The sequence below is a fragment of the Hakea prostrata genome, chromosome 5 (genome assembly GCF_041222555.1).
Source record: "Hakea prostrata isolate BN-2017 chromosome 5, UWA_Hpros_2, whole genome shotgun sequence".
NCBI lineage: Eukaryota > Viridiplantae > Streptophyta > Magnoliopsida > Proteales > Proteaceae > Hakea > Hakea prostrata.
Window position 1 is genome coordinate 18,396,036 of NC_142604.1, and position 59,988 is coordinate 18,456,023.

The 59,988-nt window shown below is 38.1% G+C and overlaps 3 protein-coding genes and 1 non-coding gene across 6 annotated transcripts; 2 read left to right on the top strand and 2 right to left on the bottom strand.

Moving 5' to 3' along the window:
• Positions 1-2,526: 2,526 nt before the first annotated feature.
• On the top strand, positions 2,527-10,647 carry LOC149015584 (uncharacterized). Of its 3 annotated transcripts, none has more exons than XM_089155897.1 (6): positions 2,527-2,877; positions 3,927-4,132; positions 4,834-4,913; positions 5,478-7,208; positions 7,340-7,508; positions 9,443-10,647. In XM_089155897.1, exons 2-6 carry the CDS (start codon positions 4,060-4,062, stop codon positions 10,114-10,116), a joined length of 2,727 nt encoding a protein of 908 aa, XP_089012023.1. In that variant the 5' UTR covers positions 2,527-2,877; positions 3,927-4,059; the 3' UTR covers positions 10,117-10,647. The 3 variants fall into 3 exon arrangements, with proteins under 3 accessions (XP_089012023.1, XP_089012022.1, XP_089012024.1); XM_089155896.1 differs by having other exon boundaries at positions 3,941-4,132; XM_089155898.1 differs by having other exon boundaries at positions 2,527-2,835; positions 3,941-4,132.
• A 4,385-nt stretch (positions 10,648-15,032) lies between these two features.
• Positions 15,033-20,406, bottom strand: LOC149015585 (potassium transporter 26-like). Its single transcript, XM_089156994.1, has 8 exons — positions 19,354-20,406; positions 19,033-19,255; positions 18,320-18,562; positions 18,106-18,156; positions 17,721-17,981; positions 17,549-17,601; positions 17,086-17,455; positions 15,033-16,852 (listed from the first exon to the last, which is right to left on the bottom strand). Exons 1-8 carry the CDS (start codon positions 19,507-19,509, stop codon positions 16,029-16,031), a joined length of 2,181 nt encoding a protein of 726 aa, XP_089013120.1. The 5' UTR covers positions 19,510-20,406; the 3' UTR covers positions 15,033-16,028.
• An 11,556-nt stretch (positions 20,407-31,962) lies between these two features.
• On the bottom strand, positions 31,963-32,065 carry LOC149015586 (U6 spliceosomal RNA). Its single transcript, XR_016173837.1, has one exon. It is a non-coding gene; the product is annotated as a U6 spliceosomal RNA (small nuclear RNA).
• A 1,165-nt stretch (positions 32,066-33,230) lies between these two features.
• LOC149015587 (WUSCHEL-related homeobox 8-like) lies at positions 33,231-39,116 on the top strand. Its single transcript, XM_089156173.1, has 3 exons — positions 33,231-33,916; positions 37,153-37,683; positions 38,240-39,116. The coding sequence occupies exons 1-3, from the start codon at positions 33,739-33,741 to the stop codon at positions 38,320-38,322; spliced, it is 792 nt and encodes a 263-aa protein (XP_089012299.1). The 5' UTR covers positions 33,231-33,738; the 3' UTR covers positions 38,323-39,116.
• Positions 39,117-59,988: the final 20,872 nt, after the last annotated feature.

A 59,988-nucleotide genomic window follows, 5' to 3' on the forward strand; every position in this document is an offset into this window, starting at 1 on the left:
GGATATTGTTCCACTTCCAAATGGTGTACACCCAGTTGGTTGTCGATGGGTCTATAAGACCAAATACAACAGTGATGGTACAATTGAAAGATACAAGGCTAGGCTTGTTGCCAAAGGATATACCCAAACATATGGGGTTGACTATAAAGAAACGTTTGCACCTGTAGTGAAGATGAACACTGTAAGAGTGTTAATGTCAATAGCTGTCAATTGTGAATGGCCTCTCTTTCAAATGGATGTTAAGAATGCATTCTTACAAGGAGATTTGCTAGAAGAAGTATACATGAAAATTCCTCCAGGTCATCCTTTAAAAAATCAAGATGGTATTGCTTGTAGATTGAAGAAGGCAATATACGGTCTTAAGCAATCACCACGAGCGTGGTATGAGAAGTTAAGTACAGCCCTTATAGTTTTTGGATTCAAAAGAAGTGGATCAGACTCTTCAATGTTTGTCAAGAAAACTACTGGCGGTACAGTTGTCGTCTTAGTCTATGTCGATGACATAGTTATTACTGGAGATAATCATCAGGAAGTTACTACTCTCAAACAATATTTGGATAAAACTTTTGACATCAAGGATCTAGGAAAACTTCAATATTTTCTTGGTATTGAAGTTGCAAGCTCTAGTAAGGGATTGTTCATTTGTCAAAGGAAGTATACTCTTGACCTTCTAAAAGAAACTGGAAAAATGGGTATGAAACCAGCTAATTCTCCCATGGACTATAATAGCAAAGTGGTCAATGATTCTACTCCTCTACAAGATATTGGTTGTTTTCAACGATTAGTAGGACGACTAATTTATCTTACTATTACTAGACCTGATATTGCATATTCAGTGAGTTATGTGAGCCAATTCATGCATGCTCCTACTAAAGGACATATGGAGTTGATAGACCGTATTCTATGTTACTTGAAGACATCTCCAGGACGAGGTATATGGATGAAGAAAAATGGGAACACTATTATTGAAGGATTCTCTGATGTTGACTGGGTGGGTAATCCTATTGATCGAAAATCAACTACTGGTTTCTGCGTATTTGTTGGAGGAAACCTAGTCACTTGGAAAAGTAAAAAACAAAGCGTGGTTGCACGTTCCAGTGCTGAAGCTGAGTATAGAGCAATGGCATTTGCAACTAATGAATTGGTATGGATTAGATCTCTTCTTCAAGAATTAGGTTTTGACAGTTTTAGTCAACCTATGAAACTCTTTTGTGATAATCAAGCAGCTACTCACATTGCTTCCAATCCAGTATTTCATGAAAGAACCAAACACATTGAGATTGATTGTCATTTTATTCGTGAGAAAGTCCAAGATGAAACTATTGCAACTCCATTCATAAGAAGTGAAGAGCAGCTTGCAGATATTTTTACGAAAGCTTTACCCAAGGGAACATTCCAAAAATTATCGTCCAAGTTGACCTCAGACGTCATCTTTGATCCAACTTGAGGGGGAGTGTTATTGAATATTAGTCTTTCAGTACAAGATAAAGACTAATAGTCCTAATCATTGTAAAGTTCCCATCTTTGTAGAACTCCACTCATTGTAAAATATCACGTCATGTACACTACCATCTCTATTTATAGTTAATGAAAGTTCTCCCTAAAACATAGTTGATTGGAGATTTCACCGTGGACGTAGACTTCATACTGAAGATCGAACCACGTTAAAATTGTGTGTTTATTTTGAACAGGATACATATCGGCTAGTATCGTATGATATCGTGGGATACTTTAAACTTTGATCCAAAGTTCATCCAGACCAGCAAGGATGTGATCTAAATTTCATTCGGGTTAGCTCGCATACACTTCAACTATATCTTTAGGGGTAGGCTTTAATATACCGTTCACAAAAATCGAACCTACGAACTCTCCACTGAGAGGTATGAATCTTACCACTCTACCAACCCTGTATTGAAAAATATTTGACTTTTTCAATGATTACTACTAAGTCAACCTTTAATGGTTTAGACCGGCCTTACCACTTCAACGGGTTAAGAAGGGTATTCTATCTTGGGGTCCCAGAGGGCCAGATTCGATTAGTAGCAAATTAATTTTTTTATTTATTTTTAGTTTTTCATAATTTTGTTTATCTTTTCTCAAAATACCGACTAAAGGAACGGTTGAGTCGGTTGACCAATACAGGCTGATTTCGACCGGTCCGAATTGCTGCCGGTCCTAACCGAACATATTTTTTCGGACCAAGCCGATGACATCATGAGACGTGGACATTGCGCACCGCGCTTACTTTAGAATCCACCGGTTGCGGTTAGTTTAATTGGCTGCCAAGTGGATACTTCGTGCGCATGTTGCAAAACAATTTCTGAGCTGGCTTGTGTTTTATTTTTAATAAAAGAGAAAAAAATAAATAAACAAAATCCACATAAAATGTAATTACTTTCCAGAAGTGGGCCCAATGCCTATTTTTCAGATATTTCCCCTGGGTCAAGGAAATTTATTTTTTAACTTCTGTTTGGTTGCAAACTTATGGAAAAGTTTCTACTCTGGAGGAAAATATACTTCACTGTAAAGTTGAAGGATTCACGAAGGTAGTGGGGCTGGGCAAAGAGTAACAGAAAATTGAGGGGGAAGTTTAGCTTTCTGGTAGTTATTTGCAGCCATGAATTCTACTCTCCATAAAAATGTAAACCTTCCGCCATTTTCAGGGTCCCAACATTCTCATCACCACACCATTGCTGTTCCTAGCTTTACATTTCGTTTCTCTGGCGACTTCCGTCACTTGGACGATATCTCCACGTCTTTCAATTCCACTCAACTAACTCTTTCTTGTGAATTTCTTCTCTCGTACTGGTCAATGCAGTGGTGGATAAGCTTCCGGTAATGATGGGTTCGTGATTGTTTCCGTTTTCTCTGGATATGGTATGTTAGGTTAAGCTCTGTGCACGATGCTTGAAGGTTCTGTCTGCTTGTATTGATTGGAGGCATTGGACACTTTGATTTCTTCACTCTGATGATTCGTCCCCAATGTCACTAGACTTGTTCAAATTTATTATTTTTTTTGGGTCAGAAGCAATGCCTGAGAAATGGTTTATGGTTTTTACATTAGTTATGGAATATAGGGAGAATTGGATGAAAGAACTGGGGTTCACTAATTTTGCGTTACTTGGGTTAGACATGGAAGCTGGTTGAATTTGAGTTTCGTCATATCTTTCTTTCTTTTTTTTAGTTGTGCGATGTATGTGGCTTTTAGCATTTTGTCTGGGTTGGATACTCCTGGGTTTTCTGTTAATCTGATGTTCTTATTTTCTGGATCTTGTTTGATATGCGACCAATAGAAAAAACTGAAAGACTACTCGTTCAAATCGGGTTGCTGGGATTTGAAATTCAAAATGTCTCATATGGGTACAATATTGGGATGATTCGGAACCACGTAAATCATCATTTTGAGAGAAATCATGTTCTCTGAGACAAATATGACGATTTACCTCTCAGTTGGTAGCTTTGATGGAAACCTCATGGTCCTCTCCTTCCTTCCCTAACCACCGTTCACCTCCCCCGAATGGAGTTGGATAGAGTAGGGAAAGTTCTGCCTCAATGGAATCGAAGTTTGTGAATTCAACCCATATAAGTTAGTCTCATGAGTTTTGTCATCTGGGCTACTGGCTTTGAACATGGTTGGTTTATTACCTTTATTATTGGTTAATCTCATGAGTCTCATCATTTAGGCTATTGGCCTTAAACATGGTTGGTTTCTTTAATTCATAAGTTAATAATTTGGCATACGTCTTGGCGGCTGAATTTCAATGTTCTTCTGTTTGAGCTTTTTCCTTATTTATTTGTTAATTTATTTTTATTTATGTAGGTGCCTTCGATATAATTGCTTAGCTCCCCACCTCCAGAACAAAATGCCACTCTGATGTCCTTTTCTGTATTTATTGACTTCTACTGCTACTGATGAATACCCTTAGTTATGGATTTGCAGGTTCTGAGATGCTGTTTGGCACTATATGCATTGTAGGAAGCACAATCTTCTAAGGTGTGGAATAAATTATAGGTGAACTGTTAACCAGATCAGGCTTTTAATAGAACTCATCTTGCTAAATGGGAGGCCTATTGCAACTGCTTGAGTGTAGCCAGTCTAGCTTGTTGCGGGTGCGCAAGAGACATGTAGATGGTAGGATGATTATTCACTGTTAAATTTCTTTTTTTCTTTCCGAAGTTATTTGCCACTCCTTTTCTCTTTTTTTTTTTTGTTATTGTTTTTCAGTTCGTACTTTGTTTCTAGGTGGTGATGTCAGTGGCCAAACATAAAAAGTGAAAATCCTTAGATCTTTGAAAGCAGCATGCTGTCAATTTATGTGACTTAGCATTGAACTTTTGAAATTTCTATTTACAGTTCTAACCTAAAAAAGTACTTCTATCTAAACTTCAACACCTTCTGTGAGCGGAACCTTTTTCCAAGTCTGTCTATCTTAGTGTTTTCATTTTTGTAGTTAATTCAGGCATTGCTTTCATTTTTGTTGTTAATTCAGACAATCTTCAAGGTTGTAGCCTTGTAGTTTGTGACAATATCTTTCAATTTGATAAATTTAAGCAACAGAATAAAAATTTCTTCTGTAGCAGTTGCTGAGCTTTATCTTTCATAGAAAGGCACCCCCTTCTCTCTCTCTTTCTCAAAAGCAAAACCTTGAAGGAAGTTCTCGCAACCAGGTCTAGATTGTTTACATTACCACAGGCATGAATCACCAAAGGCCTCTTTAGATGTCTACTTGCATTCATGAAGTAGAAAAATAAACTCAATTTGTTCTCTTTATCTGAATTTTCTTTTGGCTATATTATTTGAAAATAAAATGCTGTTAATTGCCTTTTCTCCAGGCTTTGAAGCCCCTCGAAATAGCTTGGAACTTCCAACGGAAAATTCTCAGAACATTTGTGCAACGGGGAGCAACATATTGGTAATATTTCCATGATATACTGTGTTATAGAATGCTGGCAAATAAGAATTTACATCATGTCATTTCTGGATCCCAAGTATGAGTTAGTTTTTCTTCATGAAGCCATTTTTCATCTTTTTAACTTTTTTCTTAACTACTTAAAACTTTCTGGTTTGTTGTTATTTCTTAAATTTACCAATTGAGGAAAAGGGCCAACCCTGCATATACTTAAGTAGCTAAGCTATCCCCGAAGTACACAGGAAAAAAAGGGTTGGATCTGCACCTCGTATGTACCAAAATCTGTATTTCGTCCTTTCGGGGGACAGAATAAATATAGTTATTGGTGCATTGGGGTTGAAAATCTGTATCCATTGTTTCTATCATCTTATTGAAGTTGATTCTGGCAGAACACTCCTTGGAGGGTTATTAAATGCTGGGCAACCTTTTTGATGTGCTTTATGTGAATCTCTTCAGCGTGGAGAACAGCTTTTTCAATCCTGTTCTTTGACGATTGCTAATATAAATCTTTTTTTTCTTAAATGCTCTCTCCCTCTCTCTACTGATCAACACACCATATTGTTTCAGCATTTATTTCAAGGGAAGCAGACTTCCCCCGAAACAAACTGCTCTCCAGGTGAGGATTCCATGAAGAGTTTGATTAATGGGGAGATATCTCAAGGGCCACAGACAAGACGTAATGCACCAAGTGTTGTTGCTCGCTTGATGGGAATGGATACATTACCATCAGACCCTAAGCTGGCAATCCACGGAAAGGAGAAAAGCAATGAAAAAACAGCACTCAAAACCCAAAGAGAAGAACAACTACAAAATGTTTTGATTGATTCTAAACCTAGAGAATCAAAGCACTCAAAAAGAAGGGAAGTAAGTTTTCCTTCCCGTCATAAAATTAGACAAGTTGACCGGTCAAGTTGTGTTCCTAAGTTTGAAAAACCAAGACCTCGAGAACATCCTCAAGAGGAGGAACTACAAAAATTCAAGAAAGAATTTGAAGCATGGCAAGCAGCCATGGTTTGGGAAAGGTTTGTCGAACTTGGCAGAGTTCCCACTCAATGGCTTGCTCAAGAGAATCTCAACAAGGAAAAGATGGCTCTCTACACAGGTTCTAGGAGATCTACTGACAGTGAGAAACCTATTGAACTAAAGCATCACAATTCATTTCCAATAGACGAAGTGAATTTACCAGAAGTTTGTGCTCTAAGGCATCGTGGATTTAAGAAGGAAACTCTCCAAACTTACAAGAAGGAACCTGTGAACTTGAAAAATATCACCAAAGACTTGGAGCAGGTCCCCTTAATTAATTCTGTTCCAAAGCTGGTTAAATCCTCTGTGCCCACAAAGATAGTGATCTTGAAGCCCGGCCTTGATAGAAATGTAAGCAGTGAAGCCTCTTGGGCTAGTTCATCAGAGAGTGTTGAGGACGAAGGCTGTATTGAAGATTTTCTTGAGGAGGTGAAGGAAAGGCTGAGATGTGAAACGCAAGGAAAGGATGCCAAAAAGTATATGGTGGCTGGAGGGGGTGCAATTGAGACCCCTTTCAGAGAAACGTTGCCAGACCCAAAAGAAATTGCCCGCAGTATAGCCACGCAAGTAAGACAAAGTGTTACTAAAGACCTTGGGGTAAATTTGTTCCGATCAGAATCAACCAGATCATGTAGAAGTGAAAACCAAGTCAATGGGTCAAGTTCTCCTGAGTTCATCAACAGAGATACCAGGAAATTCTTGTCAGAGAGGCTGAGGAATGTTCTCAAACCAGAAAGTAATGTGCATGTCCAGAAAATTGGCTTGGGTGACTCAAGAGCTTCCATTTTGGACTATGAGAGGAGGAGACTAAGATCAAGTAGAGATGTCAAGAGAACTGGAAACCAGGGGAGCTGTTTGAAAAATGTGAAAGATGATGCTGAAAAGCAAAGCAAACCTTTCAGACATGGTCAGACCAATGAGAGGACCCCCACAGAGGAAGTGTTCCCAAGTAACCTAGTCAGATCTTTGTCTGCACCAGTTTCAGGAAATTCATTGGGAAAGCTACTTTTAGAGGATCAGCACATTTTAACTGGGGCTCACATCAGGAGGAAGCATGAGGCTGCTGAAAATGTTGAAGGGGAAGTAAGGAAAACAAGGAAAGAGAGGCATCGTTTTGGAGGGAAAGTTTCAAATCTCAGATCCAGTTTCAGTCTGAGAGGTAAATTTTTTGGCAGGAAGATCCAATCAGATGATGGAGCTGAAAGCAGTGAATCTGATTCCACAAAGGACATCATCAGTGGGCCTTCTCTTAGGTTGAATTTTGGCAAGCCCCATGTAAGAACTACTGCTCTTTTAGTTACTTGATAATTTTGATGTCTTTTACCGTGACAACAAAAATAATTCTGATTTCAACTATTTTTTTCTTCCATTTCTGTGAGTTTATGACTTTATGTCCTGGGTTGCAGGAGAACTCAACTGAGGTGCCACCAAGCCCTGCATCAGCATGTAGCAGTGCTCATGATGAGTTCTATAAGGCAGCAGAGAATCCTAGCCCAGTATCCACATTGGATGTACCCTTGATAGATGATTGTCCTGTGCCACAGGTTTTCAGAGATATCAGCTCTAACCTTCATGGTATGATTAGTCAATATCTTTTCATTTAAAACAGATATACAACACAGCAACAATAACCAATAACAAGTCTCATCCCAACTAAATGGGGTTGGAAGCCTTGACTACATGGATCCTGCCTTCCACTCAGTCTATTTGAGGTCATACTAGATATAAGACCTAAGCTATGCATATCCTTTCTCACCACTTATTTTAGGGTTATTTTAGTTCAGCCCCTTGTTCTTTTAATTTCTTCAATCTAGATTAAATCACTTCTCCATATAGGGGCATTTATCGGCCTCTATTGAATTTGGTCATACCACCTTAATCGACTTTCTTGTAGCTTATCACTTAACATAGCTACTCCTAGACCAACTCTAATATGAATCTATCCTTCCCTAGTTTTTCCACTCATCCATCTTAGCATCCTCATTTATGCTAAATTAAGTTTATCTATATGATGTTTCTTAATAGCCCAACACTTTGCACCATACATCTTACCTAGTCATACCACGGTCCTGCAGAATTTTCCTTTAAAATACATATACAATGTTTTATTTCATTATGCCATAGGTGCCTCGTTTTATACCTTATCCTGCTACATGATGCATGTATTACTCAAATCTGCATTAGCTCATCAGTCAAACATTTGATGCATACATTTAATAGTAAACTAATCTTTAGATTAAGACTTATGATTGGCCCAATGCATAAAACAAGTTATACATGGAAGAGTTGAAAATAACAAGAGAATGAATCCAATTTAGCTAGGAGGAAGGGCTTAGTGCAATGATCTTCTATCATTTTATTTTGCAAGAGCAGTAGTATTATAGGAATGAATAACTTGACAATACTACAGAGACCTCTGTTAACATTCTTGTTCCTTTTCAATGTCACTTTTTTGGCATGTGTCTATATGTATTCGTATGCAGGAGTGTGTGCTTAACTTTATTAAAATGCATATATAGATGCACATATTTAACCAATGATAAAATGTGTTCACAAACATTCATGCACATGAGAATTATGTCCTTTCTTTTCCCAGAAGGGTATAAGTAGCTATTGATTGGAGATGTCAGACATAAGCTCCCCCATAAAACTTATAATCTTTTGTGAATCATTACTACTGACAAACTGGAGTGGTTTTATTACATTTTACTCCAGTGGATTCATTTGAACATCTTTAAATCCTTAAGGAGTAGTTTCTTGTTTCATGTTAAACCTTGTTTTTTTATGTGTGTACATTGAAAAAAATATGCATTAGGACTGGTTTCTAGCAGTGGGAAATAGGATCTCAATTCTTGCAGCTTATGGATGCAATGCATGCATGATATAGCTGCTCATATCGTATGTTCCTCATTTGAGCTGTTCTATTTACAAATTCTGTCTCCAACACTAAATTGACCTGCTTTGATGATTTTTACCATCTGTTCTATCCTATGAAACCATCTAGGAGGTCAGACGGATGAACTAGGAGCCAGTGGGATGAGGGTGTAGATTGTAGATGCACCTTAAATTCCAATGGTTCCATCTAGTTGTGAGGGAAATAAAGGGAAGTAAAGTCAAATGAATACTAAAGTGAAATTTTTTGAAATCAATACGAAATATGATTCTAATTAACTGCAAAATATTTGAAGTATGATTGTTAAATCTTCCATTTACAATTATTTCCGGGCACCTTTTTTGGCTTGAACCTTCCTCTTGAACTTAACTTCTTGTAAAAAGCCCTTTCCTGATAGGCTGATACGTATTTTCTATAATTGCCAACTTCTCATTTGTAACACTGACCATTTCTGTGGAAACTAGGATACATCTTGTATAATAGCATATCATCCATTGCAAGTGAAGTCTCTCTAAACAGGCAGTGTACATAGGCATTTGATTGTCAGCTGATTCCTTTGTTTGTGTTTGTGTTTAGATTTAAGTTTCACAGACAATACTTTCTGTTGACTACACAGAGCTACGGAGGCAGTTGAACGAGCTCGAGCATGATTGCTCCCAAGACATGGTGATCAAAGAGGAAGAGGAACCCTTGGAGTTGAAGATAGAATCCTTGGAGGTCGAACCCTTGGAGGCCACAATGGTGGAGTTAGACGACCCAGCGGAAGCTTACATACGAGATCTCCTTGTTGCTTCTGGTTTGTATGATGGCCTATTTGATGGTTCTTCTTCAAAATGGGACCCCCTTGGAAGGCCCATTAGCAACTGGATTTTCAAGGAAGTGGGAGAATCTTACAGAAGAAGGGACAAGAAGGAAAAGGAAGAAGATCATTGTGAGAGACAGTTAGATCACAAGTTACTCTTTGATCTGGCTAATGAAGCTCTATCTACCATACTGGGACCTTCTTCAAGGACTTCAAGACTAAATAGGAACATGGTTAGTAGTGCTAGCATAGTTCCACCACCCTGTGGTGAGAAATTGTTGCATAGTGTTCTTGAGATGATCCATGGGTACTCGAACCGTCCGGTAGACGATTCATGTTATACAATTGATTGCATGGTAGAACAAGATATAAAGATGACACAGTGGTCTTGCACGATGGATATTGATATTGAGGCAATACAAAGAGAGGTGGAGCGGATGATTCTATCGGAGTTGATCGGGGAAACTGTGAGAACCATATCTTCATAACTTGTGTTGAGTGGGTGTAGAGACTAGAGAGTATGTATTGAATTGAAAACAGTTCACACTACTTTGAATGCAATGCTTTGTAGACTGTAGACTGTAAATTAATGCTCTGTAGTTTCTAAATGGGCATTGAATCTTCAGTTTCATCTGTGTATACTAACAACTGTACAATTTCCCTCTCCAATCATAAGTTGCTAGTTAAATGACTCTAATGGAATCATGGAATGGAAATTCTCATTCCTGAACAGAGAAGACTGAGAAGCATAAAATAATAAAGTAAGAAAATAGAATTCTTTTGATCACCCACAGAAGACTGAGAGGCGAAAGTATGAACTGGTGCATGAATGAACTTCTTAAGGTTGCTGCTTATCAGTTTTGAGTCATTTTAGTGTTATCTAGCCTGAACATGGAGAACATTTGTGGTGAACTGATATGAAAAATATTCTTATCCTTCCCACTAGGAAAAAAAAAATACTAATCGTGGGTACCAACTAACGTTTGTAGAGAAGGAATTTAGTTCTGGGTTACTGCTCTCCCACCATCTGATTTCTTACCCAGAAGAATGTCAAATTGCATCTTCCCGAGCCGACAAGTTCCAACCACGAGAGGTCAAACTAGTATTAAAATCCCGTGTGGTATGGGTGTACATCCATGGAAGGTTATCAATGCTCAGAAGTGAATTTGCCTTCCTAAAAAAAAAAAAAAAAGGATTTGATTACGGATTTTAGAAATATTTTTACCCAAAAAATAGGAATTTTGTTACACAAATATTCAAGCTTTATTCTTAAATATTTATAACATGTATTCAACTGACAACACCAATAATTTGGCATAGACTTTAATAGAATATGAGAAATATAAAAAATGAAATATACCAATTATGTAGATGTGCTTCTAGCATGGTGGTGATAGCTTCCTATGTAAAAACAATAAGTCCAAAGGTCATGAATTGAAATAAAAAACATAAAAGATAATAGATGATTTGGGACACCATACTTTCTTTTTTTTTTTGCCAAAATTGAAAAGCATAAATATATTAAATAAAAGAGTTTAGGTCAAAAGACCTATACAAACAAGAAGAATCCAAGGTAAACAAAGGTGGTATACTCCACCAAGTTTTATTTATGGAAAATTTGCAGGTACCCCTAGTAAGAAAGTCAGCAAAACTAATGCCAACCCTAGGAATATGACTAAATGAAACCCTACTAAATAAAGAACAACGGCTCAAAATCTCATCAACTAAACTTAAACTTATCCAATCTAAAGAGGATTGGAGACCTTGGAGAGCAAAAATCACAGGTAAGTACTCCGAATGGATCTGCAAATCGATAGCTCCTAAAGAAGAGCCAAGAAGAATGTCATATCTAATGGCTTTAAGTTCAACTATAGTTGCCAAAGAATTATGTCCTCATTTGCGTTGAACGGCCACAAAATTGCCATTAATCCACATAATGCAACCTCTATCTCCCTTGTGTGAGGTACTATCTTATGAACCATCTACAAATATTTGAAACAGAGCAAGTTCATCAGTAATGATATGACTTGGCCTTGGATAAGGTTTCCCACTAGCCCTTTGAGATTCTACAATGTGAAGTTGTATATCTACACATAGATAATCGAAGATAGTCATTGTATGTATTATGGAAGCATCGAACCCTCTAAATACAACTACATATCTAATATTCATATGCACCAAGCTAAGGCACTCTACTTTTGATTGACCAAGGTTAAATTATCACAACCATTAAACTTTATTTTGATAAATTCTCTTCAATCATATAAATTTGTCCTTAGGAAATCAGATGTATTAATATGGAGGGGGAATAGTCTCCAACACTCCTTTGCTTGAAAACAGAAAAACAAAGCATGATATACAATCTCCAGACCTTAGCCAAATTATGTAGCTTGACTCAATGGTATACTTTACCTTGGCATTAGGGTTCTCTAGCATTGGTTTTCGTGCATGCCAAAATCTTTTTTTTGTACCATTCAGATTGACTTTCTCTCTCCACTTGAAATCAGTCAAGGTGGATGGGACATCTCCTAGCTCATCCTAGTCCATAGGTTTGATTTTTTGACTCCTGGTCTCGACTCAAATGGTCCAAAAGTTGCTTTCAACTAGCACTCTTGGTCCGCGAACCTGAAACGAAGGGTTATCAGGTTAGGATTTTAGGGGATTATACATAATGTCTTCCATCCTTTTGAAGCCTAACCCTCCTTTTGCCTTTGGTTTGTAGGATTGGTCTCATCATATAAGAGTTAATTGACTCCCGATTTAATTGGTCAAAAGAATTTATAACTTCCTCCACCGCAACTTGCTTATGTCGAGTTCAAAATTTGGGATGCTCATTGTATGATCATTTATTGTTCGTACCTAAGGATCAAATCAGAAAGAAGTATTTTGCCATCGCTGACTTTACATAAGATCATAGTTTGAAGCAGAGGTAAGATGCTGCAAATGCTATTCTAGATCTTGGAGCCCCTCTTTTTCTTCACCTTTGGATGAAAGAGGGATGAATTTGGTAAGTACTTTGCCTTTAGTACTCTTAGATCTTGGAGCCCCTCTTTTTCTTCAGAGGCCTCCTTCCCTATTTGAGGAACAAGGCACATATATGTCTTCCATCATTTTGAGGATCGGTAACATCAGTCCCATTAGATAGGAGTCAGTTGTCTCAATTTGGCTAGTTTTCCTAATCAAAATCTTTTGGTACAAAGAATCCAACTGAAAATTTTAGGGCCTGTTTGGTTACATGAATCTAGAGATTTAAAATCTTTAGATTTATGAATACGAGATTAATACCCGTCTGGTTGTGAAAATCTCTAGATTCATCTTTTTACACTAAAAACGTGAATATGTGGTGAAATTCAAAAATTTCATCTCTACTATAAAAACACTAAGGGATAATTACTATTGCCCCCTTGTACTTTTGTTTTATTACTAATCAAACCTCTTTCTTTATGAAATTACCGTTGCCCCCCTCACTTCTAATGGTGTTAAGTGGTTGTTAACAATCAAATATGTAATGTCTATTTTGCCCTTCATTAAAATTAATAAGTTAAAAAATATTGGCTTTGGTGGGACCACACACTTTGTACAATGGTTACATATATTAGGGGATTTTCAATTTTTAACTTTGAATTACATTTAATATTTCTAATATTTTAGTTTCTATTTTAAGTTTTATTTAATCACATATTTCTTTTATTCGGCGAATTCTTTTCAGAGAAGAAAAATCAAGTCTTTTCTTTATTTGGTAGTTTCTTTTTAGAAAAGAAAAATTAATTTAAAGTTAATTTTTCTCCATAGTTAATTAAAGATAGTATTATAACTTACAAAAGAGTAAATAAGTAAAGAGAAAATTGTAGGGTTACTTTTGGGTTTTTGAAAAAATATATAGATGCCACATCATCAGTAAACTAACTGAGCTTAACGAAAGGGGGCATTAGTAATTTTAGACAAAGTTAAAGGTTGGATTAGCAATTTTAAAAAGTGGAGGGGATAAAGTAGTAATAAAATCAGAGTACAAGGGGGCAACAGTAATTATCCCAAACACTAAAAATTTGCACATTTACATTCTAGATTCATCTTTTTACACTAAAAACGTGAATATATAGATTTATGGGTATGTGGTGAAATTCAAAAATTTCATCTCTACTATAAAAATACTAAACATTTGCACATTTACAAAAATCATAGATGAATCCACAGATTTGAGACTTCATCAGTAACTCCCGTGGCCATTACGGAAGAAGTACAGGTTTTTTTTGAGGTTCAGGTTTTTCTGTATTAGCCAATTAGCCGTCTCATGGAAGAGATGTCTATCTACACACGCATCTTTCTTCATTTATGTAATGTCTAGCATTGAAAGGATTGCACTCTTCTCCTTCTCTTAATTTGTTAACCTGTGATATAGGGAAGAATTCCATTGTAGTTTCATGGCTTGTACATCTTGTAAAGAAGAAATGACCATTGTAGTTTTCATGGCTTGCATATCTGCATTTGAGGCCCTTCCAAATGGCGTACGAAGAAAATCGCCAACATGGAACAGCTTTCAGAAACTTGGGAAGGTGGAAGCCAGCGAAGAAAAGGAAACTAGGAGATTGAAGTTAAAAGAAACGCCCAAGAACCGAAATTACAGAGCACATAGGTGCTAAATCCTAGTGATCGATCGAACAACCCTGAGTTAAGCGAAAAACTACAAGTTGTTCTGCTACCAACTTAGCCAAACCAGCGAAGAAGCCTTGTGAGGGTAAATGGGTTAAAATGCTAACTTTGTTAGTGACCAGGTGCACCACAGGAATCACCTTAAAACTCACTGCCCAAGCAAGAGCAAAATTCGACTAGATAACCCTGGAGGGTGGTGAAAAACCAATCGAAGCCAAGTAAGAGTTGAGAGAGAATTCGTTAGTAATAACGTTCTTTATTATTAAACCATTACAGGCTTACAGCATGTCACACCATGCATGGATATTACTTCCTAGTATTATGCAGCAACACTTAGGTACCTAAAAGTGAAGAACAGATCCTACATAAGATCATAGATCCGCACCTTAGCACTGGAACTTATTCTCATTTGGACAGGAACCCATCCCTGTCCGAGGTGGTAGAACGGACTCAGTTATGTAGATTACATACATAGACGCCAAAGACGAAAAAAAAAACTCTCTCTCTCTCTCTACATATAGTATATATTATATATATCTCTCTCTCCGAGGATTAACAAGTACAAGTAGGACAGGTGCATCCAGGGCCACACTTGCAGTGAGCCTTGCCGACGCCGCTAGAGGATTCATATTTGGGGCAGTTGCAAGGGTTGCAGGCGCAGTGATCCCCACACGGGCATATGAAATGCTGCTGCGTCTCCGTCTCTCTTCCCCCAGATGAGTTACACCTGCATGCACACAAAACACACCAACCACCCACCCACCATGGGCCACCTTCATCAGAACAACATATTATACATAACCTTATCTACTTCCCAACAAAAACAGAACAAAGCAAAGAAATAAAGAAATCCAAACTCAAACACTATACAGTACTTGCAAGCTTCGCCACCAGGGCAGGGTGTTGGACACCCACACTGGTTGTCACAACCTCTTCGCGTCCTTCCCTCTACGTCTGCCATCTCTCTCTGTCTCTGTCTCTGTCTCTCTCTCTCTTGCCTTGTTCGAACTTGATCCCTTCTTGCCTGTATGTATGCAGTACGATGCCCAGAGTTCATCACAGTAGCTCCTTTTAAAACCCAAGAGAACACTTGTTTGAATGACACGATTCCTGCAGGTGGGTGCCACCATTTGACAAGTGGGTTCTTTGAATCACTCGTCATCACCTAAGCCTGACAAGTGACACCTACTTCTTATGCATTTTCACCTCTTCCGTTCCTCTTATCAAGAAAAGGCTTAGGACCTCAAAATTGATGAATACAAATGTACATGCTTTTCGATTATAATTTGTCTCGTGTTAATTGGTACTGCAATTGCTGATTTTATTAATAGCTGATTCACCAGACTAAAATGAAATGGGGGTAGCACTCGCACGCATGTCCATCAAATCCTTTTATCTAAACAGAGTCACAGAAAGATACTTCGCATGAACAATAACAGAGGAGTCAAACTCAGCTTGCTCTATATTTAAGAGGACCCATTTCTGAAGCAAAAGGTTAAAAGGAAGAATAGTAGAAGAAACAAATCACAACAAAAAATTGACACTTCCAATCTAAAAATGTTACAAAAGGTAGTTCTGCTAAGTCAGCAAAGCTAGCATGAAATTAAACAGAAGATACCTCAAGATATCCGCTAAAAATCAAACAGAGATCTTCGGACTGAGTCAGTTGGACAAAAATGTGTGGCCTTCAAAGAATCATCCTAGAAGAATCAATAACCCAGCGGTAGAGGTCTATGGTTTCCCTCTTCTTTTAGACCTCATAAAGCATTCCAACCTGCAAAGTCTTGCTGGTGGGCACTTTCAATGTTGAAATACCTGACCTGAAGTTCTTCTGCAGGAATCTGTACAAACGATTAACTGTGACACGGGATAGCCAATTATTATGAGAACCGGCTTGAAGAATGGTCCTCCCTGTAACAAACACGTATCCTCTCTGCATTGCTGACTCCAAACGAGCAATTTCCTCACTTGACACAGCTTCCTCCTTCAATGTCTCAACAACTGAAGCCACATACTCGTCTGCTTCCAAGTTGGCTACATCCTTGTATCCATACTGCACCATACATCTATATACGTCATTCAAATCCCCAAGCTTCCCTACTACATACCGTTCCTCTGGCAAGACAGTTCGAACAGGAAGGGTTCTTATGGTAATAACTATCATGATCTCATGGAGTGAACCTGTGTTCTGCACATAATGCCTGATGATGGGTGGAATACCATTCACAAGGTCTGTGCAGAAGATGCATATCCCAGGTGTTCGATGTAACTCCGGGGATGATATCATTTGACTTAGCTCCATCTGACTCATCTTGTTCTCAGCTTCATAACCGCTCTTCTTGCTCCTCCCATAGGTCCAAGATGTCATAATTATCAAGAAGAAAGCCGAGATGGCAAAAGGAACCCAACCCCCTTGTGGGACCTTTTTAAGCAAAGATGTCATGTAGATGAATTCAATGCAGATAAAAGGAAAATAGAAGCATGCTGCCAGTATAACATTGGTGTCCCATATCACAAGCATTACCAACAGAATCAAGTTGGTAGTTATTAGCATGACCCAGACCACAGCCACACCTGCATTGATCAAGCATTGAATATCACTAGGTAGAACTATGATGATCTGCTTCAGAAATTTGAATTTGTCAAAGCCACACTTCATATCAGCTTTTGAAAAGATTCGAGATCCTTCAACTCTGGTAAACAGCTCATGCTTGTTTGGAAGAGGACGCATAAAGCAATGTGATATTTACTTAAAAGTTTAGCCTCATAATCATAAGAACCAACAAGTGTAGAAAATGAGGACCTACCATAAGCATTCCCAATCTGCACACCATCCCTGAAGCCAACCACAATCGCAATACAGAGAACCATAAGTATATAATTCACTTCAGGAGAGTAGACCTGTCCCTCGTGCTCATTGGAGGTATGGATGATGTTTACTCGAGGAAAGCAACCGAGGCCCAGGGATTGTCTAATAATGGAAAAACTAGCAGATATCAATGCTTGACTGGCTACAATGGCAGCAAGTGTGGCTATGACAAACATCGGCCAGAATATAGGCCCCGGAATGCAACTGTAGAAGGTAGTACTAATGTCTTTTGGGTTCTTAATCAAATAAGCTGCTTCTCCCGCATAGGTTATGAGTAGTGCTGGATAGACGAAAGACGAAAAAGCCAGCTGCATTGGCCCTCATCCAAATTGTATATGAGTTTATGTATGTTGTAAATAAGTTCAAGAGGCAAAGAAAGGATTTATACGAATGGTCCAAACCTGAATTGATCTCTTGCTGAAGTGTGCTAAATCAGCAAACATAGCTTCAGCCCCTGCTCCCCATAATTAATGATCATTAAGAATAGAAATAGTCAGCCCGTCTCCTATATATAAATTAGTTCCATAAATCTATCACAGACCTTCAACAAGCTAAACTGTCTGGCAAAGTTACCTGTCACACACAAGAAAATTGCACCAAGGAGCTCCCATGATGTCTTGCCATTTCTTTTGAAGAACATAAATGCATAACTAGGGGATATGGCCTTGAAGACTGCTGGGTAATACTTAATGATGTTATAGACGCCAATTGCAGCAGTCGAGAAAAACCACACCAACATGATTGGGGAGAAGCTGAAACTAACTTTACTAGTGCCAAATTGTTGGACCAGGAAGAGGGCTAGCAGAATAATAACCCCAAAAATAACAACATGACCTGAGAGAACCAACTGAAGATGGTTAATTTCAAAATTGTCAGTTAGTGAGCAAAACTTACTTTCTTTTTCATTTATTGAAGGAATTAGGTTTTGGGGTGGGTTGGAATAAAAAACAGAGCTTACTTTGAGTGATCTTTGAGGATCTTGACTGAATCCCAATAAGAGCTGACATAACTGCAGCAAGAATATAGTCATACTGTCAAGGCATTTATATCCATTGTTTCCATTAGACTGGTAAACTTTAGGTGTAAATGTATCCCCGTACTTAAAAAAGTACTTAACAAGCAAAAAGACAAATGGACCTATTTGAGGGGAAGAGGAGTTAAAATTTGCTAACCAGATGTGGCTGGAGTAAGAGCTCCATCACCAATAACCATGCAAGTCCCAATCAAAACAACAAAGGTAAGGATGGACTGAGCCCATGGACTCTTCTCCAAGAAATTCTTCGTCTTTGATTGGACTTCACTCTTATTGTAGTATTTCAAACTCTTATCTGTATGGAGCTTGGTGCTCTGCATGCCAATCTTGTTTCGAAAATTTATATGCCGATTGAGAAGAGAATAGAGCGCAAAAGTGCCGCCTACAAATGAAACCAGCCAAAAAGGCGAAATTAATACAATCAAATGTCAGAGATGTTGAGTTTTACGTGTGATCACATAGTAGATATTGGGTTTGTATATGTTGGGGTAAGGATTTGGGTCCTTTGCATGTACAAGGTAAAATTTAAAATGTATAATGACTAAAGTTGTTAGGAGTTCCCCATAATATTCATATAGGAAACCCCTAGACTCAGACAAGAGAATAACATTGTGAGATGCTGGAAGTACTGAAGAGTGTTTTCCCCAGTTATATTCTTCTCTTAAGACTTAAGAGACAGCATCATATTGAACCACGTTAGAGTCCTCAGCTTGTGTGCAAACTGTTTACTCTTGATCTCATGTTATGAATTAATACCAACATAAAGACAGGACAAGAAACTGATTCGAAGACATAAAAGAAAAAAAATCTTAAAAGGAAGAACTAGGAGATGTAAAAACAATTTCGTGTTACCTTCACCGTAATCATCCGCACGCAAGACAATCATAACGTACTTGATCAGTGCTATCAAAGTTAATGTCCAGAAGATGAGACTCAAAATCCCTAATATGTCAATCTCACTAGGATCAGATAATGAAATGGAAGAAAAAACGTAGAGAGGGGAGGTTCCAATATCTCCATAAACCACTCCAAGAGATTGGAAAGCCAACACCAGTGTCTCCTTCGTAGATAAATCCTGCAAAAACCATAAACCAAATTTTCATTCAATTCAACCATGCCATTCCAGAAGAAAGAAAGAAAGAACGTGAAGGCTAAATAGAAGCAAGATTGTACAGTGGGACTCCTATGAGCGGGTGCGTAAATGTCCCTGAGGCTCAATTTCTTTTCAATATAAGTGGGTCGAACAGTTTGGTCTCCATGGACGCCTTTTTCCATATCAACTTCAGCTCCGTCCATCTTCTCAGCATTTTCTGCTTGATCGCTCTCCATCCCCACGCTACGACAAGGCAAGGAGACACAGACACCAAGAAGTGTGGTACCCAGATAGGGAAACAAAACGAAATGTGATTTAACTCTGTAACTGATAGAAACAGACAAAGAAAAGGAATTGGTGTAGAGTGAAAGGGAGGAAGCTTGTACAACATTTCCAAGTTAATCATAGTTTTATTCTAGTTGGATTCCCCAGTTTAGTAACCCTAAATTTGCAAGAACCCAAGTGACACAGTTTCAATTCTGTGGCAACAAGTGAATATGGCGAATGTTAATCGCCCTGAAAGCAACTAGTGGTAAGAGAGATTTCTACGGGACAACCATGAGGTGTTCCTCTTTGTGCGGGGCAAGTTTCCGCCTAGTCAACTGTCAATGCCAACCAGCTATAGACCGACTTCAACGACTCGTCAATCACCAGGAAGACTGATGCGCCTCTTCCTCCTCCTCCTCCTCCACCAGGTGACTTCTTCTGATAATCCCATTATTGCGAAGATTCCGGTGAGAATAAAAAAAACGGCAAATTACTGGGTTGATTCCCAATTCCGATACTTCTCGAAAGAGCAAATTTCTGGGTTTGTAAACTATTGCATTTATAGCCAAGCATTTGGTAGCTATTTCAAAAATTTCCTCGGACTAGCACGGCGTAGCCCACCTCAAACCTTGAAGAAGGGGATGAAGAGAGAAGCAAGGAGATTCTTTGGGAGGTAATAACGAAGATAAAATTAAAACTACCCACTAAACTCTAGTTGAACTAGTTGTCTCAGTCGAAAAACAGAGCAGAAGAGTTGTCCGATGAACTCTGTATCACGATGGGAGAGGTGTGAGAGGTATTTCTCAGAGCAGGTTTATCTCGCCAATCTTCATACTATATGCAACCAAGCCCAGTGCAGCAGCAGCTTGGAGTATACCCTGTCATGGTAATGCCAGTGACGTCTTGCATCAGAAAGCAGTGACGTCTTGCATCCGAAAGCAGTAAATTGCTCACAAGCAGTAGCGGAGCCACGTTGGGACCGGAGGGGCCATGGCCCCCGGATTTTTTTTTCCTTATTTCTCTATCTTTAAATGTAAAATACTTCTATTTGACCCCTCCAAAAATTAAAAATAAAAATTTAAGATAAAGATAATGGGTACAAATGTCATTCATAATCTTTATCTAATGGTTATCATTAAATCCCTAATTTTAAGGAATAAAAAGTTAAATTCTAATTAAAAACTAACTCACGATCCATAAATTTCTCCTTATATATTTTCTCCTATTTTCATTTCTATTTATTTCATCATGAATCTCCTCTTTTATTCCTATTTTTCTCACACGTCTCACAAAATATTGAAGTAGTTAGCAAACTTTGGAATTTTCCTAAATCTTCTCCCATCAGGTATTCACTCTCTTTCTCAAATTATTCATTTTTCTCTCTCATACTCACAAATTTTCTATTAATTTACCTAATTTTTAATGCAGACTCCACATTAGAGTATAATAATATATTTCGAGATGGGACCTTACAGTGGGTCCCACATTTGCCCACATACATTCGGCCCCCCTTCAATGTTTAATCCTGGCTCCGCCCCTGCTCACAAGCATAATCAGCATGGGAAGAAAAACATTTTTGGCAATGTGCATCACAAAATTGAAAGTTTGCTCAAAGAGCTAGAAATCTTGCAGTAGTTACCAGCTTTAGAATCTAATCAAGTCAGAGAATAGGAAAATCATGAGTTGCCGAAACAGGATGTTTTTATACAGGAAATTCACTAATTTAAAATTCAAAACTTCACTAGGCTAAGGGAGGCAAAAACTAGGACGGTAAATTGATAACCTAAATTTCCTTTTGAATTCGCATTCATATCAGTTGTTTAGGGTTATCGCAAATTACATCCTCAAAGGAGACGCCTCAGCAAAAGTCGACCTACAACCTCTTCACAAAGAGACATGGGTCTTACCACTAGAACATCGTGACAAAACAATTAAGTTATTTATTTAGATTTGTTTTTGTTATTTTTATAGATCTTTTACTTTGAGATATATGATTACTTTTGTAGATTCTCTACTAAAATAATTACCAAAGTTATTAATTATTAAATTTCAAACCTAACCAGCTAACCCTCACAAATAAAATAGTAAATACATCAATAGGTAGTCAAAAACTTGTATTCAATCTATATTCATACCCACTTAGAAAAATCTACTTAAGAAAATAACTATATGACTATCATCTAATAGGATATTATCCGAATTTGTCCGAATATAATAGGATGTGAATATGATATAACTACTATCTGATCCGTTTACACCCCTAGTAAGAACTCAAAATATTTCACCTTTTCACTTTAAGGACATAGGTTGAGTGACACATTAGTCTACTACTAGTCAAAATGTGAATCTATCTTCAACTGATAGCTCTTCCTAGCAAGTTTCTAAAAGGGTTCGGACGATTGCCGTGATCAACCCCTGACTAAACAATATTAAACAATATCAACATAGAAGTTAATTTCGTTTGAGAGAGACCTCAATTGAGAGAGAATTTTTCTACACTCAAATTTGTAAGTGGGAGATGTATATTAATATTATTTGAATTACAACTTATTTACAATCAAACTCTACAACTTGTTGACACTTTAACCATTACTCGAACTCTTCTTGATTGGTTGGAGATTGGATCAATTGAAGATAGAATTGGTTACAGTAGATTTGAATTTGAATTCAAAGGCTTATATTTTACACTCCCCCACAAGCTTGTTGGTCAAGGACAGACAATAAGCTTGAATTTTAAAATTTTGAATATCAAAGCAGATAAGCCTTTGGTGAGAATGTTTGTGACTTGATCTCCTATGAGAACTAACCGGATTGACAAATTTTTTGTGGCGACTTGTTCGCGAACAAAATGATAGTCAATCTTGATATGTTTGGGTCGTGCATGGAAGATTGGATTAATAGCAAGGTAAGTGGCTTCAATATTATCGTAGTATAGAGTTGGTGCAAAAGTAACAACACCAAGTTCACGTAGTAGCTGATGTAACCATATCAATTCAGTAGTAGCATTAGCAACCCCTTTGTAATTGGACTCTATAGAAGAGTGGGCCACAGTGGGTTGTTTATTGGAACTCTAAGATATCAAGTTAGGGCCTAAGTAGACACAATTGCCACTTGTAGATCGTCAATCACTAGTTGAACCGACCCAGTTCGCGTCACTAAAGGCAGTGACAGAGAGATTAGTTGTGGGCCAAAATAGAATCCCATGGGATGGGGTCTGTTAATGCAACCTAGAGGGAGGTGAAAAGATTGCAACTAGGGATTTGCCTAATTTTTTGATTAAATTGCAAACTGAAGATTAATTATAAACTAAAACAAAAGTTAACAATTGCAATCAACCACAATGCAAGGATTTTATAGTGGTTTGACTTTACAAGTCTATGTCCATTCATGTCTTGGCTTCAAGAGAGTATTTCACTAGTGATTTTCTATACATTGGATAGAGAGTAAAACCCTTACAATCTATATTCAATAGGGGGCAAGAGCATCATTTACAATCTTTATTTATCCTAAAGCAAGAGCACCGCCAACCAACCCTAATCTCCCTAGACTAGAATTAAAACAATAAATTTCAAGGATATGGAAAGATATAACAATGGGTGAGACACTATACCCTTATGTGTGAGAGTGATGCAATATGAGATGTATGTTCTAGGAAGATGATATGCATTACCAATGAAACTTCAAAAGCCTTCAATCACTTCGAGCCTAGCTCCAATGAGCTTGCTTAAACACCTTGATATGTTATTCAAGGGTGAGAGAGAATAAAAAGGCAATAATGAATCAATCTTGATAAATTTGACTTGAGAATAGTTGGGGAGCAATAACTCAATTGAAAAGGTAAAAGCTCTCAAATGGGATTGGTTGAAGACCAATCTAGGTCAATGGTTGACTTGGGAAATGGCCATCCAACAAGAAATGTGGTCTCATTTGTCTACTTTATTTTCCTAATCCCATCCCTTTTCTTTATAGTTCTACTTTTTGCAATTTTGCATTTTACAATGATTTGTTGTGCAAATCATTTATTGGGGAGAAATTAAATTTGGTTTGTTCCGCATGATGGGGGAGGGAGGAAAGCCCCATGTATTGATGGTCTACCTGCATGATTCTATTATAGAAACTAAGACTTCCTTGGGAATGATCTGGTAGGGGGTATACAACATTTCTTTCATAGGGGTTATCTTCTTAGAAGTCTTATCAAAAATAGTCATCACTCTTAACCCCCAAAATTAACAACTCCAAGAAGTGAGTCATCTAAGACCCATTAGCCTTTGCACAATCCCATACAAAATTATAACTAAGTGTCTGTTGCTGCACAATCCTGTTTGTCTCTTCAGCCGGATAAACCTACAAGAATGAGCTCGACCGTGGAGGTCGAGTTTTCACCTCTGACGATCTAGTTAGGAATCCGATTGAGGAAGACAAGAAAGTAATGAACAATAAGAATTCGAATAGTGATAATTCTATTCACTGTACCTTTCTCTTGTGCTCCCTTACATTTTTATAGGTTTTCTATGTATGAGTTCGTCTCGAACTAAAACATTACTAGGACTGCAATACAAACTTTAGTGATTGAGTCCTACTCAAATATGAGTTATTGAGTCCCAATCGAATACTTTGTCTTCGGTTATCAATTTACTAGGATTCACTTTGTTATCCTGCCTTTATGCTTGTATAACCGGCCTTGACTTGGTCTGTTCAACCTGTGTGTATCCGAACTGGTTCGACCTGGGTTTATCCGACTTGGTCCTACCTGGGTTTATCCGAACTAGTTCGAGCCATTTTATTTATTCTCTATCAGTGTCTTAATCGATTAAAACTACTCTTGCTTGCCTTCATTAGCCGAACTCGGAGTGCTTAGGTCTAATCTTGTTTTCAGCCAAACACCCCAATGAAGATTAGGAGGTGGTTCTTTGAAATATTATACCTTATGGGGATGGGCCTAAGAAATACCAAGCTCTACCTATGAAGTTTGGGACGACTAAAAGGGATCTCTTCAAATATACAAATAAAAAGATGTTTGATAGACTACAAGGATGGAAAAGTAAACTACTCTCTCATGCAAGGAAATCATGGTGCAACATTTAGGCAAATTTTGGTTATCTCGGTGGTGGATGAAACAATATTGGGGACGAAATAGAGATGGTCCAAAATTTGCTGAAATTTCAGTGATATTTTGGTGAATTTCAGTGAAAATAACCGATATATTACCGAAATTCAAGATATATCTTCAAATTTTCGATATTTTGGAGATTTCTCACAATTTCTCTCGTGATTCTATAGAGGAATCTTCGAGGTCAATGGAAAATCTTACCAATTATGTCTCAATGAGTCAAGCCTCAAAAGGCAATGTGCCAAATGTGGTTAGGGAGGAGAATCTACCTATTATACTTCTTGGAAATAATTCAAATTAGGAAGACATTTTATAACAAAATCTTCAAGATTAATGAGCAATCTTGCCAATTATATTCAAGTGATTTAGGCCTTAAAAGTCAACGTGCCAAATGTGGTTGGGGAAGAGTATATACATGAAAGAATTTATGGAAACGATTTAAATTATGAATGGATTCTGTAATGAAATCTTCAAGGTCAACGGTAACCTTTCCAATTATGTCCGAATGATTTAGGTCTCAGAAGGTAACATGCTAAATGTGGCTAAGAAGGAAAATTTAAATGGCAGAATTTATAAGAAATAATTTAAATTTACTAAATATTGACATCAAATTAGGCTAGTCACCAAATTTGTCCCAAAATAACCAAAAATACCCCTGAAAATAGGAGTCGAAATTTGCCTATCTTTGGGCAAAATCTAGCTGATTTCGGCAAGATTTTGCTAGTTTGCCAGGTAGTGAACTGATGAACTGTAATGAAAAATCGCACCTTGAGGGAAATAAATATTAATTAAATTGTATCTTTTTCTAGTCGAATTACCATCACAAGAAGTTAAGGAGTGCCTTTAGTCTCTTTTATGGGAATAACTCTGAAAGAAGAATAAGATATGTTGGATCTCTTGGATTAGGATGGTTGGATCAAAAAACAATGGGGGCTTGGGATTTAGACATCCAATGCTTCAAAGACCTTACTTGAGAAGTTAACTTGGAGACTATGGAGAAAACTCACTCTTATGAGTTACATCTTTTAAACAACTCTACTCTCTTGATTACTAATTGTTGGAAACCACACAATTAAAACGCTAGTTAAGAAAATTCTTCAATCGCATGGTGCTCTTCCAAGAAGGCCACCAAGTAATACTTCTTGTAATCAACGTTAAAATTTAATACCAAAAGAGGAAAGGAAAAAGCCAATGTTAATATCTAAAGTTGAATTCTGAACATTGTTGGTTGCCTATTTGATTGAGGGTTAGCCCTTCTCTAGTGCTCCTCTAAACCCTATAAGGATTTTTTCCCCCTCTTCTTATTCATGTTAGATTTTAGTCTTACTGAGTAGGGTTAGTTGTGTTATTGCAATTATATGTACATTTAGATTTTTGGCTCTCTTGGGCATAATTTGTATTGATGTTATCACTTATTTATGAATAACTGGTTATTATAAAAAGTTAAGAGTGATAAATAATTTTCGTTTGGTTGCCAAGGGATATAATATATTGTATAACAATAAATATGTTTGATACCATTAGTTGGATAATATAGTATATATCATTAGTTTGGTTTTGGATTGATTTCATTTTATTTTCTATAATATATATTATGTATCAACCCATGACATATATTGAAGTTCCTAGTCAAAGTCCATCATGAAAAAGCCCACGACAAGGTGTGTATAGAAGAAACATTGATGCATCTCTGGGCCAGATTAGTATTGAAGGCAGGTTGGGCTTTACAGCCAGACCCTGGAGGGCCAAGGCACACTTTGTGGTTTCATCAACTATCCACTTTTGGGCCAAGTGTTAGTACTGAGATCGAGCAACAATGCTACATCCTTATCTGAATGCTTAAAGTTTATTTTATGTTTTTTGGTAAAAGGAAATTTCATTCCAAAGAGAAAGACAAGGATGGGCCTCAACAAAGATGGAAGCCCATAGTAGAAATTGGTCACTCAGTTTCTCTTGTTAAAAGTGAGAGCCTTCTGAGCTAAGGAGTGGGCAACTGGACATACCCATTATATATACGACCCAGAAACACATTCAAAAGAACATAAAGAGAAGTCACCTGGAAGTTGGAAAATATCTTCAACCACCAGGGTTACAGCAAGAGGGTAATTTAGTTTATTAGAGTATGAAGAAGCCGAATGAATTCCTCACAATCTGATTAGAGACGCACCTAAGACCCACAACAATGAAGAGCAAACACCATAGCCGCTCTTGCAGCTAGAGCCTCTCCAACAAGGATCTTATCGAACACCATAGATTTCGAGATTGCATTCGTTACATCTCCATTTTCATTGAAGAATACATTACCCCTCTAAATGCTTAATTTGACTCGGTGATCATAGAATTGGATTATAAGGATCTCATTCCATTAATTTCCTCCCTTAGCAAAGAGAATGGACATTCCAATTAGAGTGTAGCCTCTTTTCTATGCGGTATTCACTATCTAGAAAGGCATTTTGAAGCGTGTAGCTTCCTTTACATTCTTAGAAAGGTCAATTATGTCGCTCACCGCCTAATCTCGAAGGCCTTCTTTTTTGGGTGTATAACTGTGTGGCATATTTCTTCTTCTTATCCAAGTCTCTTTGAATTCTTTGCCCTGATTTTGCCGCGTGAATCAAATTTTCCTTTACTTTAAGAGGGGAAGAAGAAAGGAGAAAAAGAATCCTTATAGCTGAGGCTCCAACCAAACAGAAATTGTGGGGAGGACGTGGATTACTATAATGTTCAACGGTTCAACCTAATTAAACCACCGTCTACGTGAGGTGATAGCCCAAATTAAGTGGTCCACATAATAAATTTTGACTTAATATAATTAATGATAGGGAATATGGAGGTGGGTGCACATGACATGTCGGGTGGGTAGGGGATCTACAAGAAAAAACCTAGACATTCATGGTAAAGAAGAGCGGCCCAATCAGAGCCATTTCTAAATAAGATTCTGTATGTTCTTTCAGTCACTTCTCTCTAGTCTAATAAATAAATCATTCATTTTTTTTGTTCTTCCACACTCCCTGTTAACTGAAGATGAACTTGAATGGAAATATGGACTAAGGAGAAGAATGAAGTCAAAACAACTATTTGGAACTTTTGCTTGATGGGACAAAAGGGGTAAGGAGTTTGTGAATTAATCGATATGTAAGAGTTCGGCTGTATCTTGTATTTATATATATATTTTATGTATCGATGTTTGTGTATGTTAACTTATGGACATCTTGACCACATCCTCAAAAGTAACCGTTACATACAATATAAATGTAAGGTGTAGTTTCGCTTCTAGCCCCGATTGTTATGTTACATATAAAGCACATATCTCGACATGTACAGCGCGCGACTCTTTAGCCTAGGGGTGTCAACGGTGCTGTTTGGGACGGTTTCGGGTTGGGGCTAACGGTTTCAGGCTGAAAAACACCTAGCCCAAACACGGCCCATTAGTAAAATAACGGTTTCGAGGCCGGTTTCGGTTTTGGTGCGGTTTGGGTTCGGGCTAACTAATGGTTTGGGCTAACGGTTTATGGTGTGTTAGAAAAAAAAAACAAGAAAAAACAATTTAGCATCCTACAACAAAAGCAAAAATTATAGGGAAAGTATAGTTGCTATTGGTCAATTTCCGTTAAAAAAAAATCCACCCACTATAGAAATCAAGAACCTAGATATTAGGTAGTAAAATGATTATTTGATCTTTGAATTCATGCTTAATTTTTTTAATTGTCTATACCAACTGTTTAATGGTAATATAATGATTCAAATACTATTTAATGTAAAATTACAAAAAACGGGTTGTAAAACGAGTTATAACGGGTTGCAGTTCGGTTTCTGGTTGGTGCGGACTTCACAACCCTCAGCCCAGTTTCAGTTTCGGTTCAGGCTATAACGAGCCGGTGCGGTTCAGGCTATAAATTGACACCCCTACTCTAGCCGTTGAGTGTGCCTTACACATCTTCAAATGTTGATGGAAGAGTAAAGTCCGTGAGACTAGATGTTAGGGGGCTATTTTGGAATTTGCTAAGGGCCTGTTTGGTTATATGAGTCTGGAGATTTCAAATCTATGGATTCATAATTTATAAAATTAAATGTTTGGTTGTGGAATGAAATTTGTGGATTCATCATAAAAAACTATTTGATCAACGTGATTTTTGTGAATGTGCAAATGTATAGCTTTTTTGAAATCTCTGGATTTCACCGCTTACCCATAAATCTATAGATTCACGTTTTTAGTGTAAAAAAATGAATCTCTAGATTTCATGAATCTAGAAATTTTTACAACTAAACGGGTATAATTCTCAGATTCATGAATCCAGAGATTTGATAATCCAGAGATTTGAAATCTATGGATTCATGTAACCAGGCCCTAAAATTATCTAGATAGTTAAATTTAGTTCTCTAATACGTAAATGAGAATCGATAGGAGCGAAAAATGGAGGCGTAGTAGGATTCGGTGGAAAAGAGGTGAGGGGTGTAAATTTGGCCTCAACATTCGCATTCACCTTGACTTGCACCGAGTCCAAGTTGGTCTAAGTAGGGTTTTCAATCTCTGAGGCAAGGTTTAAAGTATCGGTATTGAGTATCTATCAGTCAAGTGATTTTAAGAGACGTATCGTCCTGTATCGAATGTTGCATCGCTCTCACTAATGTATTTTAGTGTAATTCAATGGAGAGACGTATCGTGATGTATCGTATCGGTTGGGTCAAATATGGATACGTATCGACTAGTATCGCATGAAGGAGGACAAAAGAACTTAAAAATATTAAGAATCTTTATTAAGTAGTAATCATCCAAATGCATGAGCAAGAAAAGTGGGTTCACATGCAATATTGGAGACTTTCTTTATGCAAAAAAGTCTCTATTTGTAAGCTTCGAGGGGACACACAGAATATTATTATAATGTAATGAACACATTTCCATCTGAAGCTGATCCTGAATCCCTCCCTCATCATGAAAAAACAATTTTATCTATTTGAAGTGTGGTGGAGGTGGGGACAATAGTTGAAAATCTGCATTTCCTTTGAGTACAAATACAATTCATGTTTTACTGAGAGGACATTCTTATTATTCTTATTCTCTGGATAAGAGGTGTTTTCTTCTATATAAAACTCTTCCCCCCCCCCCCCCCCCCACCCCCAAACCAAAAAATAAAATAATTGTTTTATTTCAATTATTATTGAATTCTCTTTATTTTAATAATTTTTTAAAAAAGTCATCAGAATTTTTAATAATTTATTATTATGATATGAGTTTTCCTTCAATTCAGTGAATGATTTGATGATAGATTTCATGTGGATGGGAGAAATTATCAAGAAAATATTTAAGATGTATACTCTAAGATGGAATGGTTATGTTTTTTATTATTTTGTAAAATTTCACGTACCTCTGCTACTGAGATATGGTGCAATTCCATTTTCACCCATCAAACTTTTAAATTACTGAATCGTCTTTATTTTCCAAAATTTTTAGCATTTAACCCAAATTTTAGATTTTTTTATGCTAAAAAATTTTTATTTTATTAAAAAATAATTTTTTTATGTTAAAATAAATTTTCAAAACACTATTTGTGTTAAGAGGATTTTGCTTGGTTTTAACCTAGGGCCCTCCACAGGGCTACCTTACCAGCAATTAGGAATGACAGGTTGGAGTACTGGGATTTGCAGAGACAGGCATCTACAGACCGTCAATTTTAGAAAGAAGACTAAAGGGATTTTGGACACCACATTTTTTGCACTACAAATGGGAATGGGAGAAGCTATGGAGAAAGGGATAAAAATTGATGAAATTTGGACTAATCACTACTTTATTACAAAGCTCTTGCCATGCCCAACAACAGAGAAGTGGCCCCTTGACAAGTTACCAACACTAATGGAGTTGGCTAATGCTACTAAACACATGAGATATGTTGCATTCCCCAATCCAGTTCTCCAATTGTTTTTTGAAAATCATGCAAAATTTGCAGCCACACAGGCTCATGACTGTAGTCTAAGTATAGACTCTATATGTAAGTGCTCCCTGCACTAATATCTTTTTAATGAAACTTTTTATTTTCACAAAAAAAAAAAAAAAAAAAAAAAAAAAAAACACCATTAATGGGCTAAAACCACTAAGTGGTACAACCCTGGGCCGTCGATCGAGATCTCGGAGGAGATTTTAGTCTCGACGAAATCTCGACCGATGACTAAAAAAATGCTTAATAGTTAAGCATCATTAATGATGTGATTTTGGTCTCAATGATATTCAGTATTTATTGTTATTACTTTTTTTAAGCCGAAGAGTTTATATATAGGGGGGAAATATTACTAATATAGGTGACGCTGGATGGATGCAAATCCAAGATCTCCCTGTAGGAGGTTGGGCTTTTAACCACTCTACCAATCCACCTTTGGTGAGTTATTCAATCTTAATGTTAGTAGACTCACTCAACGAATACAAAACTCATATGATGTCATGTGACTCATGTCCCATTGTTCTTATACATGTTTTTCATACTATTACTTGTGTAATGAGTGACTCTATAAATACACTAGAATTAGTGGGCAACTTTGCCATAGTCCAAATCTTGTACTCACATAGATAGAGAATTATACTCTCCTTACACTCTTTTAGGTCTCCCTCATAAATTTATGGTAAATGGATATAAGAGAAGCATAGGTAGAGGATCTCAACTCTTTTCATTTTTTTTGGGTAAAGAGGATGAGTTTGGATAACCTCTCCATTAGGGAGAATAATGTATTCTCCTGACGCTTTTGAACCACGTATAGTAGTGGGCCCTATGTAAACATTAGAAAAAAACTCAAACAATGTACCTACTTAAGTTGGGCTAAAATTTTTGACTACTCAATTTATGCTCTTTGAAAAATTACAAGTTACCTACAATTACTTTTCTGTTAACTTTGAAGATGAAATGACCATTTTGTCCATGGAATGAAGAAAAATATAAAACTTTTATTGTATCAAATCTCACTTGATTTTTTTCCAAGTTTACAAACAAACTCCATGGAGTCGTTACTACCTGGTTGTGAGACTTGTGACATGTGGTTGTGATTTTAGGATTTATCTTATTTAGCTTTGTGGGTTCCTTTGTTTTCTGTTAATAATGCTTTATTTGATTACATGTGGTTGTGATTTTAGGATTTATCTTATTTAGCTTTGTGGGTTCCTTTGTTTTCTGTTAATAATGCTTTATTTGATTGGGTTTGCTTGATTTTTCTTTTTTTGGTATTGATGTTTTTTTTAATACTGGAAATGAAATGTCGCCGGATGGGTGCGAACCCAAGATCTCCCCATGGGAGTCTGGGTTTTAACCGCTCAACTAACCCACCATTGACAAAAAGTTTGGACCATTTCTCAATTTGTGCGTGTCATCCTTGTGCAGGGGCCATGCTAATATTCTCTGTATCGTTCCAATTTTATCGGATGTCTCCGAAGAGACAGTTCGCTTGATTTTTCAATCCAATTAGTGTTAGAAATCAATGTTCTAGAAACCCTTGAGGAGAAAGACAGTGATGGTAGTGAAATCATTTCCCCTAAATCACAACTAGAGAATTGGTCGTCGACGGATAAATAAGAGCAAGGAGAAGTTAACAGGCAGGGTCAAGACTCTCATACTTCTACATCAGTTGTTGTCATTGATTCCGAATCCATGGAAGTTCCCCAAAAATGGTGCTGGCAACGACGATGCTGTGGGAAGTAAGCAAAAAGAGGAGCCAGAAGTGGTGGAGGTTGTTGAGGATATTGAGGTTACTAACTAATCAAAGAGTTTGAACCGAACTTTAATGGGCCGTAATTGGGCTGAGGGTGGTGGAGCCCACACCAACTCGAAACCAAACCGCAATCCGTTATAACCCGTTTTACAACCCGTTTTGTAATTTTGCATTAAATAGTATTTGAATCATTATATTACCACGAGGTAGTTGGTATAGACAATTATGCATGAATTCAAATATCAAATAGTCATTCTACTAGTTAATATCTAAGTTCTTGATTTCTATAAGATGGGTGGATTTTTTTAATGAAAATTGATCAATAACAACTTTTCTTTTCATAGAATTTTGATTTTTGTTGTAGGATATTTAATTATTTCTTCTTGTTCTTTTCCTTGCACAATAAACTGTTAGTCAACCCGAGTCTAAACCGTTAGCCCAAACCATTAGTTAGCCCGAATCCAAACCACACCAAATCGAAACCGACCCAATACCGTTAAGCCCAACCCAAAATTGCCTCAAATCGCACCGTTGATACCCTAGAAGAGCACATTGTTCTTCCTTTTACCAGACTTGACTCACATATCTACTATTCGAGACAAGAAAGTGATCCAGACTCAAGAAATGCTCGGACAAAAATTGGATTGGAGAAGTAGATATGGCAGACAGCGGCAGTCCCATCCTATCCACCGCATATCTATAGATATAGGGTTAGATTTAGAAAGCGAAATGCATGTATATATATATAAAACCAAAAAGCGAAAAAGAGAGAAAGAGAAACCAGAGAAAATCTTTGGTTATCAAATCACCTTCCGAAAAGGCTAGCACAAGCGAAGAAACCCAAAAAGGAAAGGCTGTTTCTGGTTCCTCTTCTCTCTCTTGCCTGGTCTTTACTCCGTTCCGTTCCGTTCCGTTCCAGGGTTTGATGTATCCGTCGTATCGATATGAATTTCTATCATTTGTCTCAAGATTATCAACCGATACAGAGACAATCCGGTCAATTGTATCGACACGCTTTTTGAATCCGACATATACCGCTTCGAAGATTCTTTCCGCGTAAACAATAGTTCCAACCAGTGGCCAGTCAATTTTTGATAATCGGAAGCTATCATACGCCAGTGGGGTGTGAGCACTACTGACGCATCCTTCAATCCATGTTCCATTCCTTCCGTCCTTTGTGCATGTCTCTTCTCTTTTTCCCAAACATCCCCTTTTTGGGTTTTCTCTGTACCTTTGTTTTCTTGGCTTGACTGACTCTCTTTCACACATAAAAAACCCAGAGGAGAGTCTCTGAGACTGAGGAGATTCAGACCCAGAGGCAGAGAATGAGATGATGATGATGATGATGGTGGTGGTGGGGAAGTGGGTATTGGTGGTCTAGAAAGAGTAACAGTGTTGTTAGATGATGGAGTGGGAGAAACAAGAGCAGCAACAGCAAGATAATGGAGGGGCCTTGTACGTGAAGGTCATGACTGATGAACAGATGGAACTTCTTCGACGCCAAATCTCTGTCTATGCCACCATTTGTGAGCAACTTGTGGAGATGCACAAAGCCATTACTTCGCAACAAGATCTCTCAGGTTTTCTTTTCCCTTTCTCTCTCTTTCTCTTCCTCGCACCCAGTCTTGTTTCTTTTGCATTTGCATAATCGTAATAATCATAATAAAGTTGATTTGTTTCATGATCTTTATTGTGGGTTTTGTTATTGAACTAAGTTGAGCTTTTGTTTCAAGATTTTTATTTTTTATTTTTAATTTGGGTTTTTTTACTGACATTTCATTCCTTTTGTTTTCCCTGTTGCAAGCAATATTCTTCTTGCTACCCCTTTTACTGTTCTAGGTGTGTAATTCTGAGTTCTACAGGTGACCTTCTTTCATCACTTTTGAAGGATTCGTTCCGATTTATGACATTTTTACTTTATAATCCAAAGTAGAGTTTTGGATATCTGAAATATTTTACCCAAAAAAAAAAAAACTGTAAATATCTTATTCATCTTTCAGGATATGACTAGCATGGGTCAATTTTCCTTTGTCTTCCTCATTGTTTTGAAATCTGAAATTGATCACTTCTCTAGCTTCCCAGTGCTGTTTATGGGCCGGAATGCATACTTTGAATTACTTGTAACCTGAATTTCGTACAAGTTTGGGCAAGTGGATTTTGGTTGAATTGAGTGGTGTTGTGAAGAGGCGGGGAAGTTGAAATCTATTTAAACACTGCAACTTTCCTCTTTTACCTTTCTCTCCCCCCTCCTCTTTCCCTTACCTGTTACTAAATTTCTGCAGTAGTTCTTAAACCATGCCTAAAGTTATGTTTTTTTGCTTTGTTTGTCATTTCTTTCAAACGTCAAGTTACTTTTGGACGACCATCAAGTCATCAATTTGAACCCATCTGAATTTTGTTGTTACATGATACTATGTGACTGAGTGAACTAATTATGTGTACTACTTATGGAGATTGAAGATGGATGTTCTCCTTGCGTGTTGGTATGATTTAGATATCACATCCAGCGGGCCTGCTGATAGAACATTAGATTTAGATATCAAATGAGATAATTGATTTAACTTTTCGGTTCAGATCTTAATTGTACGACATGGTAACCTATCTTTGTCATCCTTCTTTCCAATTACATTTCAGTCCCTGAAACTTGTGGTGATCTGGGCTTGGCTAGAGTTTCATTCAAAGTTGTAGAAGCAACAAAACCTTTTCCCCTTAAGTGGAATAGCATTCTCATGTCGGGGAAATGTAGACATTATTTAATCTTGCATACATTCGCTACATATTAAATATCTAAAAGCATATAATAATTTCCATAGAAAAAAAAATGTACTCTGTTGATTATTGATGAATTCTTGTGGACTTTTTGGGGGAATTTGAATGAGAGGTCTCTGGTGTATTTCACTGTTTAAGGGGAGCTACTGAACATGAACACGATACATTGCATAAGCTCTAACAAAATGTGCCTCTCCTACATAGTTGTCAAGGCAGAGTCACCTAGGCGTCAAAGTTCAAGTTATTCTTGCTGACATTATATCAATGTTGCCTTATGCAGCTCCGCTCGTTTCCGTGTGTATGTGTGTGTTGTTCTGTTTTTTTATTCTTCCTCCCCCTCTTCCTTGTTTGCAGTTAATTCATGCATGATTTCTCCTTTTGTTTGGAAGTCATAATACAGCTGCTAAAGACTCAGATCTCTTTAAGATATGTGACATTATAGGGGGGGGGGGTCCCCTATCTTGGTTTCCATTATTGTTTGTGTCGTTGATTATTGGTTTCCTGGCAGATGTAACTCTCCTTTCTAGGCTTTAGGCATAACGAGGTAAGAGTTACATTCCTTGTGTAATTATGTCTTTAAGTAAATAATAGTTAACTGGTGGGGTAGTACATGCATATCCTGGAGCTCTTTTCTCCCATTGTTCTCTGCTCTTCTCCTGTAATGTCTTTCTATCTTCTGTCTTCTCTTTGTCAGGCACTGGTTATAGGTTCTGGGATTGTTACATGAATTAAAGCTTTAACTTTAACCCATACTTGACTCTTTCCTTGGTTTGCAGTTTTCAATGTCGCTTAAGATTCTAGTTTGAAGAAGGAAGGCCCTGGTTCATTAAAAAAAAAATAAATAAATGGGGATTTGGTTTTGGTTTATGAGTTATCTTTGGGTTTATTTGTACTGTTAATGTTTAATCGACATGCTATACGAATGCAAGAATAATTTTCTAAGTTTCTGTTGATGGGAACAATATTTGCTGCTTTACTCACATTTTTTGGCTTGGAAAATCTGTTTCGTCCACATTTGCGTTGGTAGTATAATTGGATAGATTTTCTGGTATCAATTTATGAGTTCCGAAGTTGCTAAATAAGATATCCGGTTGCTGTTGGAGATCTTCAGTTGCTGAACCCCCTTTTGTTTGATGTTGAATGGTCCTTTGATTTCTACTTCAACTGTTTGGGCATGGAATATATTATGTTTTCTAAAGTTAATGACTGCTGCTGTCCTTTTTTTTTTGCTTTAGGTATTGATTTGTGCAATCAATTTGCACTTGTTGAAGACTGTCACCATTACACACACAGACACTCTCTCTCCCCCGATTTGAGGGGGCGTATTAGAATATATAGTATGGTGGATGGAGTCCCCCTATAGTGGTTTTCTTTATTGCTTTTGTCTTCAATTGTTAGTTTCCTAGTCTAAGTTTCTTGTTTAGTTGTTAGGCTTAATTGGGTAAGAGTCATTTCCTTTTGTAGTTTTGCTTTGGCTTGAAATGGATGTACATTGGCTGGTGCACTTCTGTTGTTCTCTCTTCCTTTTTCTAATATCTTTTCTTCTCTTCTTTCTTCTCTTTGCGAAGTACTGGTTATAACTTACAGGTTCTAGGATTGCTCACAGGTTGATAGCATAACTTTGGGCAAATTTCTCAGTAATCTTTTAATGGGACATGATGTTGTGGTAAAAGAAGAAATTATTCTCCCATTGGTGTTATGAGAAAGAATCGTAACCGATTCTGTTGCATACTATGGATTTTCAGTTGTCTGATGACTGCAAAGTTTTTCCTCATGGGTGTATAATTCTGGTAGTGCCAGTTCATCAGAATGGAGTATTGAATTTCAGTTGGAAATTATATCCTATTATCTAGATTCCCTTTACTATGGAAATAGGAATACTGGATTTCTTGTAGTAGCTGTATGATTGGAAGTTGTTGTTTGAAATATGCATTACTTTTGTTGGTGAATGCTAACGAAGGACAGAAGACTTGACAAAAGCTATTGTTGGAATATAGATATTTCAAATTTTGCATCTAATAAAGAAAGGATTTTTTAATGTCTTCAGGTATGAGGCTTGGAAATCTATACTGTGATCCCTTAATGTCATCCTCTGGCCATAAGATCACTGCCAGACAGCGGTGGACTCCAACGCCACTGCAATTGCAAATTCTCGAACGCATATTTGATCAGGGCACAGGGACTCCAAGCAAGCAGAAGATCAAAGAGATAACTTCTGAGCTGACACAACATGGCCAAATTTCCGAAACAAATGTTTATAACTGGTTCCAGAACAGGCGGGCTCGATCAAAGAGGAAGCAATCGGGACCAGCAGCAAATAATCAAGAATCGGAGGTAGAGACAGAGGTTGATTCTCCAAAGGAAAAGAAAGCAAAACCTGAGGACATCCATTCTCATGAGAACCCAAATCCAAGGGCTGAGGATCTGTCCTTCCAAAGTCCCGAGATAAGCTCCGAGTTTCATGCCTTTGATCCGCAGCCCAACAAGGATGATTCTGCATTTCCGTCTGATGGTAGCTCTAAATCTCAAGGGAGTTTGGGCCACATGTCTTTCTATGATACTGTGCTATCGAATCCAAGTATGTATATACCTAACCTGTTTTCTCTACATTAGATTTCAAATAACTTAAGCACTGCAATGTCCATCAGTGCATAAGGACAATGACAGATTAAAAAATCAGACTAATGGTAGTGGGATATAAAAAGAAAGAAATTAATTTGAGAATGGCACAATGCAGAAGTAGAATGGAAGTAGTATCAAATCACTAGTACTCTATGTAGCAATTAAAATTGGTTTCAAGGGGTGGTTAAGAAGATTAATTTGGAAGAGGTTAAAAAAATCATGGAATTTAAAGGGCCTTTGAGAAAGGAATATTGTCTTCTATCTGATCAGTGCTTTGTTTTCCTGTCCAATCTTCATGACTTCTGGTAGTTTACTACTACAGAGGCCCAATCTATGAACAGGTTCTTCCCACTCAAGCATGCACCACAATGAGAGATTGGAATGTTTAGGTTTTCTTAAGAACATGAAAACATTTTAACGTGCTTGTTATATGGATTGCAACAATTTTTCATTACTGTTAATTTCAAACTCGTCAATTCCATGTTCTTATTACTTAAAATTGCTGAATGCAGGAATTGACCACCTGATTGGAAAAATGGAAATGCCAGGAGTCTTCAATCCTTACAGACAGGGAGAAGACTATGACTTGATTTGATGATGCTGTCCTCATATTGGTATTTCTCTGTTGCACAGGATTACATAGACTGGAATCCAAGATGCTGATGGTATCTTGAGATTGATAGACTAGTTAATAGTTAGAGGGACAGTGTTTATATATTTCATATGGATCTCATAGTAATAGTTTACAGTCATATACAGGTAACTAGGTTCTGCAGGTTTGTTAAAGAGTGAAAGGTATGGCATATTAGATTCTCTGACTGGGGTCCTTGGGTCTGAGAAGTTTCTTTGTTGACATGGAAAGTAAATGTACTATATATAATCTCATTCTCTAGAACATGATATTTGCTTTCCTGTGCTGTGCATCTTGCTCTCTTTCCAGTTGGGTCTGCATGGTCTTCTGGAAGATGTAGATTCTAATTGTGTGCTTTGGGGGTGTTAGCTAGGTAACATGTATTAAAGGGAAACCCATATGCTGTTAAAGGATGGGCTAATTGCTCCCATTTCTTAGATCTTTTGTTTCTTTTAATCTCAATTTTTAGGTATTTTGCCTCTTAGTTTGAGTCTTCATACTCCCATGTTCCAGAATCAAGTTCGATCAAATTTTTTCATCATCGCCTTATATTTGTAAGTGACATACTCTAAAGAGTTACAAATACAAATTGTTGTTTTTGGCATGGTTTGAAGACGAAGGAGGTCTTAGATTTAAGTATCCGTCCTTACGCATCTTTTCCTAACCTCTTTTGAGTGTACAGACAAAGGTCCTCGGTCCTTGTGACTGGATTGATGATAACTAGGAAAAAAAATGCAAATCAAATTTGAAAATTTCTTACTGTCAGTTCTCATTGATGATTTGTGGAATGTCCACCGCCCTGACAAAATGATTATACCACACAACCCATTATTCTAATTTCGTTGTTCCCTTTGGAACTGGAACTTGGTGGATCTCCAAAAACCTTAAAAACAAATATAATTTTTTAATTAATGGAATACTTATTCTGGATAGTTACTCTTTTTGAATTATTCAGAATTATCTCTTTACTTGCAAAATCCTAATCAATTCTGTTTTACAAATGTCAGTTTGTATTTGGGAGAACGAAAAGTTTTACATCAAATTAATTTAAATTATTGTAAAATTTAGGACTCCCACTCACCAACTGGTGGAAGTTCTTTTGAAACTACCCTTACAGCCCGAAATCAAGCTATTCTTAGTCGAGTAGATAGAGGTCTTGCCGATTTAAAACAAGACACTTGTTTCATGTGGACTGTCAAAATGCTCCAATATGTGAGATGTGTGGTAATTGTGTTGCAACTCTTTGGCATAGTTGTTGATCTTGTGAATGGACAAAAATAATTAGGACCCTTAGGCCCAAGTCAGAGAGGCCACATGCATCAATCACTGATCTGTGCAATTCTTTCATTTCCGACCCAGGCAAGATGAAGCTAATAAGAAATGGGTAGTATCGGTCTTTATTATCACTTGCTACTTTCATTGGAAAGAAAGAAACAATAAAATCTTTCAAAGCTGAATCCCCCAGAAAAGTGTTGTTCAACACTTACAGTTGGATCCAATTTCTATAAACCAACCAAGCTGCCGTTAGGGCCACACAATATGGATTTATACCACCACTGCTTATGCAAAACTATCACAACTCAGCTTACCTATGTTGATGGGTCATAATCTGCATTGGAGAGTACTAGATGGAGTGTGGGACTATCCTGGAAGGACCTAGGTTCTCCACGAAGACAGGACGTGGGGCCTTCTAAGTGGAATGATGGATGGAACAGAAAATGAATTTACAAATACAATAGAAGTAATATGGCTAAAATGGAACTACTCTATACTCAGGATAGTGGCCTATAGATTATGTCCCGATTATTGAGAAATATCTTTTGTATATTAAGAAACCTAGTCTGAAACAATTCACCTGCTCCTCCAGAATGGCTTAATAGCATTATGTCCCCATAGCTCAGGGAGAGAAGATAGTGAAAGTCCTGTACGCCTTATTTAATCTACATCGAAAAAAAAAATTAATTTAAATTATTGGCTAATCAACATTGCACTTTTTTTTTTTTTGGTTTGCCAACCCCAGTTTATAAATCGGTGTTGGACCCGCGTCGCACACCTAGCTGTGGTGGGTGAGTCTCCCAACCACAAAGATTCGATACTGGAACCTTGCTTAAGCGGACTAAACTGCTTACCACTTGGACCAACCCCCGTTGGTCAACATTACACTTTTTAATCTGCATACAACTTATCTTTTTTCTTTTTTGGTAATGAAATATTTTGTATTTACATCTACCATTTAATTAAAAAGCATATTCCATATGCATCTCAGATTTGTAAAATACTAAATTAAATTCCTTGAAAATTTTCTACTTCAAACGTTCTCATGTGTATAACATGGTTATTTTTATTTAAAAAAGAAAAAGGTATGCACTCCAATGATGAAGTGCTTGAAATGTTAATACGAATGCAATGTAAATCTAAAAGATATAGAATGAGGTTTGACTTCTACCAAAAAAATGATTGAGGTTTACTTGTGCACATATATACTTGAATATTTTATATTTGCATATTCTATTCTGAAATTTAGTGGGTTTGACTGTGTTTCTTGGTGCATTCTCCTATTTTGAGCATCGTTGTTTTCTACCTTTAAGGTTCAAGGATACAAACGCACAATCTAATCTAATCAAGTGGCATTCATGTAAAGGGTAGGCCCTTAAGGGTTTATATTATTATGTGCTTTACATGGTGGCTGCTGTTGTGTTTTATGTTAATAAAATAAAAACCTATGTCCCCCAACCTTGCTTGTGTTCTTTGTTCCATGGTTCAATTGGTGAGATGTGGATCTAAAACTAGATGCAGCACTTGATTTGGCATTTCTTTCTTTCTTCATTTACCAACTAAAGTCTAAAGTATTATCTAATTCTAGCCTCATGTGATACAATTAATCTTTAGTGTAATTGGTAGAGCATTTGGAACATGAACATGTTTCAAGAGAATGGTGGTTCAAATCCACCAAGATTCTTTTGATTCGTTATGAGTTTAGATTATACATCACAAACATGGAAAACCCTCTTTCGCCAAAATTCGATCGTTTGGTTGAAAGCGAAATGAAATATATGTTGAAATTTGATACTACAAAATATTGCTGAAAATTCAAAAAAAATCGGCAAAAATCTTGTTTTAGAAGGTGCGAAATATGCCCTTAAATTGAAACTCTTCCATCTTTCGTTGTTCTTCCCATCTCTCTACACCGAAACCATTGCCTGGAATTGAAACCTTGAATCGCCGGAACCATCGCCTGGAATTGAAACCTTGAATCGTGTGGGATAACATTCAAGAGAAGAAATTTCTTCTCTTGGGGTTGCTAACTGATAGGATGGGAATGAGTTAGTGGGAAATTTTGAGGTTTGAAAGTGGGTGGGTGCGTGTCATGATAATGGGAATTGGGATTTGGGATTTGGGAAAACGAAATTGAGGATATATCTGAGATTTCTTACTTTGATCACAAAGAATGGTTAGGATATATTCACTTTCGCCAATGGATGTAACATATACATCCCATTGTCGATGGTCCAAAAGGGGGGGGGGGAATTTAGAAAATGGGTTGATTTATAAATTTTAAACATTAATTTTACATCAATTTTTTGTGTAGTAAAATTTGATCACATCCCCTCCGGGTCGGCCGGCATTAGAACCGCCCAACAAACGAATTTAAAAAAATCAAATTTATGGGTGGGTTTAAATAAAATTTAAATTTAGTTTGAATTGGGAACGTTGATTCTTAAATTCCCACATCAATTTGAGGGAACCAAGACCAAATGACTTGGAATACGAGGATGTGAATAAATTTCACTTTACTTCATGTATATAGTCATCTTTTGCAGATAATGTCATTTTTACAATTATCAATACTTATTAACAATTTTATGCCCAAAAAATAATTATTAATAATGAAACTACACCTAGAACATATTTCTTAGAACGTGTTTATCTTTTTTTCTCTCTTTTGGGTAAAAAATTCATTTATTCAGGTGGAGAGACCGAAGCTAGAGACTTAGAACGTGTTTATCAAGCATGTCTTTGTTTTGAAAATGTATAGAAAACATTTTTGGAACATATTTATCAAATTCAAAATTGTTCAAAAGACAAACCCTTGCCTTCCTGTATTTATCCCATACAAAATTGTTGTTCCATTGGCCTAAAATGAAGGTGTTGTCATTGTTGGCAACTTAAGTGGGTTTTGATATGGTACAGCAACACACAAAAAGGTTCCGAGAGAAAGAATCCAATTCAAATAAAGAAAACTCAAGAATCCCGTTTTTGAGGGTCTCTGTCCAGTTTTGATCAACCTCTTCATCAGATGGTCATCCAGTGTCCGATTGAGCCGATTTCTGGAGGAGAGCTTCACGACTTCTTGATCTTCAAATCCAACGGTGGGATTGTTCATTGGAGATCTCTAAGTTAGTCCGATTGGTACGTCAAAACACTCATTGTTTAAGTCGATTGGAACTCGAGTTTGACTCAAACTCGAGTCCAGTTTTGATCAACCTCTTCATCGGATGGTCATCCAGTGTCCGATTGAGCTGATTTTTGGAGGAGAGCTTCAAGACTTCTTGATCTTCAAATCCAACGGTGGGATTGTTCATTGGAGATCTAGAAGTTAGTCCGATTTGTACGTTAAAACACTCATTGTTTAGTCGATAGGAACTCCGAGTTTGATTCAAACTCCGAGTTAAATTAATCTATAAAGGAGAGCAAACCCCAGCAAAGAAAGGACGTTTGAGGAGCTTGGGAATAGCGTGGAGGTCGAACCAGAAGACGTTGGTTGGCTATGGAGATCGAAGCTTGGGAATAAGAAGTCTTTTGTTTTGTTGAACAAGAAAGAAAGTGAAAGAGAAGAAAAGAGAAGCAGCAGAAGAAAGAAGGGAACATGGTAGTATGGCTTTTTTAAGAGAGAAAACTGAAAAGATTGAAAAGAGAAAAAAAAGAGTTGGAGAAAAAGAGAAACAAGTATTGTTACCATGCATCTCACAAGTTGAGGTAACCCGTATTCACAAGTGATTGTCTATTATTTTCGAGGTTATGTTTAGTGATGAAGAATCTATCTCATGAATGTAATTTGGGGAACTTGAATTATTGGTTTACATTGTGACCAGCAGTTGGAGCTGTCTAGGGGTTGGGGTTGGTGCCTAAGTCGAATTGCATTTTAGAAAGAGGAAAAAAAAAACAAAGGGAGCGAGGGTGGGGGGGAGAAACAAAAGGAGGAAGAAAAAAAGAGGGAAAAAACAGGGGGATTACCGGAAGGAAGAAAAAAGTTGTTATTGTGACAATGGAGTGCGGGAGAATATGGTGATGAATCCGGGAGGGACTACAAAAATGATTTTGATGTTCAGTAAAATATTTGTGTAATATGATTCATGTGTATCCATTGGTCCTACAATTACTGTACCATTTATAAAACAGTGCAATTATGTCACACTAATATTGTTTTTCAGTAAGAATGTCATATTAGTACCATAACATATTGATCTAGAGTGAATATCTCCCATTGGTTCAGATGCTTTTTATACAATGGTTGGGTTGTTAGATGGAGTCAAACTAGTTTTGAATGATTATATCTGTGATTGATTCAATTTGTGCTTCCTGTAGAGTCTGTGCAAGGCTCAGAAGTTCTTCTGTGACCTCTAAGGGCCAAACTTTCTTAGGTACAGGGATATAATCAACCAGTGTTGTGATATTGCTCGAGCAGGTAATTAAGTAAGTCTTTGTTGATCAATGTACTTCATGCCCTTTATAAATCCTTGAGTGACTGCTTTCATAATGTCTTCATAAGTGAATTGGCATAACCCAACAATCCCCAACTGACCAAGTTGGAAGACACCTCAACAGCATCCAGTCCAGTTCTGTTGTGTGTTGAATAAGGTTTGAAAAAAACCACTGCCGATAGGTTTATCTAAATGTGACTGATAGAGCATGAAATAACATAAGTCAAACAAATTGTTTTGCTAGAAGAGCTCCACTCTTAAGCCTAATGGTCCTGCTGCCCAAATCCTCCTGGTTCAATCACAATAAACAAAAATGTGCCAATTTGATTCACTGTTGCGATGACACAATACAATACACACAAAGGGTCATTCAAGCCCCACTTGGCCAATTGCTTCTTAACTGGAAGTCCTGCATGGATCATACGCCAAAAAGACATTTTAAAGTTTGGGTGAATATTGAGTTTCCAAAAAGTTTCCACCAAGCACTGCAAGTTATATTAGGTGAAAGCTCAATATTTTCATCAGTTCTATATGAGCCATTTTAGTGGTGAATTCTCCAGATGAAGAAAAAACAGTTTTCCATCGGTCATGGCTCTGGGGTAAAGAAGTTTGTTGTAGTGCAATAACAACAATTGTAGGAAAAGAGGCTTGGTATTCATCACATGACTGCTCGCGCAGATCTACATCTTCAGCCAGAGTTTGTGTCTAGGCAAAAGGTTTTGTTGACAATCACCCACCCTATGATCAATAGTATATTTTACCCAGGGGTCAAACCATAGGTGTTTTTAACATCTCCAACATCCTTGAACACCTTTTCTGCTAGTAGATGAATTATCTTCCTCAACCCATTCCAAGCTAGGAATCCAGACTTCATGTAGACCTTTGGGTCAAAAATTGAGGTTTTGGGAAAGTATCTGGCTTTAAGACACTTGGACCATACTGAGTCCTCTTCCTCAATAAGCCTCCACCCTTGTTTTAACAAGAGGGCTTTGTTGAACACCTCCATTCTTTTGAACCCCAATCCACCCTGTTCCTTGGGGCAACAACATTTGTTCCTTGGGGCAACAACATTTATCCTAAGCAATAAGAGTTAGGTGTTTATACCTGAATTTGTATGGCCAAGCCAAAAGTGTTGGCATGTTGAATCCAATTTCCTGCAGATAGTCTTTGGGAAATAAGGTCTACTTTCGGCGTCCCTCTTGATGAAGTAAAGAAGGGCTGCCAAAAGAGCCTCACAATCCAACTCCACCTCTCAGCTCTCCTAGGGTGGTCAAGTAAGTCACAAAAAATTCTGCGCACGAATTAAGCTCATGAACTTTTTGAGTGAAGATGCAATCGTTGAAATCACATGAGATAGTTTGAATGTCACCCACAAGCTCTGCTACATACTAGGGAACCATAAAATCACCATGCACCATTGAAACCGCTGAGAGAGAGTCCGACGTCACTACAACACGTCAAAAACCTTAGGGTAATTATTACATATATTGTCACACTCCACCCACCGGTATCGGACCCATCTTACAACCCGTGGGTGTGATCCACAGCCACAAGATCCTCAGCTACATCATCAGCAATAATAAATAAACAAAATGCCATAATAAAGAGCAAAGAACAATTCAATAATAGGTTAAGGAATAAATGGTTCCAAAATCCAAGGAAATAATATTGAATGATAGCAAAAGAATGTCTCAAAAGAGTTTATCATAGGTAGGTAACAAAATATGAATCAGCGGAAACAAGAATTATTCAAAATATGTTTCATCATGTTTTATTAAAGTTTTGCAACTTCTTAGGGTACTCTATCTCGTATTTCTCGATCCATGGAGTCATGAGACCTTCCTTTATGGACTTGTCCAAGTGGTAGACAACTTGTGTGAAATCCCCCGGATTTCTAACCTGTTAACCCTTGTTTTCAAGACCGCGAACCCGGGCCTCAAGTCGGCAATAACTGTGGACCATTCAAGTTAAGCCCGAAAGTTCGGAAGAAGACCCAATGATCATGGATGAACTTAGTGATGATTTGATAACTCTCATAGAGTTTAAAAGAAGAGAGAAGATTAATCACGATGATGTTAAAAGGCGATCTTGGCTCGTCCGTAGATCGGCGATGGAGAATTCGATTGGTGAGAATAAGGTATCAAATTGAAGATCGTCGAAAGACCTTTTCATCAAGCCAATAATCATAGAATTTGGAGTCCGTTTGGGGGTCCAACCGTGGACAGTAGGTTGGGCCGGTTGGATGAACCAACCCCCCACCCCATTTTCTGTTTAGGGACAAAAACGGAATTTCGGGTTTTTAAGCCCTATTTTATGTTTTAACTCACCCGTAACCGCATTTCTTTATGCAAGAATGAGTTTGAGGCTGCGGGAAGAGGAGAAACTAAGAAGAGGAGCGATTTCCATTCTTCTGAAGGTATTTTGTGATTCAAATCTTTGCGAAAACTACAAGAAATGTGAGATTTCTTTAATCCTTCTCTTAGACACAATTTTGTAGGATCTTCTCTTCTCTTTATTCGTGGAATTGTGGTTGTGGGAGCATTTTAGGATTATTGTTATCCTTGTTCTCTTGTTTTAGTATTTCCTTTCTAGTATAAGAGTTAATGGTGTGATCCCTTGCTAAGGTTGATGCATTTTGACTCTCCGAGTCGCCTACGGGTGATTTAGGAGAGCCAACTTGGGGCCTTTTAATCTAGATTAAATTGGACCAAATTGAGGACACCCTTATGATCTCCTTATTGCCAATTAGCTTTCCCCAAAGTTTGTTTTGTTTTGACTTCAATTCAGGGGCGAAATTATAACTTTTAGTCAATTTAGGTTAAAAAGGGCAATTAAAACCTAGTTTTTTGTTTGAGATTTTGTGGGAATATTTTGAGATATTTTTCAAAACCCAAAAATTAACTCCTATTTTTATTTTGTTAATCCTCTTGCATGATGATTAGGTTTATTACATTTCCAATCCGCTCTCGCTCGCCGCTACTAACGGGGTCTCGGTTGATTTCCCTTCCTTTAGCTACTCAGATATTTCAGTTCGCTAAGTTTGAAAAGTCCAAAGAGCGCAGACTAGCCACTGAGCTTGGATACGGTTTCCTGATCGGAGATCCATGGATCACAGACGGTATCTCCCCATGGCCTTTTGCCTATGAAAGCGTCCTTCCTTCTCAATGCCCGGGCTATTACCTTTTTGTGGGAAGGAATTATTGATCTTTGGAGAAATGAATCTAGTTGGAAGGTGAAGAATAACTAACCACATTATATTTAATTAATTATTGTTATTTATACCTTCTGTTAAATATATAAATTGTTGTAATTTCTGCTTATCTTACTATAATTGTGTGTGACTTTGCATGAAAGGAAGGTAAAACTATTATCTATGATGTTGTTGGTTCTTTTAAATCTATTATTGTTGTTATGAGAATAGAATGTAAATATATGTGAAGGGAGATGGAGAATATTATTATTTTCTCTACCTTATATTTTCCACTAGGGTTGTGGGTTTGCCCATTACCTTAGTAACCTTATGTGGTGCCATTCAACCCAATTGCATATTTGATAGGTGTTTAGAAGTGTTGGGCTAGGAATCCCCATGAGTACTACTACCCTTCTAGTAGGGGTATTGAAGCCGGTTAACCCATGATGCTAGTGGCTGGGTCTTGTATATCAAGCATGCCCACTATCATCATAGAGAGGTAGGGTTGCATATAATAGATAAGGGCTCATGGGCACTCAAAACCGGTAACCAACCCGTGAGAGGACATGGTGATCATCTTGTCTATTATATGTGGATGACCACTGGGTTGAGGAATGCGATCCAACAGATGCCTCCCGTTGAGGATTCTATTCATAGGTGGGAAGGTATTGAACCAACATAGCACTAGGCGTGAGGGGAGACATCCGGACCATTGTAGTATGAGACTGTATGACCTTGCACTGGGCTTAGGTTTGTCCCTGACATGCGCCAGATCTTATACCAATCGTGATGTGAGAGAGTGGTGACTTAATCCCCAACCATGGCTCAATGAGACTTTACCCAATAGCCGTGGAGAACCCAACAGACGTGCTTGAGTGCCGTGAGGGAAGAGTGATGAGACCGCCCAAAGAAGACTGGTATATGACTTAATGTGTGTCTACTTTAGAGACTATATTATAGAGTTAGGAACTTCATCTCATCACCATGCATTTGTTTATTTAATTTATTAAATAAATGATTGTCTTATGAATTATGATATGGAATATGGATGAATATATGATGTGATTGTTAGTTACCTCACTGAGTTCTATGAACTCATTCCTTTATTTTTTTTTTGTTTCTTTAGACTACTCTACAGGTTATGAGGACCCCTCTTACATTGAGGATCCTTTATCAGGTGGCTATCAAGACGGTGAGATTGGAGAGGAAGTGGAGGCACATGAATCTTCTTGTTCGTGCCAGGACTGCTCTTATGGAGATTCCTTTCCTTAAAGTTTCTTTAGATTATTTCCGCTGCAATATTATACATTCTTTCTTTTCTTAGAACTATGATGTTTAGTTTTTGAAAGGAAGTTTTGGATATTGTAATCCTTTCTTTTCATTTAATATTAATATCTTTATTTCCTATCCATTTAAATTTACTTTATCATGTATGGTATGTAATTGTCATTGAACCTAGATCTTGCGGGGCAAGGCCCCGGCCGACCACCAAGCCCCGGCCAGGGCGGGCAAGAGCCAAGGGCGGGAGGGCAAAACGGCCCAGGGGGGGGCCCCCCGCCCCCAGCACACCCCGCCCGGCGGGCCCCGAGGGGCCGCTCCCCCGCCCGAACCCCGACCGCCGAGAGCAAAGACCGGACCCCCACCCACAGGAGAGGAAAAGTAAACAGGGGGATAACACGTGCAACAGAAACAGACATGGTAGAAAATAATAAAAAAAAAACCCAACCAAGAATAAGCATCTAGATGGCCCGACCGACCAAGGCAACTAAAAAGACGAGACAGACACAAACAGAACCCCGACCATACAACAGATATGAGTCGATTTGACATTAGTCACGATCAAAGACAAAACACAAAAAGGAAACCAACAAAGCAAGCAATAAAAAGATGGGACAAGGCGAGATAAAAATAAAAATAAAAACAACAAAAGAAAAACAACAAACAACCCAACCCACAGAAACAACAAACCGGATACAAAAAAAAAAACAAAGCAGGAACAAACACACAACAGAAAAAAAGGAATACAAAACGCAAACGAACAAGGGAAAGAGAGAAAAAGAACAAAGAGGAAGAAAACAACACCACGGAAGCGACGAAGATAAAAAACGACGAACGAACCGAGCAAGACAAAAGAGGGGACACCAAAGACGACCAAAAGCCAAAAAAAACCCACACACAGAAAAAACCCGGGAGAAAACCAAAGGAAAAAAGAGAGAGAGAGAGAGGGAGAGAGAGAGAGAGAGAGGAGAGAGAGAGAGAGAGAGAGGAGAGAGAGAGAGAGAGAGAGAGAAACGGGAAAACAAAGGAAAGGAAGAAGACCACAGAAGAGAAAAAGAAAAAAGAAAACCCCGAGCACAAAATAACAAACACGAAAGCAAAAAAAACCCAGAAAGGAACAAAACAAAGGGAAAAAGAAAACAAGAAAAAGGGAAGGAGAAACGGGGAAAAGAAAAACAAAGAAAACACAACAGAACGACCAAAGAAGGCAAAAAGAGGGACAAAGCCAGGGGGCAGGGCGGGGGGGGGAAGGGGGGCAGGCAAAGGGCGGGGGAGGAACCCCGACGCCCAAAGGGCCAAAGGGCGGAAGGGCGGCGGCGGGGCAGGGGGGACAACCCGCGCGGGCGGGGGTACCTAGGGCGGGCTTGGGTTGCAAAGCTTGTCATTGAACCTAGATCTTGCGGTGTATCACCCCCACAGGTATTCGGGTATAACCGGATCCGGCTGGGTGGGGTGTGACAACCTGGGCTCTCTTCACGTCAATACGTGCCATAAGAGCATTCCATGCACCTGCAAGAAGCTTCGTGTTGACTAGGACTAGTTCCCATTGACGCTTCCGGTACCTCTTCAGAGGTGTTTTCCCATTTATGGGGTGTGAAATCCTCGGGATTTCTGACCCTCTTACCCATGGTTTCAAGACCGCAAACTTGGAACTTGAGTAGGCGACAATTGTGGCCATTCAAGTTGAGCCCGAAAGTTTGAAAATGGACCCCATGGTAGTGGATGACCTTATTGATGACTCAGCCACTCTCTTAGAGTTTAAGAGGAGAGAGAGTCAATCATGAAGGCTTTAAGAGGAGGTTTTGGCATGTCCAGAAACCGGTGAAGAAAGACCCAAATGCCGAGGTAAATATACCCAAGTGTAGGCCCTAGAAAGACCTTTCAAACAAGTTGGAGATCGCCGGGTTTGGAACCCGGATGAGGGGCAAACAAGGGCCGGTTGACCTCCCCTTGCCAGTTTTGGTGTAGATTTGGGAAAATGGTTTTAAAACCCTATTTTATGCCTCCACTCATCATAACCATATTTCTTATTGCTAGAGTGGGGTTGAGGGCTTGGGAGAAGAGAAATCCAAGGAGATTTACATATTCTTTCCATATGGCATCACATCGAAGCTTGATTCATTGCGGTGACGCCTAAAAAAGTGAGTGGTCTTGAAAACTCTCTTCTTTAACCTAGTTTTAATGGTTTTTGTAACAACCCCCGTATTTCTAACCCGGGATCCATATTTCAGGTCCAAGAACCCGAAGGTCTAGTCGGGTAAATTTGTGGAGTGTTCGGATAGAAGTCTATGATCCATACCCTGAACCCATGGATCTGGATTCTTTGACTGAAGAGCCTGCCTTGCTTGGTAGTTGGACTTCTGGAAGCCAAGTGATGTTTGGAGATGTCCGAAATGAAGGTAAGATCTCCCCCATGTCTTCTTTAGGGCTAGGTTGTACTTGGACATCAACCCCCTAGAAAAAGCACCCTTGTATAGAAAAATACATGGGGGCGGTTGCTAGAGGCGGTCGATTGAACCAAGAGACCGCCTCAAGCAACCGTCCTGGTTCTGGTTGCGGGATTTTGCCCCCTGACTTCTATAAATAGTAACCCTCACCTATTTTACAAATATTTTATTCGTGGTTACCGTTTTTGGAGGTTAGACGGCTATGGAGAAGTGCCGAAAGCAGATCTGAAGTGTTGTTGGAGTCCTAGAAGGTTCTACTGTCTTCCATAGTTGATCTGGTTGAGGTAAGTGATTCCCTGTTCACTTATGCTTCACCACTTGCTATGATTAACGTAGTTCAGTGTTCATCTTTGGTTGTTCTTGATCCTTCCATTGCATTGTCTATCCTTTTGATGATCTTGGTTAGATCAGATCCGAAAATGAAACCCTGCTTTCATGAAAAGGGCTGATCTGATCAAGGGAAGGTTTCTGAGTAATCCATTTGTGATGATTGTTAGGTTTCATATCACCCATTGGTTATGGGAGTAATAGATTTGAGATTCGGACTATGATCATTCAAAATTTGGATTGAAAAAAGATGATCAGAAGCCTGAGTTTTGGATTGAAACTCTCTGTTTTTTGGGGCGGTCACTAGTGGCGGTTGCTCAACCTAAGCGACCGGCACGAGCGACCGGCTGGTTTCCTGTGACCAATTGGCTTTTGGTTTTGATCCGATTTGATTCATTTGACTTATACCTTATTGTAACCCTGTGTATAGGTGTCCTCTGTTTGAAGAGAAAGTTTTATAATTGTTTACGAATTACTTTTTACGGACGGATTACTTATATGCAGGTAAGGGCATACAATCCTGTCTTTATGAATTGAATTGAACATGCTAGTCCAGTGTCTGTTAGTATTAATCTTTCATTTTATATACTGCTGTAACCTTGTTTCATCTGTTGATTTTGTTATATTACTGTTGTTTGTAGTGTTTATACATGCACTTTGTTGAATATGAATGTGATATGATGTTGATTGATAGTACGTGGTTCTGATGGAATGGGTATTCTATTTGGATATCTTAGCTTGGGATATCAAAAGGCTGTGGTATGGGATACATTCTTAGGTAGAGTCTAGAGTTGAACGGCAAGGTACCCCACATGCTACTACCCTTTCGGTAGGGGAATTGAAATCGGATGACCCGTGATGATAGTGACGTGACGATGGTCCACTGTTAGTCATATAAATGGTAGGGTTGCATATGTTAGGGTTGGGCTCATGGACGTCCAAGGAACAGACCGGGTGTCGTGAGGAGTCATGAGAGCATTCCGCCCCAACAATATGTGGATGACCATAGGGTTATGGAATGAAGTCCAATAGCGGTAGCCAATCCATGAGGATTCTCATTCCTAGGTTGCGAAGGATACTGAACCAAGTTGGTTGGTGCCATAGGGGATGTATCTGGACTTCATGTAGTATGTTACCTGTATGAACTTGCATTGGATTAGAAACCCCGACATGCGTCAGTACTCATTGCCAATGGTCGTGGTGAGAGAGAGTGATGACTTAACCCCAGCCATGGTTTGAGAGCCAGGTGTGGACTTTCCACTTTACCTAGGATCCCTACAGAGGTAACCAATCCTTGCCGGATCAGAGTGACTAGACCTACCCAGAGGAGGGCTGGTGTGTATCTTAAAGCATGTCAACTGTTAGAGACTTGCATAGTTAGATCTAATGGCATTCATACTTTGCACTCATACATATCATATATACATTTCTGTTTTGCTTGGACATATGGATGGGATTTGTTATTGTTCTTATTGAGTTCTCCAGAACTCATTCCTTTATTTGTATATGTTTTATTAGCGTGTGTAGATGGAGGAAATGTGTCGGAAGATGGATTGGTTACCTATGAAGGAACCTTCCCGTATGAAGAAGATGTGGCACCGACAATGGGAAATGGAAATAGCCTGTGCGGGAGCTCCTGTGAGTGCATGGAATGCGCTTATCGCACCCATTGATGGGCGGAGAAGACAAGTTGCCAGACAGTTTGCTCATCCTATAGAGGAGAATTGGAGGACCCCTCATCTTGTTAAACTTGAGTCTAAGTTTTTAGCCTTAGAAAAAGAAACTGGAAAGAAACTTATTTAAACCTTTTGAATTGCTTCCGCTGAACTCGTATTCTTATGATTTATTATTCTTTCATTGATTATTTTATTAGAGTATTTGGACTCCTGTAATCCTTTAATTCATTAATTGAACTATTATTGCTCTTGATTGTCTTTATTTGTATTTATTGTTGTTGATAGACTAAAACCGTGGATCCTGTGACGGATCACTCCCACGGGTTGTCGGGCGGGTAACCGAGACCGGCGGGTGGGGTGTGATAGTTTTTATCATTGTTGAATGCTAGGTTTTGGTGGTTGGGTTTATTGGATTGCAATGAATGATTCCTATTACTTCTCCTTGTGTCTCCCAACATTTTTGAGAGTTGGTTATATGAATCATTACATTCAACATTGATTTGAACCTCTCATAGACTCCCGCGGGTAGACATGAGAGCTGATTTTGGGGCTTTTGGTTTGTGGCCTATTTGGTATGATTGGTTGGCACTTTGGGGACCCTAGTACTGTTAATTTGAAGATCTCAAAGTCCCACTTCGATCTTATTTCGAATCGGAGCCAAAATCTGAAACTTTGCTCAAAACCAATTTGGTGGGAGGTTGATCGGCTATTCAACTGGCTCTGTAAGCCTATACAACCGGCCATATTTAGGATGTGTGTTTTGGCCCTCTTTTGAACCCCAATTGATTCCCAATTGTTACTCACTCATTCTCTTATGTAACTAGGTTTATTTTGGGTCTAATCACACACTCTTGGGTGAACTTTGTGGGACTTTGGAGAACTTTACTAACTTGAAAAGGTGAGGAATATACCTAACTATATCTTGTATGGATGATGAGTTAATTAAATCATTAATAGTTTGATATCTTGCATTATTTGATCTTTTACATTCTATTATAAATTGTGTGACTTTGCACAAATAGAAGGAAATATAAATATAATTGTTTCTACTTTTAAAATTTTATGAATTGTTATATGAGAATGGTGTGATTGTGTGGGCTTAATTTTGGTCCTCTTATACTTATATACCAACTAGGGTTGTGGGCTCTCCATTACCCTAGTGACCTTATGCACATATGCACTTAAACCTAAGTACATGAGTGCTTAGTGTCTAGAAGTGTTTGGCTAAGTAACCCATGAGTACTACTACCCTTCAAGTAGGTTGAAGTCGGTTAATCCGTGATGTCAGTGCCTGAGTCTTGTGAGCATCAAGCAGGCCCACTGCCATCATGAGATGATAGGGTTGCATATGTATAGAGTTTGGGCTTGTGTCACTTTCAGTGCGATGTGCAATTTCCACAGGGAAGCCACAAGAGCTTTTGTTTATATATATGTGGTTGACCATAGGGTTGAGAAATGGAGTCTAGCATATGCCTCCCATTAAGGATCCCATTTCTAGGTGGATAAAGATATCGGACCAACAAATGCCCCCTGTTGAGGAATGATATCCAGACCATATGTAGTATGAGACCATAGGACTATGCATTGATTTAGAGTTGTCCTTGATACATGCCAATTCTCATGCTAAATGGTGATGTGAGGGAGTGGTAACTTATCCCCCAGCCACAATTTGATGTGACTTGACCCAATAACCATGGAGAACCCAATAGATGTCTCTTGTTGAGGGAGAGTGATTGAGACCACCCAGAGGAGACTGGTGTATGACTTAATGCATGTCTACCGTAGAGACCTCATGATAGAGTTAAAAGCATGATTTCATATTCTTTTGTTATTCATATTATCATTATTAATCTTATATGTGTGATGAGAGAATTTGTGGATGAATGCTTGATATGTAGTTGAGTTGACCTCACTAAGTTCTATTGAACTCATTCCCTTTTATATGTATGTTCTTTTAGATCTTATTACAGGTTATGAGGACTCCATTCAAATGGTGGATCCGTTGACGGCAGAGTATCTTGAGGTAGTGACTTGCGAGGAGGTGGACTTGCATGGAGCTTCGTGCCCATGCCTGGATTGCTCCTATGGAGTTGGGTATTAGTGGAGAGCCGGTAATACCTTGGGAGTCAATAATGTCCCTCATAACATTGTGTTACATTTTCACCCTTATATCTTTTGAGAGGGGCAATGTCGCCTTGTATCAAAACAACTAGAATATTTCAGTTGCAAACATTTCATTGCTCTAAACTTTGATATTCAGTTTTGATTAACTTTAATTTATGTTTTAACTTTAGTTAATAGACAATGGTAACCTCATTGATAATTCAGATTTTATAACATTTAGTATTGAATTTGATTTACTCTTGTCCTTGAATATTCTATGTCATATGATTGTATGGATTTGTCACTAAACCTTGGTCTTGTGGTGTATCACCCCCACGAGTATTCGAGTATGACTAGATCCGGTTGGGTGGGGTGTGACATGGGGAATTCCTCTTGTTTCTGTATATACATCCAAAGAAAACAGAGATAATGTACAAGAATAGTAGATGAAATCATGTATGTACCAAGTCAAGTAGTGAATAGTAGATGAAATCATGTATGTACCAAGTCAAGTAGTGAATAGTAGATGAAATCATGAGATGCAAAGTTATGAAATGCATCTAGTAATCTAACTATGTGAGTCTCTATTCAAGTAGACATGCTTTAAGACGTAACACCATCCCTCCTCTTGTCACACCCCACCCAACCGGATCCGGTCATACTCGAATACCCTTGGAGTGATACACTACAAGACCAAGGTTCACAGTCAAAATCCATACCACCATACAACACAGCATAATCAAAGGACAAAAATAACTTAAAGTGTCAAGATTGAAAGTTATAATAACCAAATTATCAAATATAGTTATAGTTGTCCATTAACTTAAAGTTAAAATCACTATCCAATGTTAATCAAATCTAATCATTAGAGTTTAAAGGAAAGAATTTGTCTACAATGGAATTTTAGGTTCTTTGATGGAAGACGACATCATTCCTCTCTATAGGCTTAAAGGCGAAGACATAACATAAGGCTACGAGGGATGCTATCGTCTCCAAAGACATCGCTGGATCTTTATTAGTATTCAGCTCTATAGGAGAAATTTGGGCACAAGCTCGAAGCTCCATGTGAGTCCACCTTCTCGCAAGTCACTCCCTCAAAATATTCTATCAACGACTAGAATTTCTCAACAATAGTTATATCACATTATCAATAATCATCATATAAATAAGCATTCAAGATCACATAGCAATTGAAGTACATCTTATCATCATTCACAAGACATAATTATTCATAATTCATATAAACCTACTGTTACAGCAAGTTACAAGATTACGAATGCACTAAAATATAAAATAATTCATCATAGATTATGTTAGGACATATATTTAAGAATGTATCCTTACCAGTAGAAGTGTAAAAATTACTGTAATTGCAACCGAACCTCACAATTAGAAAGTCTAGAGAACTTCAGAGACTACCAAGAATAGGGTTATAAAAATACATTAAAAATAGGAGACAAAACAGAGCAACAACCAACCTGATTGGCCTATTGTGACCCAACCGGTCGCTTATGGCGATTGGTTGGGCAATCAACCACCTTGAGCGACCGCCCCTGTTATAGGCAACAACTTAAGTCCGAAATTCTGACTTTTGATCTCCTAATTTTAATATGATTTTGGGATGATCTAAATCTGAATTTCGTCTATAAAGAGCCTACAACATAAGCACAATTCAAAACCCTAAAATAAATGATTTAGTAACCACATCATCTCCGTCAATTCATATCAATCCTTTATTTGGACACAAGGATCCGTTTTCAGACATGATCCAGTCAAGATCACTAATGGAAGAATAGAACCATCACAAATAACTAACTACAAAACCATGGGAGAAGGATTCACACTATTCTCAGAGAAGAGGAATAGGTATAGAGAGTGTGAGATCAACTTACCTCCGATTGATTTGCTAAACTAACCAATGATTGGATCTTCCTTGCAAATCAAGCATCTTTCACCTTCCAACAAGTGCTCTGACTCCTAACCATCCACAGCAGTAATCCCAAATATAATAATGAGAGAAAAAGTCAAGATTACTTATTTATAATGGACTGGAGCAAAATAGGATTTAATTCCCGCAAGCAAACTTAGGCGGTCACTTGGGGCGATTGGTTGATCAATCAACCGTCTTAAGCAACGACCTCGTAGTACTTTTCAGTACTTGGGTGCTTTGCTCAATTGGTCGATCCCCAACACAAACCTAACCCTAACCAACATGTGGGTTGTCCTTACTTTGATCCTGGACATCTTCAATAACAACTTGACTCCGAGTAATGATCCACTTTCCCAGTCCATCAAGGTTTCTACGGGTTCTTCTTCAGATTCCCAGTAAGGCAGGTTCTTCGTTGGTGAAATCCAAATCCATGGGCTCGGGGTATGGATCTTGGACTTTAATCTGGATACTCCACAATTTATTCTAGTTGGACCTTCAGGTATTTGGACCTGCAATACGGATCTCGGGTTAGAAATACGGGGGTTGTTACACCAGTATCATGACTTCCCTCACTGGATGTACCTGATCCACTGTTCGATCCATAACTCAAACCAAAGCTAAAACCAGAAGTAGCACCACTAGGCTGAAATGCAGATGCAGGGTATGAAGCAGGCATAGAGAATCTCTTGTTATGATTGTCCTTGTTTGCCATTGATCTCTATAGCTGATAGTGCTCTCTATCATTTCTTCAAATTTCTTGGCATTCTACACCATCTGTGCATAGCTTTCCACTAGGTAAATGGCAAGATAAGTCTTTAGTATGACCTCACTCCTTTGAAGAACTTCTTTGCCTTCTCTCGATCATTCCTTGCGGCTAAGAAGAACAACTCTTCAAATTTCTGCTGATATTCCAAGATTGTACTAGATCCCTCAATAAGAGCCATAAATTCGGACTCCTAGAATCTCTCACATACTCAGAAAAGTAATCCTTGTAGAAGACTTCTTTTGAAAATTTCCCAAGTAATGTTTTGATGCAAAGCTTTCAAAATCGGCCGTGTAGCATTCCACTAAGCATTCGCCTTGTGTTGCAAATTATGTTCAGCACATAGGATCTTCTAAGCTTCACTACAACGAAGATTGCAGAAAGCTTTCTCCATCTCTCTAATCCACTTATTTGGAAATAAAACATCCTTGGCAATTTCAGAAAAGTTAGGGACTTGAAGTTTCATGAAATGCTCCATCAATTTCGAATGAGGTCCAGGGGCAAAACCATCAATATTGGCATTTGCTATTGCAATACCAGTCCCAAGAGGATTACGAGTTGCTTGCCCAGTTTGTTGCATAGTCATAAAACCCTGCATCATATTGTTGAACTGATTTTGTTGTTGATGCATCATGTTTCCCAGGATGTTCATCACATCTTGAATGGAAACTACAATAGGTGGGTTTGGTGGGTTAGGATTACCATTAGCAAGAGGCTCTTCAGTTCTCGGATTCCCGTCATTCGCATATCTAGTAGTGTTATCAACATTGGGCTGGTCATTCACACCACTCCCTTCTTCATTCTGGCCATTAAGTACACTGTGATTCCTTAATTGAACCATCTTGTAAATTTCCAAAATTTTCAACACTACAATGTTAAGTCCAAGAAAAGATTCTTCATAATAAACATACTTCAATTCATTGCAAACATCAGTATAAAGAGGTTGAATTTAACACAAAATCCAAAACTTCTAAAACAGGGCCAAAATCCACCCAAACTGGGCAGTAACAACTGGACCTTCCACTAGGAGCCTGTAGGAGAGGCAAACACCCGGCTTATTACCAAGAGTATAGTGAAGGATACTGACATCCATTTCTCCACTCGGACTCTCACTAACATACGACATGTTCCCTACATCCACTTAGAGAGGAGATGGTTCGAGCCAAAGGCAGAGTCAGACGATGTTATTCACTGGGAGGAGACGGCTTTCGTCTTTTCCCCTATATGTAGGAACATCTGCAGCGGTGTTGAGTCAGTGACTGAGCTGCTACCATCTTGCATGGTTATCAGGACTCGGAGGAAGATGGTTAGGGAGACTCACCACCACCACCATCCTAGTTCGAGGTAGGGGGTCCATCTGAGGCTTAGAGTACACCAGAGAGATCACAGACTTTAGCACATTCCAGGGCTTGAGATGCAGTCTTGGGTGAGATACTCACTCGGGTGGAGCACTTAGAGCAACATCAAGTTATGATGAGGTACCAATTAGCAGAGTGCTTAGACATTCTCAGCTAGTTGAGGCCAACACCACCACCACAAGAGTAGTTCAGTCTTATTTATGCTCATTTTGACTCGGTCCAGACTGGCTTTAGAATTTTAGATTGTTATTATTATTTTTATTACCACTTGTTCATTCCTACTTATCTTGACTTGTAAAGCGTGAGTCATGCTTCAACTTATGTAGAACTTTTCTTTATTAATGAAATTCAATTATGCCTGTTGCATTTTCACTTATTGTCTCTAATGCACTTCTTGATGGTTATTAAATGTGAATATGTTTTACTTCATTTATGGTAACTTGTGCAAAAAAAAAAAAAAAAAAAAAAAAACTCATTTTCTTTACTGTTTCACTTTCTAGCTTATGATTGTACCTATTATTCACTTCAAGTATTATGAGTCACTTTTGGATCTATGACTCAAATTGCTCATTCACCATGTGTATTAATTTTAATTGACTTTCATTAACCAGTGGCTTTGATACCACCTCTGTCACACCCCACCCATCAGTATCGGTCCTGCCTAACAACCCGTGGGAGCAATCCACAATCACAAGATGTCACACCCCACCCATCCGGATCTGACAATACCCAAATACCCGTGGGGGTGATACACCGCAAGACCTAGGTTCAGTGACAATTCCATACAACACATGATATAGCATAATTAAAAAGACAAGAATAAATCAAGTTCAAGTATAAAGTTATCAAATCTAAA

Excerpts from the sequence above, each read along its gene's own strand:
- LOC149015584 (XM_089155897.1), top strand. The coding sequence starts at position 4,060 with ATGGGAGGCCTATTGCAACTGCTTGAGTGTAGCCAGTCTAGCTTGTTG. Across the intron at positions 4,133-4,833 it reads GCGCAAGAGACATGTAGATG|GCTTTGAAGCCCCTCGAAAT; the intron begins GTAGGATGATTA and ends CCTTTTCTCCAG. Across the intron at positions 7,509-9,442 it reads TATCAGCTCTAACCTTCATG|AGCTACGGAGGCAGTTGAAC; the intron begins GTATGATTAGTC and ends TTGACTACACAG.
- LOC149015585 (XM_089156994.1), bottom strand. The coding sequence starts at position 19,509 with ATGGAGAGCGATCAAGCAGAAAATGCTGAGAAGATGGACGGAGCTGAA. Across the intron at positions 17,456-17,548 it reads TCAGCAAGAGATCAATTCAG|CTGGCTTTTTCGTCTTTCGT; the intron begins GTTTGGACCATT and ends GGGCCAATGCAG. Across the intron at positions 16,853-17,085 it reads GCAGATTGGGAATGCTTATG|GTGTGGCTGTGGTCTGGGTC; the intron begins GTAGGTCCTCAT and ends TGATCAATGCAG.
- LOC149015587 (XM_089156173.1), top strand. The coding sequence starts at position 33,739 with ATGATGGAGTGGGAGAAACAAGAGCAGCAACAGCAAGATAATGGAGGG. Across the intron at positions 33,917-37,152 it reads TTCGCAACAAGATCTCTCAG|GTATGAGGCTTGGAAATCTA; the intron begins GTTTTCTTTTCC and ends TAATGTCTTCAG. Across the intron at positions 37,684-38,239 it reads TACTGTGCTATCGAATCCAA|GAATTGACCACCTGATTGGA; the intron begins GTATGTATATAC and ends TGCTGAATGCAG.